General features: G+C 42.0%; 1 protein-coding gene across 1 annotated transcript; it reads right to left on the bottom strand.

Annotated features, from left to right (window-relative positions):
* Positions 1–22,386: 22,386 nt before the first annotated feature.
* On the bottom strand, positions 22,387–68,798 carry LOC148341680 (uncharacterized). Its single transcript, XM_088287916.1, has 7 exons — positions 68,435–68,798; positions 68,096–68,155; positions 56,443–56,491; positions 51,050–51,265; positions 50,632–50,813; positions 30,689–31,111; positions 22,387–23,132 (listed from the first exon to the last, which is right to left on the bottom strand). Exons 1-7 carry the CDS (start codon positions 68,796–68,798, stop codon positions 22,387–22,389), a joined length of 2,040 nt encoding a protein of 679 aa, XP_088144042.1.
* Between the last annotated feature and the right edge of the window lie 3,291 nt (positions 68,799–72,089).

The following is a 72,089-nucleotide window of genomic DNA, read 5'->3' as shown; positions in this document are numbered from 1 at the left end:
TCCATCTGCTGTGAGCTTGTCTCCCAAGAATGTCAATTCTGTAACTCCAAACAGACATTTCTCTCGTTTTAGTTTAAGTCCATTCATTTGAACTCTTTGTAGCAGTTCCTCAAGTCTTTCATTGTGTTCTTGTTCCGTGTTTCCCCAAACAACCAAATCATCAATGTACACACGGGTTCCTTCCAGACCTTCTATGATTGACTCCATAGCTCTGTGAAAGATCTCAGGCGCAGACTTTATGCCAAATGGCAGTCTCAGAAAACAGAAACGCCCAAATGGTGTGTTGAAGGTGGTGTACCTGCTGCTTTCGGTGTCCAGCTTCAGCTGCCAAAATCCATGCGATGCATCTCATTTGCTGAAGTACTTAGCACCTGCCATGTCACTCAGGATTTCTTCACGCTTGGGAATCTGATAATGTTCTCTTTTAATGTTCTCATTCAGATCTTTGGGGTCGAGGCAAACGTTCCTCTTTTTAACACACGTGATGGAATTTACCCAGTCGGTGGGTTCTTCCACTTTCTCTCTGACTCTTATTTGTGTCATTCTGCTCAGTTCCATTTTTAATCTATCTTTGAGAGGGGCTGGAACTCTTCTGGGGGCATGTACTACAGGTTTAGCATCTTCCTTGAGCTGTATTTTGTAAGTGTAAGGTAGCGTCCCTTGTCCTTTGAAGACAGAAAAGTATTTGTTCACTATACTCTTACTACCTTCACTCTGCAACACTTTGTTGTTCTTATTGACATCCTTGCTGTTGATTTGGTTAATTCCTTTTACCAGTCCAAGCTCTTCAGATGTCTTGTCCCAAAGGATTGACTCCAGTCCACTTGGCACAATTGTGAACGTTAATTTGTGTTGTCTTCCCTTTGCTGTCACTTTTAGCCGACAACATCCCTTTGTTTTTATTGGCTGATTGTTGTCGGTTTTCAATTTCACGGCCTTGTTAGACGGTTGCGACAGCCAATCAGATCACGAGTTGGTTAAAGTGAGCCTTTTCGCTGGCCTTTTGCTGAGGGTGAGGAACGCGTTTTGTGATTGGATACTCACTCGTGAGGGGGCAGCGCGATGCCGAATCAACACACTCGTAACACAGTCGTAATTGGCGGCCGTTCGAAAATCTAAAATATATTCTTGCTTTTTTTTAACCACAATGGCCGAAGGAGGGAAAAGCGTGGATTTTATTGCAGATACACTTGAAAGGACATTTTCAAGTCGGACCTTTCAAGAGAAGCTATATCGTCAACACTCACTCAGTGGTGCGTAAGTGTGTTTCTGGATATTATTTGTCCAGCCGTGGTGTCATAAATTATGGTATTTTAATGGGGATTCATTCAAGTAGGACAAAGTAGTACTTCACTGAAGGCACAGGTGTGAAATGCACTGAAGTAACTTAAAAATTAAAAGTAAAAAACTTACGATTGTTTAAGAATGTGCAAGCAAGAACTCAATCTGATCGAAATGTTGTGCTTTGAGAAATGTTGATAAATAAGGATATTTTCCAGGAGGTATTTATTTCTTTGTTGTTTATTCATTCAATTCTATACTTATTTCAATATTTGAGTATTATTTTTCTTTCAATATGTCGTATATTTTGTCTTTGAAGTGTGGGTCCTTGCTGCCTTCCGGAGAGGCAGCCGAGCAAGGCTGGATTGGTGATGAAAAAGAACTGGTTCGAAAAAGATTTTATTCTCGTCACATGCTGATGTCAAAAGAAGTCTCCCCAAAAACGTGTGAGCCCCCTCTCAGACATTCCCTTCTTATAGGGAATGCCCAAATAGGACATGAATATCTCATTTTCCCTTGTTGCGTATGCATTCCCATCACGCTAGTCTTCGGGATTTCCGTCCAAAAGTCCCACAGAGGGAGATCAGATGCGTCTCCCCTTTGATACGACCAGTCTACTAGTGACCACCTTAAATTACTTCCATACCCTGGAAGGTCACTGACCTGGCGAGAGAATTGCCCCCACTATAAACAATGCTCAGGCCTATTTTCTCTCAGGGCAGTATCTGGTTACATCGGAACTTCAGAACCAAGACTGGTCACTTCTGTGAGCTCCAGTCCCTTCATAGTTTCATAAAGAGAATTACATCCCATATCTAAATTAGGCCATTTAAAAATACACAACTTTTTTTTTATTTATTTCAATGTATATTTAAGCTTGCTTATGTAATAATACAATACTTATTCAATTATTTTAGTGTGTAAAATTCTCAACAATTTAAACCTTTTTATTTCACACTTGAATATTTCTGAACATATTTGTTCTTTTGAAAATGTGTGCAATTTAAATTATTCCATCCATCCAGCCATTTTCTGCCGCTCATCCAGGGTCGGGTTATTGAATTAATTTTTTAAGTATTTTTTATAATTCAATATTTATTTCAAGATCAGGACTCTTCTCAATTAGTTCAATATTTATAAAATGTTTCTATATTTGTTAATTGAATTAAGTCTGTATGTGGTTTCCAATTTTACATTTTAATATTTTCCTATTTCACTATCTAAATAATCCAATGTATAAAAAATATAATACAGCATGAAAAAAAATATTTGGTATATTTGACAAAATAGTTTTTTTCCAAAGTGAGATTCTGATTAGTAACAAACCCCAAACACTTGATAGAGCTCAACCCATTAAGTGTATTTTGCAGAAATTTATTCAGAAAGCATAATATTAAATGTATGTAAGGGGATATTTGAAGAGTTTGAGTTATGTTCAATAGACCATTCATACCCGAGCCACCCAAACACAGCAAGAAAACCAGCGCTGACTCCAGTCACCATCAGGTTACCATCTCCTGACATTCCAAAACCTTTGAGAGAAACTGAGACTATTTGCGTTTCTCTTTCTGGTTCTTTTTATAGTTCAACTTCGAGTTCTGTTTTTCACCTTTTCACACAGCGTAATGAAGGCCAGTTGAGCAAGTGGAACAAGTGATTTTATTGATAATTGTGGAAGGCACCGATTTCATAAGCAGTTTCTTCTCACACCTTTTCCATTAAGTACGATTAAAATGACAACTGAAAAGCAGAACATTAACAAATGCTATTCCAGGCAAAGGCAATTAATTTATTTTACATGTTTGATGTAAACACACACAAAAAAAAATCATCATCACTCAGACACAATGGTTCTTCTGGCAATGATCACATTGGCTTAATGTCAATAAAAGAGCTTTGCAAAATTCAATATTTCATATTTTATTCAAAATCACATTTACATCTTACCACAAAGACTCAGTTCCTTCAGTTTTTTTGTCTTTTTTTAAGCTTCAAGTATCGCTGCTTATCTCACCAGCACAATTGTGACTCTCCGCATGCTGTTTAGTGGAGAATTTTTTAGCACAAACGCTGCAACTGAATGGCTTGTCTCCTCTGTGTGTTCTTGTGTGGCGTTGTAAATGTGACTTTACAGAGAACCCCTTGGCACAAACTGAGCATGAAAATGGTTTTTCTCCAGTGTGTAATCGTGTATGTGTTTTTAAATTTGGCTTAAAAGAAAAGCTTTTGCCACAAACTGAGCAAGAAAAAGGTTTTTCTCCAGTGTGTGTTCTTGTGTGACTTATTAAATCAGACTTTCGCGAGCAACTCTTGCCACAAACTGAGCAGGAAAAAGGGTTTTCTCCACTGTGTTTTCTTGTGTGTTCTGTTAAACTTTCCTTTCTCAAGAAGCATTTTCCACAAACTGAGCATGAAAAAGGGTTTTCTTCAGTGTGTAATTGTGTATGTCTTTTTAAATTTGACTTAAAAGAAAAGCTTGTGCCACAAACTGAGCAGGAAAAAGATTTTTCACCACTGTGTGTTCTTGAGTGATTTATTAAATGAGACCTTCGAGAGAAACTCTTGCCACAAACTGAGCAGGAAAAAGGTTTTTCTCCACTGTGTGTTCTTGCATGGCTTGTTAAATGTGCCTTTTGAGAGAAGCTTTTTCCACAAACTGAGCATGAAAATGGTTTTTCTCCAGTGTGTAATCGTGTATGTGTTTTTAAATTTGGCTTAAAAGAAAAGCTTTTGCCACAAACTGAGCAAGAAAAAGGTTTTTCTCCACGGTGTGTTCTTGCATGTTCTATTAAATTTGCCTTTTGAGAGAAGCATTTTCCACAAACTGAGCAGGAAAAAGATTTTTCAACACTGTGCGTTCTTGTGTGCCTTACTAAATGAGACTTCCGAGAGAAGCTTTTGCCACAAACCGAGCAGGAAAAAGGTTTTTCACCACTGTGTGTTTTTCTGTGCCCTTTTAAAGACAACTTTGAAGATAATGAGTCAGTGTGACATGCCCTTTCACCTTTAGTTTGCTCATTATCATCATCATCATCATCATCGTGATGAGCGTCTGATAATGTGTCCTCATTATGTGCTTGTGATGGTCCCCAGTGGTCTTCATCATCTTCTGTTGCCACGTGATGACTTGAGCTGCTGCTTGTAGGCTCCGCCCCTCTCTTGTCCTCACTCTCATCCTTGTTTTCATCTTCAGTCTTTATAGGGACAACGTTCACTGGTGACTTGTTGATCTCCTCCTCGTCCTCCTCCTTTTTGATGTGAGTCAAGTCTGGGTCCTCTTTCACAGAACAGAGATCATTTTGTCTGACGTCTGCAGGACACAAAAAGACAAATTTGGTTTGGTCAAGTCAAACCACATGCGGCGACTTTGTCTTATTTTCTACAGCGCTATCTTGACTTGTGCCTGCCGAACACCAATCAATGCGTGCGACCCCGATTTGGACCGGACCATGGGGGCATTTCACAAAATTACGTCCTACGATGTAAACCTCACTTTAGCAGCACAACAACAGTGATAAACGAGCATTTAAAACGGAAGCACGTTGCGGCTGATGCCCAATTTCATTCCGGACATGGTCACAGACGTTTCTGGAAGCGAGCTGAAGTTAGCACACACAGGCTCTTGTGTGCGTCTGATGGAACACCTGTTGTGGGACCCTAACTTATTAATGGGGGCCACCGCAACATAATGTCATTGATAGAATAGAAATCATTCAAGTGAAAAATGTTTACAAGTATTTCTTTTTGCATTTCGAGAAAGTTTCATCGTGGGTATTTTTTTGCTTCCATTATAATCTGGATGCCTAAAAGAATTAAAGGGGCCCTGGAATCAGAGTCACTATTTATTGTATGATTTACGTTTGGGTTTTTTTTTTTTACCCAAAATGACATTTATCCTGCGAGTAAGTTCCGACATTAGCCTTTTTATTTTGATAAAATTTCTGTTTTTAAATAAATTTTAAAACAACATTATGTTTGAAGAGTCAAAATCCCTACACATAAGCATTAAGCAACAACACTTTCACTCTGACTTTCATGTTGACATATTTGAATAATGACTGTATATTTTAAAGTTATCCAATATGTATTCAAATTCGACTAAGATACACCATAATATTTTAAGAGTTCACTGAATTATTTTGGAACTGCAATGATGCTTAACAGCCATAGAGTGTCAGTAATGAGTAACAAAGTAACACAACATTGTCATTTGCATAAATTACCAGGAACTATGAGTTGCGGGGGAGATGCAAACCACCTGGGCCACAGGAACTTTATTACCAGGAACTAAATGTTCCTGGACTTGTTGGTAGAAAAGGGGGTTGTGGCGTACTCCCTTTTTAAGCCCATAGTAAGCCAAAGATGCAGATGCATTCCTTGCAGCATGCGCTTGATCACTGATGAGATCCGTGCAACCCTGGATGGATGCATTAAATGTATTTTAAATGTTTGGATGGGGTGAAACTACACACATATGCACAAAACAGTGCAGGGCCACCGGAGGTTCATTGACTCTCACCCGACGAAGCCAGTACAAAAATAAATAAGACCATTACGTGCTTGATTTTTTTTAAAAACTTAATATTTTGTGTTTTATCCACTAAAATTGATCAACCGCCATTGATGTTTTCGCCGCAGTGTGCACATTTTTTAGAGTCCGGCATAATTCCTTCCGGAAGGAATTGCTTGAACAAGATATAAATACCAGAAAACGTAAAATGTTAAATAATCAGTTCAAATTTTATAAAAAAAAAACATGGAGTTCACCCCCCACTATTGGTTATTCTTTGGCATATATTTTCTGCACTGATTTCATTTGGCAAAAACAAATGTTCAGCAGACCTGCAAGTAAACGGCAATATTTAAAAATAAAGCGGCAATAACCTTGAACGCATTTCCCCAAACAACTTAATGTTGTGATGCACATTTTTAACGATAGAAAGTCGTTCTTTACAACGCAAATGAGAGTAAAACGTGTACAAACCTGCTTTGAGTGGCACAACACGAGGCTGGTTGCAAACTTCGTCCAGCAGTTGAAGATGTTGCTCGTTCTCTTCTTTTATTCCACAAAGTTCCTCTTTGTACTTGGGTGTCGTTCTTTCACACATTTTCAAACGCCAATCTCAACAAATCCGCACTTGATCTCTGCTTGGCGATAACACGTGTGCTTCTCTTTGTTCGATGAGATGAAAGAAAGATGGCATCGTTTTTCAAAGTCCCACTGAAAGGATTTCCTGTTCGTCACGAAAGTGGAAGAACAGGCCACACCCCGCTGTGATATGATTGGCTGTTGGCTCTGTGGAGCACTGTCACCAACTCACCGACAGATGTCACCATTTGCGATGCAAATCATCGTTATCTTCTTCTAAACATAGAGAAAAACCCAAGATGCACATGAAGAAACATTTTAGTTCCCAAATATGAACTTGAGAGATGTATTGAATTTTACTTTTGTTGCTGGTTTTGTTTATACATCTGACACCATGTTGTTGGTTGGATAGTATTCCAAATCTATTTCCCTATTATTAACAGTTGACATGATAAAGTGATACTTTATGTCAACATATTTGCACCCTTGCCTTTTTCCAGGGTTTTTCACCAGGTTGTGATGTGGTTGCGAATTTTAAATTAAAATATGTCACTCTTTTATTACTTAACTGTTATTGTGTTCGAAAATGATTTCAATATTTATTTTAGTACTTTAATGTTTCATTATTTGTTTTAGTATTCATTAAACTATAATAATTCACTATTAATTTCAAGATTCATTGAACTGTTTTAGGAATAATTTAGTATTCAATGTTTAATCGTTACAGTATTTAATTTTTAAATTTTTGTTTCACCATTTTGTTCAATCTTAATCTTATGGAAAATTATTTAGCAAGCACCAACACAAGGTTTTTAAAGATAAAGATAAAGATGTCCTTCAATAGTCCCACAATGGGTAAATGTAAATTTGCAGTGTTACGACGGCAAAGATATGGGTCACACAGAGGCGGTGGTGCAATGTAGCCGTTAATGTATGACATTAGCAGCAGACATTCAGAAAAAGCATGCAAATATACACTGTATATACGTAAATACACAAATCCCCATGTGTATGTACACACTTACATCCCACAACATACACAAGTGGAAGGAAACACTCCGAATGTCTGTCTATGGTACAGAGGGAAAATTAATAAAATGCTGCAATGATAGAAAATACTGCAATGATAAAAGTGCTGTAATGGTAAATGAAGGATTGTATTATGATCGCTGGCATTATTTTAAACACTTACAGGACAGAAGGTCAATTATTTAATTTAGCAGGTTCATATTTACGGAATATGTTAAACATTGATGAAACAAAAAGCATTTATCAAATGGAACTAGAAGCACGGGTCACAAGAATAACTGGGATTGTAGTCCTGATGTTTTCTGATTTATTATATTTTTCTCAGATGCTAAATTTATAGTACTTAGTTGAAATGTGTGAACTTTATTGAAATTTTGGGTAGTGAGAACAAATTTGCACACATAGCATTTCCATGAGCTGCCCTCACATTCACAGCACTTCATGGACAAATACGACAAAGCACATTCTCCACATTGGCTGTAGAGATGCAAACATACCAAATTTGGCACTGGAGGTGTCACATAGAAGCCATCGCAAAAAACACATCCTGAAAGACATAACAATTGGAGATCGGACCACATGCACATACGCATGCATACACACAGACACGGACTTACACTTGCACAAACACGTGCACATACACACGCACACGTGCACACCGACAAGATTACAGAGCAATGACAGCTGGAGAGACGGAGAGACTGCCCGCCGGAGAAGGCCAGCCTTGGCGTTCCAGTCTTGGGGACCAGACGGGAATCAACTATCCAGACGATGACTAACCTGGGGAGGACCTTCCCTTGGACGTGGACCCGTGCCGTGGGAGGGAGTGAGGACAACCGATTCAACCTACATTACCCTTGACATATAAAACTCCTCTAAAAACTGAAGCTGGGCTGAAAGATGGCGCGCATTTTTCGACTGTGCTCGCCCGAGTGCAGTTTCTCGTGAGATTAAGAAAAAGCTGCCCAGATACCTGTCTTTGTAGTATTTCCTGAACTCCAGAAATTGAAGAAACTAAATATCGGACCTCTAATCAGTTGTTGAGTCTTTATTTGACCCTTTTCTTCTTGAGCACAAAAAAACGAACACGCATTGGAGGAAGTTTGGCTTTTAAAGGATGATTTAGTAACTAGTTCTCATTTCCACGGTGACCCAACTCCAACAATAACATGACAAATATTTGTCATCTCATCAATATTTGCACAACAGAATACAGTTTCGAGATCCTCACTGTAATAGTTCTCAAAATTATATTTCTTATCAATTTAGGTTAGTTAAGGGATATTTTATTGACAATCTAATATCAATCTACAAAGACAGAAAAAAAATGGTGGTGGGGGGCGCGAATCTTTTTCTTCTTGGTAGGGGCGGGCGTGAAATAATTGAGAAGCACTGCTAGTAAATGCAGACATTATATTCATACAATCTTGCAGCCCGAGTGAACCACAGCATTGTTGCAAGTTCGGTAGGAGAAACGTAAACGTCCCACTGCTGGAGCAGCGGCGGCTTCTCGGGGCTTCGGCGGAAGTGACATAGGAGCTGACTCGCCAATGTGGCGTTTATTTAGTTATTTTGTTAACCGATTAAAATGTTATATAAAATATATATTAAAATATAAACAAAACACAGAGGCAAAGAAATATACATAATATTATAAATATATTTGAAAAATACGCGCTTAAAGGATGACGTCATAAACAAGCGCGCAGCTTCCGAAGGACCTCGACCACATCCACCGACCCGTCCACACCGGAACAAAAACACTCACCGCTAAATTCTTCTGATTTAGTGTGGAACTGACTGTAATTTTCTCACATGATGTCCAGTGCTACTCTAAAGGACTACGACATAATTCATTAAGTCTTTGTGTCCCGAAAACCTCATCTTCGCGGATTGATGCTCTTCGGTGTAGTTAGCTTAGCTTGTTAGCTTAGCTGCTTGTTAGCTAGCTAGCTGCTCACGAAAAGAGGCACATGACTCATCGCCAAGCAGAGATCAAGTGCGGATTTGTTGAGATTGACGTTTGAAAATGTGTGAAAGAACGACACCCAAGTACAAAGAGGAACTTTGTGGAATAAAAGAAGAGAACGAGCAACATCTTCAACTGCTGGGCGAAGGTTGCAACCAGCCTCGTGTTGTGCCACTCAAAGCAGGTTTGTACACGTCTTACTCTCATTTGCTTTGTATAGAACGACTTTCTGTAGTTAAAAATATGCATCACAACATTAAGTTGTTTGGGGAAATCGTTCAAGGTTATTTCCGGTTTATTTTTGAATATTGCCTTTTACTTGCTATTTTGCTGAACATTTGTTTATGCCAAATGAAATCAGTGCAGAACATGGATGCCAAAGAATAACCAATAGTGGGGGGTAAACTCCGTGTTTTTTTCCTAGTTTAAAATTTTAACTGATTATTTAACATTTCACATTTTCCAGTTTTTATATGTGTTTAAAGAAGTTTGTCATGTCATCATGTTTCAAAAATATGCTTACAGGTTTATAAAAAGTCACAAAAACATGGACCTCTTAAACAGGAAAACGTGAGTTCAGTGGTAACAGAGTTGTGTCTATGCTGGCAGTTTAGCCGGAAGCCACAAAAACAGATGCACGTCTTGAACCGTGTTTGACAGGAAACCGTTTCGCTCGCATTTAACAGAAGTGTGACCCAAACATGTCTTGTAAGCTGAAACCGTTCGAACAACAGGAAGAGTGTGGACGGGTGTGATGAAGTCAAAGTGTTCATGTTTTTCCATTATTTATGAGTTTTCATATTCAAATTGCTTTGCTGTGCTTCAATAAAAGGCCGCACAGGAGCGGGAACGCTTTTCTCTTTGGAGGACTGCTCCTCGCAAGTGACAAAGATAATCTTGGCTGGGTGATTCATTTATGAAGGCTTGTCTCGTTTTTGACAATAACTTCTCTGACATATCTTGTTCATGCAATTCCTTATGGAATGATTCGACCTGACTCTAAAAACTGTGCACACTGCAGCAATAAGATCAATGGAGGTCGATCAATGTTTGTGAATAAAACACAAATTATTACGTTTTTTAAAAAATCAAGTACGTATTGGTCTTATTTATTGAAGAACTTTGTTCTGTCTTGGTCGGTCGGGTGAGAGTCAATGAACCTCCGGTGGATCTTCACTGTTCTGTCTTCATGTGCGTAGTTTCACCCCAGCCAAACATTTAAAATACATTTAATGCGTCCATCCAGGGTTACTCGGATCTCATCAGTGAACAAGCGCATGCTGCAAGGAATGCATCTGCATCTTTGTCTTACAATGGGCTTAAAAAGCGAGAACATCACAACCCCCTTTTCTACCAACAAGCCCAGGAACATTTAGTTCTATCTCTAAATGCAAAAAGACATACTTGTAAACATATTTCACTTGAAGGATTCCTATTCTATCAATGACATTATGTTGCGATGGCCCCCAGTGGTCTGCATCAATATGTTAAGGTACCACAACAGGTGTTCCATCAGATGCACACAATAGCCTATGTGTGCTAACTTCAGCTCGCTTCCAGAAACGTCTGTGACAATGTCAGGAATGAAATAGGGCATCGGCCGCAACGTGCTTCCTTTTTAAATGCTCGTTTATCACAGCTGTGCTGCGAGGAAAGGGAGGTTTACATCGTAGGACGTAATTTTGTGAAATGCCCCCATGGTCCGGTCCAAATCGGGGTCGCACGCATTCCTCCGTGTGCGGCAGGCACAAGTCAAGGTAGCACGGTAGAAACAATATAAGACAAAGTCGACGCACGAGCTTTGACTTGACCAAACCAAATGTGTGTTTGTCTTTGTGTCCTGCAGACGTCAGTGAAAACGATCTCCTTTCTGTGAAAGAGGAGCCAGACTGGACTCACATCAAAAAGGAGGAGGAGGAGATCAACAAGTCACCACTGAATGTTGTCCCTATAAAGACTGAAGATGAAAACAAGGATGAGAGTGAGGACAACAGAGGGGCGGAGCCTACAAGCAGCAGTTCAAGTCATCACGTGACAACAGAAGGTGACGGCGACCACTGGGCGCCATCACAAGCACATAATGAGGACACATTATCACGCTCTCCTGATGATGATGATGATGGGCAAGCCAAACGTGAAAGGGCATGTCACACTGACAGATGGATATGTTCTCACTGTGGGAAATCATTAACTTAAAAATTCTCTTTAAAACTGCACATAAGGACACATCGTGGAGAAAAACCTTTTTCCTGCTCAGTTTGTGGCATGAGTTGCTCTCAAAAGTCGCATTTAACAAGCCACATAAGAACACACACTGGAGAAAAACCTTTTTCTTGCTCATTTTGTGGCAAGTGTTTCTCTCAAAAGTCAAGTTTAACAAGACACACAAGAACACACAGTGGTGAAAAACTTTTTTCCTGCTCAGTTTGTGGCAAAAGCTTTTCTGTAAAGTCAAGTTTAACAAGGCACACAAGAACACACGCTGGAGAAAACCCTTTTTCCTGCTCAGTTTGTGGCATGAAATTCGATAAAAAGTCAAATTTAAAAAGGCACACAAGAACACACACTGGAGAAAACCCTTTTTCCTGCTCAGTTTGTGGCAAGAGTTTCTCTTTATAGGCAAATTTAACAAGCCACACAATAACACACAGTGGTGAAAAACCTTTTTCCTGCTCAATTTGCGGAAAAAGTTTCTCTCGAAAGTCACAATTAACAGTGCACTCAAGAGCACACACTGGTGAAAACCCTTTTTCCTGCTCAGTTTGTGCCAAGAGTTTCTCTCAAAAGTCGCATTTACGAAGCCACACAAGAACGCACAGTGGAGACAAGCCATTCAGTTGCAGCATTTGTGCTAAAAAATTCTCCACTAAACATAGTGCTGAGAGACACAATTGTGCTGGTGAGAATAGCAGCGATCCTTGAAGCTTAAAAAAAATAAAACAAAAAACTGAAGGAACTGACTCTTTGTGGTAAGATGTAAATGTGATTTTGAATAAAATATAAATTAAATTTTGCAAAGCTCTTTTAATGACACTAAGCCAATGTGATCAGTGCCAGAAGAACCATTGTGTCTGAGTGATGATGAGTTTTTTTGTGTTTACATCAAAAATTATAAATAAAATTGCTTTTGCCTGGAACAACATTTGTGAACATTATGCTTTTCAGTTGTCTTTTTGTCAGGTTTAAATGCCCTGACGCCTTTTGGGAGAGCTTACTGAAATAACTTACTAAAGGTAACGGCCGAAATAAAAATATGCCTGAGAGGCCAGGAGGAACCAGACATGGCGTTCATTTTCACCGGCCGGTGGGGGAAAGAGTGGGACAAAGCAGAAGCGAGCAGGCAGCTCCGCGTGACTCCTTCCTCTCTCTTCCTCCCTGCTCTGCTCTGCTCTGATTTTATTAGCTTGACTCAAGAATCACCAGGAGACAAGAAATTAAAATACAATTAGAGTCTGTTTAGTCTAAACTAATCACTAGAAGACAGGAGAATAACTGACAATGGTGGTCTGTTTTAGACTAAACTAATCACCAGAAGACTCCAACAGGCAGGAAATCACAACTCACGGTGTAAAGGTTACTTTAACTAAACAACATTGTTCGAATAATATTTAGAGGTTATTATACATTTGCCATGACACAGCTTTATTTCAATTTATGGGCGGCGGCACTTCTTCAGAAGTGAGGATGAAGTAAACAACTGTGACGACCGGCTCTGCTAGGGAAGGAGGGAAGTAACATAAACCGAGCTGTTAAATGGTGTGGAGAGAGTTTACAATTTATTTTTAGTAAAGAAGAGAGGTGGGGTTTAAACAAATGATCTCAACCAACAGGTATTAACCCAAGTTGACAAATGTGTATGAATAACAAAAGCAAGTGTCTCCAAAATTCACAAAAGTCCAAACAAGAGACACAACAAGCGCAAGCGAGGCAAACTGAACTCTAAAGTCCCAGCCGCCCTGAGCAGCAGAACCGAGGTCCTTTTATTGGTCCCAGCTGCCCAGGTGGAGCTCGTTGGTTGGGACGTCCATGAGTAACGAGCAGGAAAGCAGTCCACCAATGGGGAACGAGCGGGAAAGCAGTCCAGCAATGGGGAACGAGCGGGAAAGCAGTCCAGTGCTGAGGCACAAGTCCATTGACTTTACAAACGAAAGGGTGGAAGAGTTACTGCAATACAACAAGGGCGTGGCCTTGTAGGTGGGCCCGAGCCCAGGGCCGTAACACAACATCGTAATGAGCCCTGATAGAAGAAGTTGGCACCAAAGTCTGACGCAAACAGCATCGTGCTGGGTCCTGATAGAAGATGTTGACGTCAAAGTCAGCTGTGACCCACGACGGCACGCTCATGATAAACCGGACTAAACCAGCTTTTGAGAAGACGAACTGTACCACCCTTGAGTGTAATCTGATTCCTCGATGTTATAAAAGGGAATGTGTGAAAAACATCGAGGAACAGAAGGGAGATGAAGTTGCCAAGTAAACATTATTAACCTCTCTGTCTCCACTTGAGCTGAGTGCCTCTCTTCTTTCAGCTATGAACCCTATATGTCAAATTGGCGAACCTGACACACATCTTCAGGATACAGTGTGTGTGTGTGTTAAAATAACAAGTAAGTGTCTATGTGTGTGTATTAAACATTAATGAGTGTATAAAAACATGATTATGAATACACAAACTGATTACCTCTCCTCAGCGCATCTTACATTTCCCCCCGTTTGTGGGTTTAAATCATGGCCTTACGGCTTTAAGACAGATCATCATACAACAGTGTGATTATCAGTGGAGGGGTGAAAACCCTCAGTAGGGACAAAATTCCCCTCCTCCCTTCCGGCGTGGAACGAGATCCTCATAATTTGATGACCATCAGGGAATAAAACATATATATATATATATATATATATATATATTAAAAAAAACATTTCAATATGCCTAGTGAAAAAAAAAAAAAACTGTCTCCACGCAGAGCTTGTCCCTGAGGTGACTTGGTGGAGGCCCTTGCCTCGTGGTAGGATGGGACAGCCGTCCTTACTTCCTGGGTCTTCGTGTGTGGTGTATGTGTGCACATGTTTGGGCAGGGGCAAAAAGGGTCCATGTGTTTTTTAGGTTTCAGTGTCCAGTTCGAGTTCGTCATTCTCAACATCAATCAGGTTGGAATGGTACATTTGGGCAACAAACATACGATTAACCATAGTCTTTGTCATAGGAACAATGCAACATGAACAAACAACACATAACAAAATGAAAACTATGATTATCCCGATAAATTGTGTCTTTCAGATTTTTCATTGTGGTCATAACATCAATAATTGTTTCATTTTACTAAAAATTTAAATGCAGTAATGTTCTCCAATCAAGGCTGAAATTTCTTTGTTATGTACGTCATTAATGTCCAAACAATATCTAATCTTTTTTTTCTGTGGCTTCAACATTTGTATCTGTGGCTGGTTGTGTGGTTCTGATGTGCGTGTGGTCCGAGATTGTGACTCAGGTGGGCTCCTTTTCGAGGGATTCGCGTCGCTAGGCCTTTCAGCTTGTACTGCGACTGGTGGATCCAGTCGCCACGCCCCGCGACCTTTGCTGCCATCGGGGTCACTGCCATCATCTGGCGAGGGCCATCTCAGCATTCACTTGTCCCAACGAAGTCGTTTCAACACCTTGAAGAAGAGTTGGACTCCCACACGGACGTGATTTCTCTGTGGATCAGAACACACTGACCAGTAATTGTGTCTTTTGCATCTTTTTCGGTCAAACATGTTTTTCATGTGGACTGCGACCGATGTGCCAGTCGCTGGTGGTTCTGATAAGTCAAGATCTGGGAATCTATAGGGGTGGCCATATAGGATTTGTTTGCACCTTTGTTATCCCAATGTGTGCATTCAATTAGTGGTGTATTTTTCCTGGCGTGACATCAAATTGTCAAGTTGATTTGCTGCGTGTGTGTGTGCGTGGGTGCGTGGGTGTGGGTGTGTGTGTGTATGTGTTCATTTTCCCTTATAGTAATGCAGTGCCGACTTTGAGGTCATGCCTTGGGCTGCAGCCTTCGCTGCATTGTCAGCGAGGCAGTTTCCAATTATAATTGGGTCATTTTTATGAAGTAAGTTTTGCTTTTTCAAATAACTATTTAGACGTGTTTTATGCACAACTTTTCTTTTCCTGTTGTGGTTTTAAAAGCCCTGGTCTGCCCAATGTCGACAGAACACATGAACATTTATCTTGACTGTCAGTTCACATTGTAACCATACAACCCATACAAGATGGGAAACCCTAAATTTTAATTAGCTCACACCTGCTACGCTCTTCCTGCTTATCCTAACAATTTCTCTCTTACAAATGATCTGTTTTGTGACCTTGCTTCTCAAACGCTTCTACTCCTCACCAGTCCGGAATGTGCACCTCATTTCTTTCTTGTCAGTCTGGAATGTGCACCTGTTTTTTTTTTTCTTACACGCCTGAATCAGTGCAAAACATCATGCTGCTTGTCCTGAACATAAAGAACCTAGTATCCCTTGAAACTAAATTACCATTTGCAATCCCCAAAACAAAAAATGTTCCTCCAGGCGAGAGAAAAATGTCCTAAAAAAAAATGTCCATAAGGTCAAGTCGCGGTTTGGTGATAATTTGGAGCGGCTTCCACAGTCGTGTGGCGTCTTCTACTGGTGCGGGAAAAGTGACGCTGGGCTGAAACGCACCGCACCTTATCAGTGTAATGTGTCCCTGTGACAATGAGGTCGCCGTGCAATGTGAATGTGGTGGACAAGAATATAATTTTTTAATTCCTGAAGCAGCAGTCAAGACTGCTTGAACACACTCTGACGTGGCTCTCACCACGGGATCCAATTATTGTGACTAATATGCAAATGCATTCACTTTCCTGTGTTTCTGCAGCAACACAAGTCCATGAAGCCATTTTTTTTGCAGTCACTGTTTGCTCAATGCTCATAGTAATTTGGTAGTGCGTTAAGATGCTCCTTTTTGGTCTCATGTTCCCTTGAACATTATGTTTACTACACACTACACATGACCTACAAAATTTTTTAAAAAGGTTTGTTGTCCTAGCTGTATGATGGATATCAATCCCCCCCGTTGAAACATGGGAATTTCCATGACTCAATTTAGCAGTTAAATATCAAGTTGGTAGTGCTAACACATCGTAATCAATGAGTTCATGCTTGACAAGTTCAAAAGCTTTGTCAGCCTTAAGTGTTCAAACAATTTTTCTCTTCCGCAAATGTCATTGCCTGGTCATAAACGATGTCCAGCAATGGTCGTGTGATTTCTGAGTAATTTGCAATTAATGCTACAAAAAGAATTACACACTTCTATAAAAACATCATTTACTTCTCTGTTATTGGCTTTAAGGCTCTGGTAATGTTTTTTTCTTTTTGCTTATCACTAATAATGCGCCCTTTCAAAGTTTTGATGTCTGTTTGAATTCGCCCTTGCTTATTGACTCTGATATTAAGGTCCAATTGTGTCAGCGTATCACGGCCTAATAAGTAAAATGCACGTTGATGTAGATCTCCTTCTACACACACTTTTATAAGTTTTTTTTTTTTTTTTTTTACGTCACGTGATCCTCCGTCGCTACCACGACTGGTCCTGAAAAAGTAATGTTTAAAACAGGACTTTCTGCTTTCTCCTTTTTTCTTCCTTTTCCTTCCTTTTGCTCAACACGTTCATGCTTTTTGTGCATAATTTAGAATTTTCTTTTCCATTTTACAAGTTGGCCAATTTAAATTAGGTTGTTTTATTTGAAAAGCCTGTATTTTTTTTCTCATTCCTGTTTCTTTGTCTTTCCCTTGGAGTAGTTTATTGGGCATTTCTTGGAGGTCTTCAGTACTCGATTGTGGTCCTGTGGTTATTAGGTCCAAGCTGTAGAAGGTGAAAGGGCCTCCTTTTCCTTCCAAGATCATCATTTGTTTAACTTCCTGTCCTCGTTTCATCACTGTCATTTTTTCTCCTTCTACAGTGAGAACGAGCTGGAGGGTTTTGATTAAGTCTCTTCCCAAAAGGTTGGATGGACATTCTGGAACTACGACTAACCTCTTGCCTCGATATAAACTTCCATCTTCGTCTTCTATTGTGAGGGGTTTGGTATAAAACCGTTGCGCTGCCTTTCCTCCTACTCCTATCACCATGACAGCTTTATTTGACAGTTTGGTCCCTGCAGGTAGGGCCTTGATTACTGAACTTTCTGCTCCAGAGTCAACTATAAATTGTTTTGTTGTTTTCTTTGGGCCTAATTGTAGTGTTCTCATTGGTGGGTCCACTGAAGAAGCCATTCCAAACAAGACAGATAAATCTAAAACGACCAGTGGCGATTCTAATGTTACTTCTTCTTCATCTTCGCTATTGCTGAGCGGCCTTTGCTCAGGTTGTTCTTCGCCCTGTGGCTGGTAACCTACTAGTCACATGTTACCGGTATAGCCTTCTTCTGGTGTGGTCTTCCTGGGTGGTTGACGCAGTCTCTGGCAAAATGTCCTAGTTTGCCACAATTGTAGCAGCCGTCATCTCTGTTGGAAAATCGTCCTCGACCTTGTCCCCTAGCACCATAATATTTGCCGCGCCTTCGTCCTCGTCCTCTGTCCCCTTGACCTTGATAGTAGATGGGGGCGGAGGCCGCTGTGGAAAGGCCCTTCATTACAGCAGCCAAAGTGGTCGATGTGTTTCGCTCCTTCTCTTTCTTCTGGATTTCCTCGGCATGGGAGGCATATTCGATGAGCGTATCGAGGTTCGCAGTTCGCCACCCAACGTGGTGTTTGCAGATGAAGTCTCTGGTGGATTCATGGATGCCATCTAGGTAGGCCGACTTCAAGAGGATTTGGTATGGGCTGTTGTCTGCATTGTCTTCCTGTAGGCCGCAATAGAGTCTGTAGACTCCAGATAACCTTTCCAAATACCGTCGGACAGATTCCATGTCTTCTTGGCGGCATTGTCTGATCTTTGTGTTGTCTGGTTGCTTCTTGAAGATTTTTCTTGCTTCATCAAACATGGCGCGGATTGCGTTTGCGAGCTCGGGAGCTCCAGGCTGGAGGGGCTGGCCTATGGCATCGTAAGGGTTGAAGGCACCTCTGATTCTGCCATATCTATATCCTAGGATCATTCTCATGCATGTTTCAAATTCCTTTCCATTCAGGTGGTAGCTATTCATCAGGTCGTGCATACTCTCAATCCATTTCTCCACATCCGCTTCGATTGGAGGAATTGATTGACAGGCCGCCTTCCATTCATCTTGGGTCCAGGGCCTGTAGACCATGATGGTAGGTTCATGTGGGTGGCCATTTGCATCATTAGTCCCAAAAGCTGGGTTGGCAACGGCCATAGCGGTGGGTAGAGGTTCGTGGCTTGAAAGACTTGTGCTCTTTCAGGGTAATTAAGTGATTTTTCCATCGGCTGTGCTTGAGCTCTCTTTTTCATTTGTTCCCTTGTTCCAGCCGCAGGGGGTCGCTGTGTGGAATCGAATGAGGCAGGAGGGGCCGTTTGTGAGGAGCGGGGAGTGCCATTTTTCTCCTCGCTCTCCAGGGGCGGCATCTCATCGTCACTTAGCTCCGTCTCTGGGGTTGTGGCCGCCTGTCTTCCTGCTTGCGCGGCAGTGCGGGTTCGCTCATTGAACAGTGCACTTCCTCTCTTGCCTCTGACTCCGGTCTCGTCATCTTTCCTTTTCTTCATCTGATAAACTTTTTTCTCCTCTTTTGTTCTAATATCTTCCACTCTCTTCTTACTCTGTTCTACCCACTTTATGTTAGCCCTCAGTTGCCTGTCCACTGATTTAGTGTTTTCCCCCTTTCTTATCTTCCTCTTTCTTTTTTCCATCAACGCACTTTTCACTGCTTCGAAATTTGCCGGATCTTTCAGACGTGGCTTAAAGTCATATTTCCTCACCCATTTCTCCAGAAATTGGCAACAATCCGGGTCATACCCGTTCATAAACTTCACATAAGGGGTTTGCTTTCAACTCTTTTGCCAGATTTTGACCCATTTTCCATTGTTGTCCGAAGTCCGCCGTCTCCACTCACACACACTCGCACACGCACTCAATCACCCCCCCCCTTCCTCTTCACTCAGTCTCATTCACCACACACACACACAGCTGTACAGCACCAAATTCACGCACACACCTCTCAATCAAACAAGCAGTCTGCTTATCAAAGAAAATCTAAATAAAAACCACCAAAAATAATGCCTTATTATTCCCTAAATTTTAATGTGAAATTGTGAGTAGACCTTCTCCACAGATTGTCGATCATTTCCATTGTCGACACCGGAGGGAACCTCTAATTTTCGCGGAAACCTTGTTTCCCTTCTCTTAGGCTGTCGTCTTTTCTCTAAAATCTGCTCAATTTCTCACAGAGTTATGGCCCAATTCGACACCGAGGAAACACAACTCAATTTGTTCACCGTGCTACCCGTATCGCTAAAATTTGCTCAGTTTCAACGAGTTATGGTCAATTTGCTATCAATGAGTTATGGCCTAATTCGCTACCAATTATTTTTGTATAACTCCTTGGACTAGCACCATGCAGTTTTATTACCGTACTGACTAAACGGTCGAGGCCCGGCCTCTGCGCGTGCTTGTCTCACTCACCTCAATCACCCACTTCCAATTGTTTTAATATTTTAAACTCTTAAAATTTTAAAATGGTGGTACAAAATAATTTGAAAAACAATACCTGGTCTCCTCTGGATCAGCCTTGTCCGCTAGGGAACCGACATCCGGGCAGACGGCCGTAGCCGGAACTCGGAGGCCCGCTTTCTTTCAATGGGAAAGCGCTGACGTCAGATTCGGTGGCGTCCAAAATATCCAGCAACGAGCGTCCGTCCAGGTGTGGCTCCCGGGTTTCGGCACCAAATAAATGTCAGGTTTAAAATGCCCTGACGCCTTTTATAGACTGAATTAACTTTGCAGAGACCCAGAGAAACACCAGATAAAGTTTTGTTTTTGACCGTTCGCGAAGGGGAGAGGGGTCAGGCTGGAACGAACGTCTTGCTCTCTTCAAGCCTTTGCAACCTCTGACTCTCACACCCTGCTCTGGCTTTTTTATTAGAAGAAGAAAACTCATCCCTCAGCAGACAGAAGATTAACTGACAATGGAGGTCTGTTTAGCCTAAACTAAATCACCAGAAGACAGGAGATTACTTAACAATGGTGGTCTGTTTTAGACTAAACTAATCAGCAGAAGACAGAAAAACATCAATAACTAATCATCAGTAACTCTAGCAGGCAGAGAATCACAACTCACAGTGTAAAGGTCAGTTTAACTATACACATCATCAGGATACAGTGTCTGCGTGCGTGTGTGTGCTAAAATAACAAGTAAGTGTCTATGTGTGTGTGTTTAAACAGAAATGAGTGTATAAAAACATGATTATAAATACACAAACTGATTAACTATCCTCAGCCCATCTTACAGGCATGCATCTGATCAAACATATTGAAAAATAGGTTTAACTCATTTGCCCTATTAAGGTCCCCCTCTTCTGGGGCTTTGGTTGTCCATAGCCTGAAATGGTCTTCAGGCTCCTCCAGACATCCTTGGCATTATTACTCTGCAGCTTTTCCTCCATCCACATCCTGGAGGACTTTTTCCCCTCTTTGATCCTCCTTCTCAGCTGACGTTTCTCTTCAGCTCTTCCTTGTCGCCTGACACAAAAGCCCTCTTTTTCTCCTTCAGGAGAGCTTTAATGTCTGCTGTGATCCATGGTGTGTTGTTGGAGAAACATCTTACTGTCCTGGTGGGAATGGTGTTCTCCATGCAGAAGTTAATATAGTCTGTAATTGTGTTTGTTAGACCATTAATGTCCTCACCGTGAGCTTCGCTGAATACCTCCCACACAGTTGTGTTGAAACAGTCCTTTAGGGCCTCCTCTGCTTCTAAAGACCATCTCTGAACTGTGCCTGTCACAGCTGGCGGCCTGCAGACCAGAGGTTTGTACACAGGAAAGGAGAACCACCGAGTTGTGATCAGCTTTGCCCAGCGGGGGGGAGGGATAGTGATGTGTACACCTCCTTGGTGTTGGCATAGAAAAGGTCCAAGATTTTATTGTCTCTGGTGTGACAGGTTACATATTGTGTGAATGAAGGCAGAGAGGAGGAAGGAGAAGCATGATTGAAGTCACCAGAGATAAGGAGCAGGGTATTTGGGTGCTTTGTTTGTAGCCTACTCACAGCTGCAGTCAGTACGTCACAGACTTGAGTCTTCCCGGATGTCATACTGTTATAAAATGCGATTGGACGGTAAACAGCCAATCAGAATCAGCCCTAGTGTCCGACTCCTGATTGGTTAATAATTGTGGAACAGTTTGCATTGTAAGCTTAAAACTGTTTTGTACCGAAGAGGAGCGAGAAGCCGGAAGAGTTGCTCTTTTTGTGGAACCCACGCAGAGACAGTTCAACACCCGTTTTGGATCGGCTCATACTCAAGGACATTTTGGAAGGACTTCAATAAATGTGTCAGTTTATTTCTTTTTAAATACTTTTCTTTAAAGTGGGAAAATGTTTTCTGTTTCTTTCAGAAGTGTGATGCTGCAGATGTTTTTTTCATAATTTATTTGCTAATAATATTTTTTTTATTCATAAATGTAAGTTTGGCAATCAGAAACCGATCTTTTCACACTGACACTGTTTTCTATATTAGACTTTTAAATGACTCTACTAACACAAAGGCTCAGGAAAAAAGGCCAGTTGAGCAAGTGATTTTATTGATGATTGTGGAAGGCAGCGATTTCATAAGCACAGTTTCTTCTCACACCTTTTCCATTAGGTACGATCAAAAACACAACTGAAAAGAATAAAGTTAACAAATGTTTTTCCAGGCAAAGGCAATGAATTGTATTTACATGTTTGATGGAAACAAAAAAATCATTACCCAGACACGTTGGTTCTTCTGGCACGGATCACATTGGCTTTATGTCAATAAAAAAGCTTTGCAGAATTCAATATTTCATATTTTATTCAAAATCCCATTTACATCTTACCAGAAAGAGTCAGTTCCTTCAGTTTTTTTGTCTTTTTTTTAAGCTTCAAGGATTGCTGCAATTCTCACCAGCACAATCGTGTCTCTCAGCACTACGTTTAGTGAAGAATTTTTTAGCACAAACGCTGCAACTGAATGGCTTGTCTCCACTGTGCGTTCTTGTGTGGCTTCGTAAATGTGACTTTCGAGAGAAACTCTTGGCACAAACTGAGCAGGAAAAAGGTTTTTCTCCACTATGTGTTGTTGTGTGTTTTATTAAATTAGACTTTCCATAGAAGCTTTTACCACAAACTGAGCAAGAAAGAGGTTCTCCAGTGTGTTTTCTTGCGTGTTCTGTTAAATTTCCCTTTTGAGAGAAGCATTTTCCACAAACTGAGCAAGAAAAAGGTTTTTCTCCACTGTGCGTTCTTGTGTGGATTTTTAAATAAAACTTTCGAGAGAAGCTTTTGCCACAAACTGAGCAAGAAAAAGGTTTTTCTCCACTGTGATTTCTTGTGTGTCTTACTAAATGAGACTTTCGAGAGAAGCATTTGCCACAAACTGAGCATGAAAAGGGTTTTTTACCACTGTGTGTTCTTGTGTGGAGTGTTAAACTTGATTTTCGAGAGAAGCTTTTACCACAAACTGAGCAGGAAAAAGGTTTTTCTCCACTGTGTGTTCTTGTGTGACAAGTTAAATTTGACTTTACTGAGAAGCGTCTACCACAAACTGAGCAGGAAAAAGGTTTTTCTCCACTGTGCGTTCTTGTGTGGAGTGTTAAACTTGATTTTTGAGAGAAGCTTTTACCACAAACTGAGCAAGAAAAAAGGTTTTCTCCACTGTGTGTTCTTGTGTGCAGTTTTAAAGACAGCTTTGAAGTTAATGAGTCAGTGTGACATGCCCTTTCACCTTTAGTTTGCTCATTATCATCATCCTCATAGTCACGAGCGCCTGATAATGTGTCCTCATTTTGTGCTTGAGATGGCCCCCAGTGGTCTTCGTCACCTTCTGTTGTCACGTGATGACTTGAGCTGCTGCTTGTCGGCTCCGCCCCTCTGTTGTCCTCACTCTCATACTTGTTTTCATCTTCAGTCTTTATATGGACAACGTTCACTGGTGACTTGTTGATCTCCTCCTCCTCCTCCTCCTTTTTGATGTGAGTCAAGTCTGGCTCCACTTTCACATAAAGGACATCGTTTTCACTGACGTCTGTAGGACACAGAAAGACAAATTTGGTTTGGTCAAGTCAAACCTCAGGCGGCGACTTTGTCTTATTTTCTACCGTGCTACCTTGACTTGTGCCTGCCGCATACGGAACAATGCGTGCGACCCCGATTTGGACCGGACCATGGGGGCATTTCACAAAATTACGTCCTACGATGTAAACCCCCTTTTGATGCCCGATTTCATTCCTGACATCGTCACAGACGTTTCTGGAAGCTAGCTGAAGTTAGCACACACAGGCTATCGTGTGCGTCTGATGGAACACCTGTTGTGGGACCCTAACTTATTGATGGGGGCCATCGCAACATAATGTCATTGATAAAATAGTAATCCTTCAAGCGAAATATGTTTACAAGTATTTCATTTTGCATTTATGGATAGTTTCATCGTGGGTACTTTTTGCTTTCATGATAATCTGGATACCTAAAAGAATTCAAGGAGCCCTGGCATCAGAGTCGCTATTTATTGTATGATTTACGTTTGGGGTTTTTTTTACCCAAAATGACATTTATCCTGCGAGTAAGTTCCGGCATTACCCTTTTTATTTTTATAAAATTTCTGTTTTGAAATAAATTTTAAAACAAAATTACGTTTGAAGAGTAAAAGTTCTTACACATAAGCATTAAGCAACAACACTTTCACTCTGACTTTCATGTTGACATATTTGAATAATGACTGTATATTTTAAAGTTATCCAATATGTATTCAAATTCGACTAAGATACACCAAAATATTTTAAGAGTTCACTGAATTATTTTGTAACCGCAATGATGTATAACAGCCATAGGGTGTCAGTAATGAGTAACAAAGGAACACAACACTTCCCACTGATACATCGTCATTGTTATTTGGATAAATTACCAGGAACTATGAGTTGTGGGGGAGATGCAAACCACCTGGGCCACAGGAACTTTATTACCAGGAACTACTGTATTTTCGCAGCCATAAGGCGCACTTTAAAGTCCCAAATCTTACCCTAAACAAACAAAGCGCCTTGTAAGGCGACTGCGCCCATTATATGGACAAAGTATCACTCACGACCATCAACCCTTTTACTCATTGGGCTGTTCGGAGTGCATGTTAGCACACCCTGCTGGACAAAGTCTGAGTCATCCATGCTTCTAATTGACCGTGACTTATACATTATGTGACTATGGTGTTTGGGTGATGGTGTAGGAGAAAGCTGGACAAAAGGGCAGCTGTCCACAATGTTGTAGTCTGTCTTATCATTTATGTTATTGCAAGCAAGAAACGTCCCAGGTTTAGACAACAAACAAAAAGCCCAAATCACAACAGCACATCTCTCTAAACAGCCATGTGATTGGCTGAGTCTGAGTGGCTCCCAAGAAGCCACTGCTATAATCGTTTTGTGTTATTTTTATTTCTTTTGGGTATATAGATGGCATGAGAGATACATGTTTTGTGTTAATCTTATTTCTTTGTTTCATTGTTTGCTTGTATGCTGAGGTTTTTTTGGGGGATTTGAAACCGTGACTCTAAGGAGTCTGGTGACCAGTGAAGTCCCTCCCCTGACGTTGTCTTGTAGGCTATTGCCAAGACACCTATTATTGGTTAGAGTCAATGTTAATGACCTTGATTCCCAATGGTTTCATGGCATCGGTCATTGAAATGGGGCAATTGCTGATGGTATTGAGGCAAAGTGAGTTGCCATCGGCTGAGTCAGCGTGAGCAGCTGAGTTACTGCTGTGCTAACAGCAGCCTAGCTAACGCCTTGTAAGGCGGTGGGCCCAGTACGTGCTTCAAAGACAGAAATAGCACCCTCAACAGGTGTTGCGCCCTTAGAGGCAGCGCGTAAATGTTCCTGGCCTTGTTGGCAGAAAAGGGGGTTGTAACGTTCTCCCTTTTTAAGCACATAGTAAGCCAAAGATGCAGATGCATTCCTTGCAGCATGCGCTTGTTCACTGATGAGATCCGTGCAACCCTGGATGGATGCATTCAATGTATTTTAAATGTTCGGATGAGGTGAAACTATGCGCACATGCACAAAACTTGACTTACACCCGACGAAGCCAGCACAAAGTTAATAAATAAATAAATAAATAAGACCAATACGTACTTGATTTTAAAAAAAAAATACATAATATTTTGTGTTTTATCCACTAAAATTGATCAACCGCCATTAATGTTTTCGCCGCAGTGTGCATATATTTTAGATTCAAGCAGAATTATTTCCGTAAGGAATCGCTTGAACAAGATATAAAAAACTGAAAATGTAAAATGTTAAATAATCAGTTAAAATTTTATACTGGGAAAAACATGGAGTTCACCCCCCACTACTGGTTATTCTTTGGCATTTATTTTCTGCAATTTGGCATCAACAAATGTTCAGCAAATCGGCAAGTAAAGGGCAAAATTTAAAAATAAAACGGCAATAACTTTGAACGATTTCCCCAAACAACTCAATGTTGTGATGCATATTTTTAACGATAGAAAGTCGTTCTTTACAAAGCAAATGAGAGTAAGACGTGTACAAACCTGCTTTGTGTAGCACAACACGAGGCTGCTTGCAAACTTCGTCCAGCAGTTGAAAAAGTTGCTCGTTCTCTTCTTTTACTCCACAAAGTTCCTCTTTGTACTTGGGTGTCGTTCTTTCACACATTTTCAAACGCCAATCTCAACAAATCCGCACTTGGTCTCTGCTTGGCGATAACTCGTGTGCTTCTTTTCGTTAGCGGCTAGCTAGCTAACAAACTAAGCTAACTACGCCGAAAAGCATCAACGCGCGAAGATGAGGTTATCGGGACACAAAGACTTAATGAATTATGTCGTAGTCCTTTAGAGTAGCACTGGACATCCTTTGAGAAAATTACAGTCAGTTCCACACTAAATCAGAAGAATTTAGCGGTGGCTGTTTTTATTTCGGTGTAGACGAGTCGGTGGATGTGGTCAAGGTCCTTCGGAAGCTGCGCGCTTGCTAATGACGTCATGCTTTAAGCACGTATTTTTCAAATATATTTCTTTGCCTCTGTGTTTGTTTTTACCCATGGCTGTTCTATTTTAATATATATTTTATATAATATTTTGATTCGGTTGATAAAAAAATCTTACAAAATAACTAAATTAACGCCACATTGGCGAGTCAGCTCTCACGTCACTTCCGCCTTTGTCCCGAGAAGCCGCCGCTGCTCCAGCAGTGGGACGTTTACGTTGCTCCGACCGAACTTGCAACAATGCTGTGGTTCACTCGGGCTGCAAGATTGTATGAATACAATGTCTGCATATACTCGCAGCGCTTCTCAATTATTTCACGCCCGCCCCTCCCAAGAAGAAAAAGATTCGCGCCCCCCACCACCATTTTTTTCTGTCTTTGTATATTGATGTTAGATTGTCAATAAAATATCTCTGAACTAACTTAAATTGATAACAAATATAATTTTGAGAACTATTATAGTGAGGATCTCGAAACTCAGTACTCTGTTGTGCAAATATTTATAAGATGACAAATATTTGTCACGTCATGTCATTATCCTCACTGCTTATCCTGTGCAGGGTCGCGGGAGGGTACTGGAGCCTATCCCAGCTGACTTCGGGCGAAAGGCGCACCAAACCCTGAACTGGTCGCCAGCCAGTCACAGGGCAGACATAGACACCGTCACTGAGTGGGAACTGAACCCACGTTGCCTGCACACAACTCAGGCGAGTGTACCACTACAGCATCAGTGACATGATACATATTTACGAATACGTTTAAAAAAAAAACTTTATTAACATTAACAAACATTTCTGATTTTGTTAACACATCTGCCACCATGTTGTCGGTTGGACAGTATTTCTTACCGATTATCCTGGAAAGCAGTGGTGGGCAAACCACGGTCCGGGGGCCACATGCGGCCTGTTAAATGTTTTAATCCGGCCTGCCGAACTTTAAAAAAATTAAATTAATAAACCTTGTTCATGTTTTATTTTCTAAATACTGTGGTTTTTCAAAGACATATACTGTTTTAATGCTTTTTTTCCACTTTCATTTAAAATTAAATGTGTTTTTTTTTCTCAGATGACGTGAGGGTACCAAAACACTTTATCCATCTGCTCCTGGTCCGGCCCGTCTGTCAAATTTTAGAACCCATTGTGGCCCGCCAATCAAAATGTTTTCCCATCCCTGCTGCAAAGGATCACGGGAGCCTATCCCAGCTGTCTATGGGCGAAGGGCGCACAACTCCCTGAACTGGTCGCCAGCCAGGAACAAGGCAGACATAGACACTGTCACTGAGTGAGAACCGAACCCACGATACCCGCGATACCCGCACACAAATCAGGCGAATGTACCACTACACCATCAGTGACAATCCCAAATCTATTTTCCCATTATTAACAGTTGATGTAATAAAGTGATACTTTGTCAAGTTTGCACCTTTGCCTTTTTACAGGCTTTTTCGACAGTGCTATGGTGCCTTGATTGTCCGAAAAAACAATAGGTTGCTCTTTATTTTTTGCATGTGATGTTTTCTTTCTCACAAGGGGACATTTCACATGGATTGAGCTGTTAAGTCACTAAAAAAGTAAAAGAAAAACAATAATGAAGATTCTTTAAGAATATGCAAGAAAGAAATCTTTCAGATCAAAATTTCACATTGTGGTTTGACAAATGTTGATAAATTATATTTTCGATGAGGTTTTTGTTTGTTGTTTATTCATTTAATTGTATACTCACTTCAATTTAAGTTTTATTTTCTTTCACGTTTTTTTACCTCTTTCAGTATTTAAATCGATTTTCACGTAATTATTTTAGCTTGCTTATGTATTACTCCAATATGTATTAAAAAATTTCAAAATGTAAAAATTCTATTAATATTTTTAAATACTTTTTATTTCAATCTTGAATATTTGTCCATTTAAATATGTGTGGAATTGTTTTAATTATTTATTGAATTAATTCATACTTAAAATTTCATTTATTATTTTTTATCTTTCAAAATTTGGACCCTTCAATTTGTCCAATATTTAGTAAATAATTCTATTTTTATTATGAATTTAATTAACTCTGTATCCATCCATCCATTATCTATACCGCTTCTCCTCACTCGGGTCGCGTTGGGTGCTGGAGCCTTTCCCAGCTATCTTCGGGCAGTAGGTGGGGGACACCCTGAACTGGTTGCCAGCCAATTGCAGGGCACACAGAGACGAACAACCATCCGCGCTCAGACTCATACCCAGGAGCAATTTAGAGTGTTCAATCGGCCTACCATGCATGTTTTTGGAATGTGGGAGGAAACCGGAGTACCCGGAGGAAACCCACGCAAGCACGAGGAGAACATGCAAACTCCACACAGGATGGCCGGAGCCGGGATCGAACCCGCGCCCGATGCTGTCTCTCACTGTGAGGCAAGCGTGCTAACCAGACGTTCTGTATATGGTTGCGAATTTTAATTTTTTCACTATTTTATTGAAATGTTAGAGTGTTAAAAATTATTTCAGTTTATTTAATTACTTAAATATTTCATTATTGCTTTCAGTATTCATTAAACTACGGCAATTCACCTTTCCAATTCAGACAGCCGCAGCAACGAACTGCGTGATGGGGATCATCTCCGTGGTGACAAATAAACGTTGACTCCAGTCGCCATCAGATTGCCAACTCCTGACATTCCAAAACCTTTGAGAGAAACCAAGACGATTTGTGTTTCTCTTTCTTGTTCTTTTTATAGTTCAACTACTAGTTCAGTTTTTCAGCTTTTCACACAGTGTAATGAAGGCCAGTTGAGCAAGTGGAACAAGTGATTTTATTGATGATTGTGGAAGACACCGATTTCATAAGCACAGTTTCTTCTCACACCTTTTCCATTAGGTACAATTAAAAAGACAACTGAAAAGCATAACGCAAACAAATGTTGTTCCACACAAAGGCCATTAATTTTATTTTCATGTTTGATGTAAACACAAAAAAAATCATCATCACTCAGACACGATGGTTCTTCTGGCACAGATCACATTGGCTTAATGTCAATAAAAAAAGCTTTTCAAAATTCAATATATCATATTTTATTCAAAATCAAAATTTACATTGTAGGATTGTATTACGATTACTGGCATTATTTTGAACACATACGGGACAGTATGTCGATAATTAAAGTTAGCAGGTGCATATTTACTGAATATTTATCCAATGAAACTAGAAGCACGGGTCACAAGAATGACTGGGATTATAGGTCTGATGTTTACTGATTTATTATATTATTCTCATATGCTAAATTTAGAGTACTTAGTTGAAATGTGTGAACTTTATTGAAATTCTCAGTAGTGAAAATAGATTTGCGCACATAGCATTTCCATGACTTGCATTCACAGCACTTCATGGACAAAGACGACAAAGCACATTCTCTACATTGGCTGTAGAGATGCAAACATACCAACTTGGGCACTGGAGGACTCACACAGACACTATCGCAAAAAACACATTCCGAAAGACAGAACAATTGGAGATCGGAGCACACGCACATACACACTTGCACATACACGTATACCTGCACACACATGCACTCCGACAAGATTCCAGAGGAATGCCAGCGAGGCGAGCGACGGAGAGACTGCCCGCCAGGGAAGGCCAGCCTTGGCGTGCCAGTCTTAGGAACCAGACGGGAATCAACTATCCAGACTAACCTGGGGAGGACCTTCCCTTGGACGTGGACCCGGGCCGTGGGAGGGAGCGAGGACGAGCGATTCAACCGATTCAACCTACATTACCCTTGACATAAAAAAACTCCTATAAAAACTGAAACTGGGATGAAAGATGGCGCGCATTTTTCGACTGTGCTCGCCCGAGTGCAGTTTTCTCGTGAGATTAAGAAAAAGCTGCCCAGATATCTGTCTTTGTACTATTTCCTGAACTCCAGAAATGGAAGAAACTAAATATCGGAACTCTAATCAGTTGTTGTTGAGTCTTTATTTGACCCTTTTCTTCTTGAGTACAAAAAACGAACATGCATTGGCGTAAGTTTGGCTTTTAAATGTTGATTTACGAAACTACTTCTCATTTCCATGGTGACTGAACTCCAACATCATCTTTCCACAAAGAGTCAGTTCCTTCAGTTTTTTTTTGTCTTTTTTTAAGCTTCAAGGATCGCTGCTATTGTCACCAGCACAATTGTGTCTCTCAGCTTGCTGTTTAGTGGCGAATTTCTTAGCACAAACGCTGCAACTGAATGGCTTGTCTCCACTGTGTGTTCTTGTGTGGCTTGTTAAATTCGCCTTTTGAGAGAAACATTTTCCACAAACTAAGCATGAAAAAGATTTTTCACCACTGTGTGTTCTCATGTGCCTTACCAAATGAGACTTTTGAGAGAAACCTTTTCCGCAAACTGAACAGGAAAAGGGGTTTTCACCACTGTGTGTTCTTGTGTGGATTGTTAAACTTGAATTTTGAGAGAAGCTTTTTCCACAAATTGAGCAGGAAAAAGGTTTTTCTCCACTATGTATTCTTGTGTGACTTGTTAAATTTGCCTTTTGAGAGAAACTCTTGCCACAAACTGAGCAGGAAAAAGGTTTTTCACCACTGTGTGTTCTTGTGTGGCTTGTTAGATGTGATTTTCGGGAGAAACTCTTGCCACAAACTGAGCAGGAAAATGTTTTTTCTCCAGTGTGTGTTCTAGTGTGTCTTGTTAACGTTGCGTTTTGAGAGCTTTTACCATGAACTGAGCAAGAAAAAGGGTTTTCACCACTGTGTGTTTTTTTGTGCCCTTTTAAACACAAAGTTAATGAGTCAGTGTGACATGCCCTTTCACCTTTAGCTTGCCCATTATCATCATCACCATCATCATCATCATCGTCATGAGCGTCTAATGTGTCCTCATTATGTGCTTGTGATGGCCCCCAGTGGTCTTCATCACCTTCTGTTGTCACGTGATGACTTGAGCTGCTGCTTGGAGGCTCCGCCCCTCTCTTGTCCTCACTCTCATCCTTGTTTTCATCTTCACTCTTTGTAGGGACAACGTTCACTGGTGACTTGTTAATCTCCTCCTCCTCCTACTCCTTTTTGATGCGAGTCAAGTCTGGCTCCTCTTTCACAGAACGGAGATCGTTTTCACAGACGTCTGCAGGACACAAAAAGACAAATTTGGTTTGCTCAAGTCAAACCTCATGCGGCGACTTTGTCTTATATTGTTTCTAGTACATTCCAACATTCCCCTTTTTAATTTTTTTTATAAAATTTCTGTTTCGAAATAAATTTGAAAACAAAATTACGTGTGAAGAATCAAAATCCCTACGCATAAATTAAGCAACAACACTTTCACTCTGACATATATGAATAAGGTGTATTTTAAAGTGATCCAATATGTATTAAAATTAGACGAAGATACACCAAAATATTATGAGTTCACTGAATTATTTTGTAACTGCAATGATGCTTAACAGCCAAAGGGTGTCAGTAATGAGTAACAAAGGAACACAACACTTCCCACTGATACATCGTCATTGTTATTTGGATAAATTACCAGGAACTACGAGTTGTGGGGGAGATGCAAACCACCTGAGCCACAGGAACTTTATGACCAGGAACTAAATGTTCCTGGACTTGTTGGTGGAAAAGGGGGTTGTGACGTTCTCCCTTTTTAAGCCCATAGTAAGCCAAAGATGGAGATGCATTCCTTGCAGCATGCGCTTGTTCACTGATGAGATCCGTGCAACCCTGGATGGATGCATTCAAAGTATTTTAAATGTTTGGATGAGGTGAAACTACGCACATGTGCACAAAACTGTGCAGGACCACCCGAAGTTCATTGACCGAGCCAGTAAAAATTTCATAAATAAATAAGACCAATACGTACTCTAATCTCGTTGCACACTTGAGTACAATGACAATAAAGGGATTTCTATTCTATTCTATTCTACTTGATTTTTTCAAAAACTTAATCCATTGTGTTATAGCCACTAAAATTCATAAACCGCCATTGATCTTTTTGCCGCAGTGTGCACAGTTTTTAGAGTCAGGTTGAATCATTCCATAAGGAATTGCTTGAACAAGATATGTCAGAGTTTTTGTCAAAAACGAGACAAGCCTTGATAAATGAATCACCCAGCCAAGATTGTCTTTGTCACTTGCAAGGAGCAGTCCGCCAAAGAGAAAAACTTTCCCGCTCCTGTGCGGCGTTTTATTGAAGCACAGCAAAGCAAATTGTAAATGCAAACTCATAAAGAATGGAAAAACATGAACACTTTGACATTGTCATATGTCAAATGTTAAATAATCAGTTAAAATTTTATACTGGAAAAAAACATGGAGTTTACCCCCCCCCCCCCACTAATGGTTTTTCTTTGGCATTTATTTCCTGCACTGATTTAATTTGGCATCAACAAATGTTCAGCAGACCGGCAAGTTAAAAGCAAAAAATAAAAATAAAACGGCAATAACCTTGAACGCATTTCCCCAAATAACTTAATGTTGTGATGCATATTTCGAACGATAGAAAGTCGTTCTTTACAAAGCAAATGAGAGTAAAACGTGTACAAACCTGCTTTGTGTAGCACAACACGAAGCTGGTTGCAAACTTCGCCCAGCAGTTGAAGATGTTGGTCGTTCTCTTCTTTTATTCCACAAAGTTCCTCTTTGTACTTGGGTGTCGTTCTTGCACACATTTTGAAATGATAATTCCAAAAAATCCACACTTGATCTCTGCTTGGCGATGAGTCATGTGCCTCTTTTCGTTAGCGGCTAGCTAGCTAACAAGCTAAGCTAACTGCGCCGAAAAGCATCAACGCGCGAAGATGAGGTTATCGGGACACAAAGACTTAATGAATTATGTCGACGTCCTTTAGAGTAGCACTGGACATCCTTTGAGAAAATTACAGTCAGTTCCACACGAAATCAGAAGAATTTAGCGGTGGTTGTTTTTATTTCGGTGTGGACGGGTCGGTGGATGTGGACGAGGTCGAAGATGCGCGCTTCCTCATGACGTCATGCTTTAAACACGTATTTTTCAAATATATTTCTTTGCCTCTGTGTTTGTTTTACCCCTGGCTGTTCTGTTTTAATATATATTTTATATAATATTTTAATTCGGTCGATGAAAAAATTAACAAAATAAATAAATTGAAGCCACATTGGCGAGGCAGTTCTTACGTCACTTCCGCCTTTGGCTCGAGAAGCCGCTGCTGCTCCAGCAGTGGGACGTTTACGTTTCTCCTACCGAACTTGCAACAATGCTGTGGTTCACTCGGGCTGCAAGATTGTATGAATATAATGTCTGCATATACTCGCAGTGCTCCTCAATTATTTCACACCCACCCCTACCAAGAAGAAAAAGATTCGCGCCCCCCAACCACCATTATATTTCTGTCTGAGTGTTCTGATGTTAGATTGTCAATAAAATATCCCTTAACTAAGCTAAATTAATAAGAAATATAATTTTGAGAAATATTATAGTGAGATCAGAGACCGATCGTGACGGTCCGTAACGGAGCAATGCACCGCCAATGAGTTGTCGGAGTGAGGTGTTCAAATAGTCCAGTAATTAGGGGAGCAGATGGGCATCAGGTGTGTGAGGGTAACGGGGAACAGGTGCGTGGCTGGTGGGGAACGAGTGCTGGAAGGAACGCCCCACTCAGCTGACTAAATAAACAGAATGAGCACATGGCAGGAAGGTGAAGAAAATAAGAACAAAAACACTGACATGACCGACACGGGTTATGACAGCAGTATTTTTTATCATTGCAGCATTTTATTAATTTTCCCTCTGTACCATAGACAGACATTCGGAGTGTTTCCTTACACTTGTAAATGTTGTGGGATGTAAGTGTGTATATACACATGGGGATTTGTGTATTTACGTATATACTGTGTATATTCGCATAGGTTTGCTTTTTCTGAATGTCTGCTGCTATTGTTATACATTAATGGCTACATTACGCCGCCTCTGTGTGATCTATACCTTTGCTGCTGTAACACTGCAAATTTCCCCATTGTGGGACTATTGAAGGACATCTTTATCTTTATCTTTAAAAACATTGTGTTGGTGCTTCTTAAATAATTTTCCATAAGATTAAGATTGAACAAAATGGTGAAACAAAAATTTAAAAAGTAAATACTGTAACGATTAAACATTGAATACTCAATTAATCCTAAAGCAGTTCAATGAATCTTGAAATTAATAGTGAATTATTGTAGTTTAATGAATACTGAAACGAATAATGAAATATTAAAGTACTTAAAGAAATACCTAAATCATTTTCGAACACAATAACAGTTAAGTAATAAAACTGTGACATATTTTCATTTAAAATTCGCAACCACATCGCAACCTGTTGAAAAACCCTGCAAAGTTGCAAATATGTTGATATAAAGTATCAATTTATCATGTCAACTGTTAATAATAGGGAAATACATTTGGAATACTATCCAACCAACAACATAGTGTCAGATGTATAAACAAAACCAGCAACAAAAGTAAAATTCAATACATCTCTCAAGTTCATATTTGGGAACTAAAATGTTTGTTCATGTGCATACGGTTCAAATCGTACGTTTTTCCAATGTTAAGAAGAAGATAATGATTTGCATCGCAATTGGCGACATCTGTCGGTGAGTTGGTGACAGTGCTCCACAAAGCCAGCAGCCAATCATGTCACAGCGGGGTGTGTCCTGTTTTTCCGCTTTCGTGACGAACAGGAAATCCTTTCAGTGCGACTTGGAAAAACGATGCCATCTTTCTTTCATCTCGTCGAACAAAGAGAAGCACACGAGTTATCGCCAAGCAGAGATCAAGTGTGGATTTTTTGAGATTGGCGTTTGAAAATGAGTGCAGGAATGACACCCAAGTACAAAATGGAACTTTGTGGAATAAAAGAAGAGAACGAAGCAGGTTTGTACACGTTTTACTCTCATTTGCTTTGTAAAGAACGACTTTCTATCGTTAGAAATATGCATCACAACATTAAGTTGTTTGGGGAAATCGTTCAAGGTTATTGCCGTTTTATTTTTAATTATTGCCTTTTACTTGCCGGGTTGCTGAACATTTGTTTATGCCAAATGAAATCAGTGCAGAAATTAAATGCCAAAGAATAACAATTAGCGGGGGTAAACTCCGTGTTTTTTTCTCAGTTTAAAATATGAACTGATTATTTAATATTTTACTTATTCCGGTTTTTAAATGTTTTAATATAAATTAAGTTTGTCATGTCATCAGGTTTCAAAACTATGCTGACAGATGAAGTGTATGTTTATATCCACTGTTGGAGTTGAGCCACCGAGAAAATGAGAAACATTTCGTAAATGAATCTTCAAAGCCAATCTTACTCCAATGCGTGTTCGTTTTTTGTACTCAAGAAGAAAAGGGTAAAATAAAGACTCAACAACTGATTAGAGTTCCGATATTTAGTTTCTTCAATTTCTGGAGTTCAGGAAATAGTACAAAGACAGATATCTGGGCGGCTTTTTCTTAATCTGACGAGAAACTGTACTCAAGACGAGTCCAATCGAAAAATGGCGCGCTGATCTCAGCCCAGCCTCACATTTTCTAGGAGGTTTTTTATGTCAAGGGTGACGTAGGTTGAATCGGTCGTCCTTGCTCCCTCCCACGTCCACGTTCCACGTCCAAGGCTCACCTTCTCAGGCAGGCGGCAGTCTCTCCGTCTCTCATTCCCCTGTAATCTCGTCAGTGTACAGATTGTGTGGTGTATGTTTTCACAGATCAAATTATGTGTTCTTGATAGCGTCCCGGTGACGTCCTCCCCTGCCCAACTTGATATGTTTGTATCTTCTATGGCCTATGTGGAGAATGTGTTTAGTCGTATTTGTCCATGAAGTGCTATCTGGTTTGTCATCAGTTTGACCTGAGAAGACTGAATCTGTTTGTTCTGAATCAGAGTGTGGGTCATGAAAATACTGTGTGCAAGTTTGAGGTCTTACATTTCAGCTAAGTCATATAAATTTAGCATATGAATGCATCAGTAAACACCATGACTACAATCCCAGTCAATCTTATCGATGCACTGTACTTCTACTTTCATTTGATAAATGCTTTTTGTTTAATCAATGTTTAACATATGCAGTAACTATGAACCTGCTAAATTAAATAATTGACCTTCTGTCCCGTAAGTGTTTAAAATAATGCCAGCAATCGTAATACAAACCTTCAATATTCATGTCCGGTGTGGCCATTCCCTATAAGACGGGAAGGCCGGAGAGAGGGGACATCTTAACCTTTTTTCTTTTTGGGGAGACTTCTTTTGACATCAGCATGGGACGAGAATAAAATCTCTTTCTAACCAAAATGACTGTGTCAGAGAATCTTTTTCCATCACCAATTCTGCCATGCTCCGCGACTTGTCCGGAGGGAAGCTGAGCCAGACCCACACATCAACAACAAAATATACCACATTTTTGGCATTTTGCTCCATTGAGGGTCTCGGGGTGCTGGGGCGCAGGCGTTCAACAGCCGGCCGGCTGAACTTTCGGTGAGATGCTTTTACTCACAATGGGTGTTGTGCGCCTGTGTCCAAGCGGTCGGGGCTTTTGGGGTCGTTAAAGAGAGCTTGTGCGTGTGGGTCTGCTGGCTGATTGGTCATGGAAAATGTCCCTGTGTTAGTTTCAATTATTGTTTAAACAAGAGGCCTCTATAAATGATTAAAACATTCAAAGATGTCAAAGTAACCGCACTATGAAAGAACATTAGAAAAAGTATGAAAAAATAAATAAATAAATGAAAAAAAAATGATAGGAACTAAGTAAATAGGGACTAGTGCGGGAAAAATGTGCAGAAGATAAAGAAAAGAAAGGTCTAGTCAGGGTTCGCGGTTAACTTTAAAAACTGCTTGCCCATAGGGCAAGTGCCACTAAAATTTGCCTTGCCCGAGTGGCCAAATTACTTGCCCGACTTGGGCAAGCGACAATTTTTTTTCTCTAAGAATAAAATGTTTATGGTTGTAAAATGTGCGCCACAAATGTAAATAAACATATAATCTGATAAGCATAAATTAATCTTGTTTTCATCATCAACCATGAAACCCTACTCACAACAGCATGTATCATCTTGAGCAGTTATTGAAAATGTTAATTGTAGTTTTAATAATTAACAAATCTGCATGTTAAATGGGGAAAATGATATTACAGCAATCCAGATGATCAATTTTAAGTCCAGGAGAGCCTATTAATTGAGTAATCACATGAGTAAAATATGAGTGTGGGAAATTTGTGTATTCCTTTAAGACCAGTGCCTGTGGCGCTGCCTCCATAAATTTCATAGCATCAACAGAACACAGTCACTGACACTATGTCAGGGCACATCATGGAGCTAATGATTTAACAGCCAATAATGAAATATTACTCCCTTCCTTACTCGCAACTGAATTGTCGACTTAAAAATATTCGAGGTATTTTTGTCATGTCAGAGGAATCCGAAATGTTCCGATTTGAACGAACTCGTCGCCACTTGTAAACATGCGCAGAAGGTAAGAAAACTTCCGGCTGTCAATTTTCGGCCGAAATATCGTCGGTTTTTGTTGTGTTTTTCAAACTTCAAATGAGGATGCTACGACAGCGAGTTCCAATATTGCGGGATTTATTGACGTCCACTTTAACTCGACTTTCACTGAACTAACTGATCCCCGTAGCGCCCGCCCATTGGCCCCGATAAGGCCAATGGACCATACCACAACATAAGGGGGTGTCTGGGTTAAACCATCACCATACAGTGCACACAAACAGATCACACCACCGTTTTCGTCGAAATTAAAGATGTTAGGCTGCTTTAAAAAATGCTTGCCCGCTCGGGCAAGTTGCCCATAATTTTACCTTGCCCGTGGCCAGATTTCACTTGCCCCGGGCAATCGGGAAGCGGTTAACCGCGAACCCTGGCTGTGCAGCTAGACATGAGAAACCTCGACCGAATCGCCTGTAATAGGATGCCAGCCCAAGAAAGCTCTTGCTGGGAGTCGGCCAGTCCCTCACGGCTCGCACTTTCTCCTCCAAAGTGCTAATGCCTTCCCCTCCAACTTTGTGTCCCAGGAACTCAAGCTCTCTTCTCATGAAGCAGCACTTGTCAGGGTGAAGCTTCAGACCCGCAGTGGAAATTCTTTGGAAGACCTGGCGCAGGGCCTCCAAGGCTGCATGGAAAGAGTTCCCATGGACCAGGATGTCATCCAAATAGACCAAACATTCCTGTCGGGGGATGCCAGCCAGCATCTTGTCCATAAGCCACTCAAAGGTAGCTGGAGCATTACACAGGCCGAAACAGAGAACTCGAAACGGCCACAACCCCCTGCCAGTACAGAAAGCAGTCTTTGGCCTGGCTTCTGGGCTGAGGGGCACCTGCCAATATCCACTGCGCAGCTCTAATGAGGAGAACCAGGACGATCCAGACACCAGATCCAGATTCTCATCAGTGCGGGGCAGTAGATAGGATTCTTTCTTGGTCACGCTGTTTAAGGGTCTATAGTCCACACAGAACCTTTTCTTCACTGTCTTTTTTTTACCATGACAACCCCTGAGGCCCAAGGGCTGTCAGATGGCTCAATGATACCAGCTTTCAGCATCTCGTCAATTGCGCTGTCCGCATCTGCCTGATGTGCAAGGGGAAGCGGCGGGGGCGTGCTTTGATAGGTCGTGCATCCCCCGTGTCAATTTCGTGCTGCACCAAGTCGGTTCGGCCCACCTCCTCTTCTGTCAGCGCAAAAATGTCCTTAAAGTCCCACAACAGTTGCCACAGCTCGTCCTGTTGCTTGGGTTCTAAACCATCACCGTTGCGCTTCCACACTTTGCGCACTGCCGTCAATCTGTCCACTCCACCTGTCATGGACCACGGGGCTGGGGAAGAGAAATGCTCATCCATGTGGGCATCTGATGTGGGTGGAGAAGTCATAGGAGCCAGCGGTTCATGGGTGGGATCAGATTCCTGCTGTGCAGTGGCTGCGCTCGACGTCGGAAGGAATGACTTTTCAGGCTGTGTAGGGCGCACCATTTCAACTGTGGGACGTCTTGGAAAAGCCAACGTGTTCCTCCCCAGGTCAAGCACGCACTGGGCTGTTCGTAGAAAGTCCAGTCCTATGAGCCTTCCCTTCTTATGTGGAAATGTAAGATAAATTGAGGATCACATTGACTTAAAGTAACTTTATGTAATCAGTTTTGTGTATTTATGATCATGTTTATATACACTCATTAATATTTGCACACACACATACTGACATTTATGTTATAGCACACACGCACAGCTGGAACACACATGCACACGTTGCTTTAACTACACACAGACACAGTATCCTGAAGATGTGTTTAGTTAAAGTAACCTTTACACCGTGAGTTGTCATGTTATGCTTGCTGTCTCCTGATGATTAGTTATTGATGTTTTCTGTCTTCTGCTGATTAGTTTAGTCTAAAACAGACCACCATTGTTAATTCATCTCCTGTATTCTGGTGATTTAGTTTAGGCTAAACAGACCTTCATTGTATTCTAATTTCTTGTGATTCTTGAGTCAAACTAATAAAAGCCGAGCCGGTGAGAAGAGGAAGGAGAGGAGTTGCATGGAGCGGCTGCGAGCAGGCGAGCTGCTGCTCGCGGCCTCTCTGTCCCACTCTTTTCCCCCGCCGGCGGTGAAAATTAACAACGGTGTCTGGTTCAATTTTCGGCCGAAATATCGTCGGTTTTTGTTGTGTTTTTCAAACTTCAAATGAGGATGCAACTACAGCGAGTTCCAATATTGCGGGATTCATTGACGTCCACTTTAACTCGACTTTCACTGAACTAACTGATCCCCGTAGCGCCCGCCCATTGTCCCCGATAAGGCCAATGGACCAAACCATAACATAAGGGGGTGTCTGGGTTAAACCATCACCATACAGTGCACACAAACAGATCACATCGCAGTTTTCGGCGAAATTAAAGATATTTGGCTGCTTTAAAAAATGCTTGCCCGGTTGGGCAAGTTGCCCATAATTTTACCTTGCCCGTGGCCAAATTTCACTTGCCCCGGGCAATCGTGAAGCGGTTAACCGCCAACCCTGAGATGGTAGCCAGGTTTTTGATTTTGTGTGGCCTTGACCAGAACACGAGTAATCACAGGGTACGTATCTGAACAGCGTATCTCTTGCTACGTACCAGCGAAACCGTCGGGCCCTCCACACAACGGTACGCCTCGATCCTTACTGTGTTCCATGCCACAAAGTGCCCAATACGATACGTGGAAGCGCGCTTCTCTTCATTATTTCTATTTTCAGCTCATAATTTTCCTGCTAAAATCTACACCCTGGCCAGGGTCTGTGCTCAAACTGAGCTTATTCACGACTATGTTGTCTATAGCTATAGTTTTACACTTGTTTCTCATCTCTTTAAGCACTAGACCTTTCTTTTCTTTATCTTCTGCACATTTCTCCCGCACTAGTCCCCATTTACTTAGTTCCTATCATCATTTTTTTTCATTTATCTATTTATTTGTTTTTTTTATACATTTTCTAATGTTCTTGCATAGTGCGGTTACTTTGACATCTTTTAATGTCTTAATCATTATAGAGGCCTCTTGTTTAAACAATAATTGAAACTAACACAGGGACATTTTCCATGACCAACCAGCCAGCAGACCCACGCACAAGCTTTCTTTCACGACCCCAAAAGCCCCGACCGCTTGGACACAGGCGCACAACACTCATTGTGAGTAAAAGCATCTCACCGAAAGTTCAGCCGGCCGGCTGTTGAACGCCTGCGCCCCAGCACCCTGAGACCCTCAATGGAGCAAAATGCCAAAAATTTGGTATATTTTGTTGTTGATGTGTGGGTCTGTCTCAGCTTCCCTCCGGACAGGTCGCCGAGCATGGCAGAATTGGTGATGGAAAAAAATTCTCTGACACAGCCATTTTGGTTGGAAAGAGATTTTATTCTCGTCACATGCTGATGTCAAAAGAAGTCTCCCCAAAAAGAAAAAAGGGAAAGGTGTACCCTTCTCTCCGACGTTCCCTTCTTATTGGGCAGGGGTCTCAAACTAAATTTACCTGGGGGCCACTACAGGCAGACTCTGGGTGAGGCTGGGCCGCATCAGGTTTTCCGCAAGAAAAAAAAAAAAAAAAAATCTAATCTTCTCAAATGTCTTGATTTTTATTTTTTAACACAAAATAGGATTTAAAAATAAATAAGCAATTAATAAGAAAATAAATAAGAAATTATTAAGAAAATTAATCCGTAATAAATAATAATAATGAGTCAAATGTCTGTCTTCACAGTTCTTTAATCTTCTTCTGAACATGAATAGTCATGAACATGAGTGGAACATTGAACATGAACTGATCTTCTGAACATGGCTTCTCATGCCTACATCTTGCTGCTAGAGACCTGGCAGCGCTTCCTTTCGCATAGCTGAGCCACGAACAAAAGTAAATAATAAAAACTCAGTTTATATTTCGATAAAGTTTTCAACCAGCCTGCTCACTAAATTAAAACCGGAAGTAATTTTCAGACGCCACAAAATCCGAACATTCATCAATCAAACCCCTACTAAAACATCGAAAAAAAAATTACAATCCTGTAAAGTGCCAGTCATATCAAATTCGCGGGCCGCACGAACATTAAACTTTCATAATAAGGCGGGGGCCGCAAACTATCATCGCGTGGGCCGCAAATGGCCCGCGAGTTTGAGACCCCTGTTATAGGGAATGGCCACACCTGACATGAATATTGAAGGATTGTATTATGATTGCTTGCATTATTTTAAACACTTCCGGGACAGGTCAATTATTTAATTTAGCAGGTTCATAGTTACTGAATATGTTAAACATTGATTAAACAAAAAGCATTTATCAAATGTATGTAGAAGTACAGTGCATCGATAAGATTGACTGGGATTGTAGTCATGATGTTCACTGATGCATTCATATGCTAAATTGATATGACTTAGTTTAAATGTAAGACCTCAAAATTGCACACAGAGTATTTTCATGACCCACACTCTCATTCAGAACAGATTCAGTCTGCTCAGGTTAAACTGATGACAAACCAGATAGCACTTCATGGACAAATACGACTAAACACATTCTCCACATAGGCCATAGAAGATACAAACATATCAAGTTGGGCCGGGGAGGACGTCACAGGGACACGATCAGGAGTACCAAAAACACATAATTTGATCTGTGAAAACATACACCACACAATCTGTACACTGACGAGATTACAGGGGAATGAGAGACGGAGAGACTGCCGCCTGCCTGAGAAGGTCAGCCTTGGACGTGGAATGTGGACCGGGCCGGGGGAAGGAGCAAGGACGACCGATTCAACCTACATCACCCTTGACATAGAAAACCTCCTAGAAAATGTGAGGCTGGGCTGAGATCAGCGCGCCATTTTTCGATTGTGCTCGTCCGAGTACAGTTTCTCCTCAGATTGAGAAAAAAACGCCCAGATATCTGTCTTTGTACTATTTCCTGAACTCCAGAAATCTTAGAAACTAAAATATCGCAACTGTAATCAGTTGTTGTTGAGTCTTTATTTGACCCTATTCTTCTTGAGTACAAAAAACGAACACGCATTGGAGTAAGTTTGGCTTTGAAGATTCATTTACTAAATGTTTCTCATTTTCTCGGTGGCTCAACTCCAACAGTGGATATAAAAATACACTACATCTGTCAGCATAGTTTTGAGACATGACAAACTTAATTTCTTTCACAACGTATAAAAACTGGAATATGTAAAATGTTAAATAATCAGTTCAAATTTTAAACTGGGAAAAAAACACGGAGTTTACCCCCCACTAATGGTTATTCTTTGGCATCCATTTTCTGCACTGATTTCATTTAGCATAAACAAATGTTCAGCAAACCGGCAAGTAAAAGGCAACATTTAAAACGGCAATAACCTTGAACGATTTCCCCAAAGAACTTAATGTTGTGATGCATATTTCGAATGAAAGAAAGTCGTTCTTTACAAAGCAAATGAGAGTAAGACGTGTACAAACCTGCTTTGTGTAGCACAACACGAGGCTGGTTGCAAACTTCGTCCAGCAGTTGAAGATGTTGCTCGTTCTCTTCTTTTATTTCACCAAGTTCCTCTTTGTACTTGGGTGTCGTTCTTTCACACATTTTCAAACGCCAATCTCAACAAATCCGCACTTGATCTCTGCTTGGCGATAACTCGTGAGCTTCTCTTTGTTCGCCGAGACGAATGAAAGATGGCGTCGTTTTTTTCCTTCGAGAAAATGGCAGTCTGTTCGGCACGAAAACGGAAGAACAGGACACACCCCGCTGTGATTTGATTGGCTGCTGGCTTTGTGGAGCACTGTCACCAACTCACCGACAGATGTCACCATTTGCGATGCAAATCATCGTTATCTTCTTCTAAACATAGAGAAAAACCCAAGATGCACATGAAAAAACATTTTAGTTCCCAAATATGAACTTGAGAGATGTATTGAATTTTACTTTTGTTGCTGGTTTTGTTTTCACATCTGACACCATGTTGTTGGTTGGATAGTATTCCAAATGTATTTCCCTATTATTAACAGTTGACATGATAAAGTGATACTTTATGTCAACATATTTGCCTTTTTACAGGGTTTTTCACCAGGTTGTGATGTGATTGCGAATTTTAAATAAAAATATGTCACTCTTTTATTACTTAACTGTTATTGTGTTTGAAAATGATTTCGGTATTTATTTAAAGTACTGTAATATTTCATTATTCGTTTCAGTATTTATTAAACTACAATAATTCACTATTAATTTCAAGATTCATTGATCTGTTTTAGGAATAATTTAGTATTCAATGTTTAATAGTTACAGTATTTACTTTTTAAATTTTTGTTTCACCATTTTGTTCAATCTTAATCTTATGGAAAATTATTTTGCAAGCACCAACACAATGTTTTTAAAGATAACGATAAAGATGTCCTTTAATAGTCACACAATGGGGAAATTTGCAGTGTTACAGCAGCAAAGAAATAGATCACACAGAGGCGGCGGCGTAATGTAGCCGTTAATGTATAACATTTGCAGCAGACATTCATAAAAAGCAAACCTATGCGACTATACACAGTATATACATAAATACACAAATCCCCATGTGTATATACACACTTACATCCCACAACATATACAAGTGGAAGGAAACACTCTGAATGTCTGTCTATGGTACAGAGGGAAAATTAATAAACTGCTGCAATGATAAAAAAAATACTGCTGTCATAACCCGTGTCGGTCATGTCAGTGTTTTTGTTATTATTTTCTTCACCTTCCTGCCATGTGCGTTCCCTCCAGCACTCGTTCCCCACCAGCCACGCACCTGTTCCCCGTTACCCTCACACACCTGATGCCCATCTGCTCCCCTAATTACTGGACTATTTGAACACCTCACTCCAACAACTCATTGTCAGTACATTGCTCCGTTACGGACTGTCACGACCGCTCTCTGATCTCGCCCCCGCTCTTGTCCTCGCCCCCGCTCTTGTCCTCGCCCCCGCTCTTGTCCTCGCCCCCGCTCTTGTCCTCGCCCCCGCTCTTGTCCTCGCCCCCGCTCTTGTCCTCGCCCCCGCTCTTGTCCTCGCCCCCGCTCTCGCCCCCTAGCATTTGTCCCTGTCCTTGCTCCTCACTCTTGTGATCCAGTTTGCCACGTTAAGTTCGTCTTTCTTATTTTGCACCCTGCCCCGTTGTCTGTCATTATTTTGGTCCCCTAATAAATTGCTTAAGTTACACCTTCTCCAGCTTCCTCGCATTCTGGGTCCACCTCCTCCTCGCCGACCGGCGACCCTGACAACTGCAATGATAAGACGACTGCAATAAATGAAGGATTGTATTATGATTGCTGGCATTATTTTAAACACTTACAGGACAGAAGGTCAATTATTTAATTTAGCAGGTTCATATTTACGGAATATGTTAAACATTGATGAAACAAAAAGCATTTATCAGATGAAAGTAGAAGCACGGGTCACAAGAATAACTGGGATTGTAGTCCTGTTTTCTGATTTATTATATTTTTCTCATATGCTAAATTTATAGTACTTAGTTTAAATGTGTGAACTTTATTGAAATTTTGGGTAGTGAGAACAAATTTGCACACATAGCATTTCCATGACTTGCATTCACATTCACAGCACTTCGTGGTCAAATACGACAAAGCACATTCTCCACATTGGCTGTAGAGATGCAAACATACCAAATTGGGCACTGGAGGACTCACGCAGACGCTATAAAAAAACACATTCTGAAAGACGGAACAATTGGAGATCAGAGCACATGCACATACGCATGCATAAACACAGACACACCCTTACACCTGCACATACACGTATACCTGCATATACATGTGCCCATACACACGCACACATGCACACCGACAAGATTCCAGAGCAATGCCAGCTGGAGAGACGGAGAGACTGCCCGCCGGAGAAGGCCAGCCTTGACGTGCCAGTCTTGGGGACAAGACAGGAATCAACTATCCAGACGATGACTAACCTGGGGAGGACCTTCCCTTGGACGTGGACCCGTGCCGTGGGAGGGAGCGAGGACGACCGATTCAACTGATTCAACCTACATTACACTTGACATAAAAAACTCCTATAAAAACTGAAGCTGGGCTGAAAGATGGTGCACATTTTTTGACTGTGCTCGCCCGAGTGCAGTTTCTCGTGAGATTAAGAAAAAGCCACCCAGATATCTGTCTTTGTACTATTTCCTGAACTCCAGAAATGGAAGAAACTAAATATCAGAACTCTAATCAGTTGTTGAGTCTTTATTTGACCCTTTTCTTCTTGAGTACAAAAACCGAACACGCATTGGCGTAAGTTTGGCTTTTAAAAGTTGATTTACTAAATACTTCTCATTTCCACGGTGACTCAACTCCAACAATACTAAAGCTGTTGCTTTATGTTATTCATATAGAATTTTTATTTTAAATCCCTCTAGCTCTTCTTTTTGTCTGTTCTATATTATGTACGTATTAATAACTGTGTTTGTTAATGTTAAAGTTTTTGACAAAAAACGTATTCGTAAATATTTATCATGTCACTGATGCTGTAGTGGTACACTCGCCTGAGTTGTGTGCAGGCAACGTGGGTTCAGTTCCCTCTCAGTGACGGTGTCTATGTCTGCCCTGTGACTGGCTGGCGACCAGTTCAGGGTAGAGTGTGCCTTTCGCCCGAAGTCAGCTGGGATAGGCTCCAGTACCCTCCCGCGACCCTGTTCAGGATAAGCGGTGAGGATAATGAAATGACATGACAAATATTTGTCATCTCATCAATATTTGCACAACAGAGTACTGAGCTTCGAGATCCTCACGATAATAGTTCTCGAAACTATATTTCTTATCAATGTAGGTTAGTTAAGGGATATTTTATTGACAATCTAATCTCAATATACAAAGACAGAAAAAAATTGGTGGTGGGGGGGCGCGAATCTTTTTCTTCTTGGTAGGGGCGGGCGTGAAATAATTGAGAAGCACTGCTAGTATATGCAGACATTATATTCATACAATCTTGCAGCCCGATTGAACAGCAGCATTGTTGCAAGTTCGGTAGGAGAAACGTAACCTTCCCACTGCTGTTCCAGCAGCGGCTTCTCCGGGCATAGGGAAGAAGTGACGTCGGAGCTGACTCGCTTTTGTGGCGTTATTTTAATTATTTTGTTTCATTTTTTTATCAACCGAATTAAAATATTACATAGAATATATATTAAAAGAGAACAGCCAGGTGTTAAAACAAACACAGAGGCAAAGAAATATATTTGAAAAATACGTGCTTACAGCATGACGTCATTAGCAAGCGCGCAGCTTCCGAAGGACCTCGACCACATCCACCGACCCGTCCACACCGGAACAAAAACACCCACCGCTAAATTCTTCTGATTTAGTGTGGAACTGACTGTAATTTTCTGACAGAATGTCCAGTGCTACTCTAAAGGACTACGACATAATTCATTAAGTCTTTGTGTCCCGATAACCTCATCTTCGCGCGTTGATGCTTTTCGGCGTAGTTAGCTTAGCTTGTTAGCTAGCTAGCCGCTAACGAAAAGAGGCTCATGACTCATCGCCAAACAGAGATCAAGGGCGGATTTTTTGTAATTATCATTTGAAAATGAGTGAAAGAACAACATCCAAGTACAAAGAGGAACTTTGTGGAATAAAAGAAGAGAACGAGCAACATCATCAACTGCTGGACGAAGTTTGCAACCAGCCTCGTGTTGTGCCACTCAAAGCAGGTTTGTACACGTTTTACTCTCATTTGCTTTGTATAGAACGCCTTTCTTTCATTCGAAATATGCATCACAACATTAAGTTCTTTGGGGAAATCGTTCAAGGTTATTGCCGTTTTATTTTTAAATATTGCCTTTTACTTGCAGGTCTGCTGAGCAATTGTTTATGTCAAATGTAATCAGTGCAGAAAATATATGCCAAAGAATAACCAATAGTGGGGGGTGAACTCCATGTTTTTCCCAGTATAAAATTTACATTTGAAATAACAAAATAACATTTTCTGGTTTTTATATTTTGTTCAAGCAATTCCTTACGGAAGGAATTCCGCCTGACTCTAAAAATGTGCCCACTGCCGCGAAAACGTCAATGGCGGTTGATCAATTTTAGTGAATAAAACACAAAATATTAAGTGTTTTTTTTTAAAGAAATCAAGTACGTATTGGTCTTATTTATTTATTAACTTTGTACTGCCTCGGTCAATGAACCTCCGGTGGCCCTGCACTGTTTTGTGCACATGTGCGTAGTTTCACCCCATCCAAACATTTAAAATACATTTCATGCATCCATCCAGGGTTGCACGGATCTCATCAGTGAACAAGCGCATGCTGCAAGGAATGCATCTGCATCTTTGTCTTGCTATGGGCTTAAAAAGGGAGACCGTCACAACCCCCTTTTCCACCAACAAGTCCAGGAACATTTAGTTCCTGGTAATAAAGTTCCTGTGGCCCAGGTGGTTTGCATCTCCCCCACAACTCATAGTTCCTGGTAATTTATCCAAATGACAATCATGATGTATCAGTGGGAGGTCTTGTGTTACTTTGTTACTCATTACTTACACCCTATGGCTGTTAACATCATTGCAGTTCCAAAATGATTCAGTGAACTCTTAAAATATTATGGTGTATCTTAGTTGAACGCATTGCTCCGTGTTCGGCAGGCACAAGTCAAAGTAGCACGGTAGAAACAATATAAGACAAAGTCGCCGCTTGAACTTTGACTTGACCGAACCAAATTTGTCTTTTTGTGTCCTGCAGACGTCAGACAAAACGATCTCCGTTCTGTGAAAGAGGAGCCAGACTGGACTCACATCAAAAAGGAGGAGGAGGAGGAGATCAACAAGTCACCACTGAATTGTGTCCCTAGAAAGACTGAAGATGAAAACATGGGTGAGCGTGAGGACAGCAGAGGGCCGGAGCCTACAAGCAGCAGTTCAAGTCATCACGTGACAACAGAAGGTGACGAAGACCACTGGGGGCCATCACAAGCACATAATGAGGACACATTATCAGACGCTCATGACGATGATGATTATGATGATGATGATGATGGGCAAGCCAAAGGTGAAAGGGCATGTCACACTGACTCATTCACTTCAAAGCTGTCTTTAAAACCGCACACAAGAACACACAGTGGTGAAAACCCTTTTTCCTGCTCGGTATGTGTCAAAAACTTCTCTCGAAAGTCTCATTTAGTAAGGCACACAAGAACGCACAGTGGAGAAAAAACTTTTTCTTGCTCAGTTTGTGGCAAAAGCTTCTATCAAAAGTTTGATTTAACAATCCACACAAGAATGCACAGTGGAGAAAAAACTTTTTCTTGCTCAGTTTGTGGCAAAAGCTTCTATCAAAAGTTTGATTTAACAAGGCACGCAAGAACACACAGTGGAGAAAAAGCTTTTTCCTGCTCAGTTTGTGGCAAAGGATTCTCTGAAAAGGCAAATTTAACACAACACACAAGAACACACAGTGGAGAAAAAGCTTTTTCCTGCTCAGTTTGTGGCAAGAGGTTCTCTGTAAAGTCAAATTTAACTTGTCACACAAGAACACACACTGGAGAAAAACCTTTTCACTGCTCAGTTTGTGGTAAAAGCTTCTCTCAAAAGGTAAGTTTAACAAAACACACAACAACACATAGTGGAGAAAAACCTTTTTCCTGCTCGGTTTGTGGCAAAAGCTTCTCTGAAAAGTCATATTTACGAATCCACACAAGAACACACACTGGAGAAAAACCTTTTTCCTGCTCGGTTTGCAGTAAAAGCTTCTCTGAAAAGTCATATTTACGAATCCACACAAGAACACACACTGGAGAAAAACCCTTTTCCTGCTCAGTTTGTGGCATGAGTTTCGTTGAAAAGTCAAAATTAAAAAGGCACACAAGAACACACAGTGGAGAAAAACCTTTTTCCTGCTCAGTTTGTGCCAAGAGGTTCTCTCGAAAGTCGCATCTACGAAGCCACACAAGAACGCACAGTGGAGAAAAACCTTTTTCATGCTCCGTTTGTGGAAAATGCTTCTCTGACAACTCGGCTTTAACAAAACATAGAAAAACACACAGTGGTGAAAAATGTTTTTCCTGCTTAGTTTGTGGCAAGAGTTTCTCTCAAAAGTCGCATTTAACAAACCACACAAGAAAGCACAGTGGAGAAAAACCCTTTTCCTGCTCTGCTTGTGGAAAATGCTTCTCTCAAAAGGGAAATTTAAAAAGCCACACAAGAACACACACTGGAGACAAGCCATTCAGTTGCAGCGTTTGTGCTAAAAAATTCTTCACTAAACAGGGTGCTGAGAGACACAATTGTGCTGGTGAGAATAGCAGCGATCCTTGAAGCTTAAAAAAAATAAAACAAAAAACTGAAGGAACTGACTCTTTGTGGTAAGATGTGAATGTGATTTTAAATAAAATATGATATATTGAATTTTGCAAAGCTTTTTTATTGACATTAAGCGTGTGATCATTGCCAGAAGAACCATTGTGTCTGAGTGATGATGATTTGTTTAGGTATTTCCATCAAACATGTAAATAAAATAAATTGCCTTTGCCTGGAACAACATTTTTTAACATTATGTTTTTCAGTTGTCTTTTTAATCGTACCGCTCGGAGCTCTCTAACAGGCAAAGACAGGGTGGTGAACCACTGCGTGTGTTAGCGAATGACATTGAAACCCTGTCAAGGCGTGCATATGCCCATATGCCGACTGATGTGCAGAGTAAGCTGGCCAGGGACCAGTTTATCCGGGCCATTACCCCAAGAGAACTGCGCAGACAGACTCAACTGGCGCATCCCCGTACTCTTCAGGAGGCACTGGAGCTGGCCGTGGAGAGAGAGGTCATAGGGGACACCACACGGATTGACCATGTTGACGGCCATGTTGTGCGCTCTGCCACACCGGTGGACCAAATCCAAGAGCAACCATTACGGGTGGATGAGCTGGCTGAGCTTATTTGCACTAGCACACTGCAGTCGCCACGCAGTAGTGCTCATTCCCGACGGGGCCCTCCAGTTTGTTGGGTGTGTGGCCAGCCTGGGCACATTAGCGTGCGGTGCCCCAAGAAGGCAGATGGTCAGGGAAACGGGCCGGCGTCTGGGTAGAGTGGACACCGCAGACCCCTGCACCTGTGTCCCAACACGCCTTGTATCCTGGAGACGGAACCCAACCACATAGATGGGGGAGAGGGGCTCCATTTTCCCCAGAAGCAGATGATACTGCAGAGTCTGTGAGGGTGGTTGGCTGGACCCATGCGGGGGATTTCTGCCATGTCCCCATTTCGCTTGGGGGGTCTCCTTGCGTAGCCCTCGTCGACACCGGCTCCACTGCAACCCTGTTGAGGCCTGATGTATTCCCAGCCGGGGCACAATTGGAATCTACGTCAGTCAAGCTTCGAACAGTGACTGGCGAGCTCACCCCTATGCTTGGAAGGGGGGTGGTGACTATCCTAGTGGGGGGACTATGCATGAACCTTCGGGTGTGGGTTGCCGCAGTACGCAACCCCTGCATCATAGGACTGGACTTTCTACGAACAGCCCAGTGCGTGCTTGACCTGGGGAGGAACACGTTGGCTTTTCCAAGACGCCCCACATTTGAAATGGTGCGGCCTACACAGCCTGAAAAGTCATTTCTTCTGACGTCGAGCGCAGCCATTGCACAGCAGGAGTCTGATCCCACCCATGAACCGCTGGCTCCTATGACTTCTCCACCCACATCAGATGCCCACATTGATGAGCATTCCTCCTCCCTGGCCCCGTGGTCCATGACAGGGTGCGCGAAGTGTGGAAGCGCAACAGTGATGGTTTAGAACCCAAGCAACAGGAGGAGCTGTGGCAACTGTTGTGGGACTTTAAGGACATCTTTGCGCTGACAGAAGAGGAGGTGGGCCGAACAGACTTGGTGCAGCACGAAATTGACACGGGGGATGCACGCCGCCTTCCCCTTGCACATCAGGCAGAAGTGGACAGTGCAATTGATGAGATTCTAAAAGCTGGCATCATTGAGCCATCTGACAGCCCTTGTGCCTCAGGGGTTGTCATGGTAAAAAAAAAAAAGACAGTGAAGAAAAGGTTCTGTGTGGACTATAGACCCTTAAACAGCGTGACCAAGAAAGACTCCTATCCACTGCCCCGCATTGATGAGAATCTGGATCTGGTGTCTGGATTGTCCTGGTTCTCCTCATTAGACCTGCGCAGTGGATATTGGCAGGTGCCCCTCAGCCCTGAAGCCAGGCCAAATACTGTTTTCTGTACTGGCAGGGGGTTGTGGTAGTTTCGAGTTCTCTGTTTCGGCCTGTGTAATGCTCCAGCTACCTTCGAGCGGCTTATGGACAAGGTGCTGGCTGGCATTCCCTGACAGGAGTGTTTGGTCTATTTGGTTGACATCCTGGTCCATGGGAACTCTTTCCATACAGCCTTGGAGGCTCTGCGCCGGGTCTTACAAAGGATTTCCACTGCGGGTCTGAAGCTTCACCCTAACAAGTGCTGCTTCATGAGAAGAGAGCTTGAGTTCCTGGGACACAAAGTTGGAAGGGAAGGCATTAGCACTTTGGAGGAGAAAGTGCGAGCCGTGAGGGACTGGCCTACTCCCAGCAACCCGCGTGAACTGAAGAGCTTCCTTGGGCTGGCATCCTATTACAGGCGATTCGTGCGGGGTTTCTCATGTCTAGCTGCACCGCTTTTCCACCTGCAGCGGAAGGACACTGATTTTGACTGGACTTCCGAGTGCAGACGGGCCTTCAGCTCACTAAAGAAGGTGCTGACGGAGGCACCCATTCTCGTCCCCCCAGACGCCAACCTGCCGTTTGTCCTGGACACTGATGCCAGCAATGTCAGAATTGGGGCGGTTTTGAGTGAAGTGGGGGCAGACGGGGAGAGAGTAGTGGCATACTTCAGCAAAACCTTGAATAAGGCTGAACGGCGTTATTGTGTCACATGAAGGGAACTGCTGGCAATTGTGAGAGCCATTAGCCATTTTCGATATTGTCTGTCGGGTTTCCACTAATTGTACACACTGACCATGCGGCACTCCAGTGGCTATTGTCTTTTAAGGAGCCTGAAGGACAGATTGCACGCTGGCTTAAAGAACTGGCACCATATGTCTTCCAAGTGGAGCACAGGACTGGAAATTGCCATGCCAACGCTGACGCTATGTCTCGACGCCCTTGTGCTCTTGCTGGCTACCGCTTCTGCGAGAACAGAGAAACCCGAGAGAAGGAACTTTGTGGTGATGAGCAAAGTCCCGCGCATGATCATGTCGACCCCGTATGTAGGGAGGTGCAGGTTGTGGAGGCACCCGAATGGAGGAAGCAGCAGCAACAGGATGTTGACCTCCGACTTGTATTGCAGTGGGTCGAGTCGGGTCAAAACCCTGAGTGGGAGGAGGTCGCTGGACACTCGCATGCCACTAAAGGACTGTATTCAAAGATTGGGACTCTTCAGGTCAAGGATGGGGTGCACCAGAGAGCTTGGAAGGAGCCTGCTACTGGGGAGGATAGATGGCAGGTGGTCATCCCCAGGGCTCTGAGAGAGGCTGTGTTGAAAGCCTCTCATGGGCCTGCAGAGGCAGGACACTTTGGTGTGTCAAAAACACTTCGCAGACTCCGGCAAAGTTTCTATTGGGGTCAATTAAGGCGAGATGTTGAGGACTTTTGTCGCCGTTGTGACCTCTGCACAGCGCACAAGGGTCCACCAGGCCGGTCTCGTGCCCACCTCCAACAGCTAGCAGTGGGCGCGCCGATGGAGAGGATTGCGGGGGCCAGAATGGGCCCATTTTCACGCACTAACACAGGCAACCGTTATGTCCTAGCTGCTTTGGACTTTCCGAAATGGCCAGAAGCATATGACAAACCTGCTTTGTGTAGCACAACACGAGGCTGCTTGCAACCTTCTCCCAGAAGTTGAAGATGTTGCTCGTTCTCTTCTTTTTTTTCCACAAAGTTCCTCTTTGTACTTGGGTGTCGTTCTTGCGCACATTTTCAAACGCCAATCTCAACAAATCCGCACTTGATCTCTGCTTGGCGATAACTCGTGTGCTTCTTTTTGTTCGACGAGACGAATGAAAGATGGCGTCGTTTTTTTCCTTCGAGAAAACCGCAGTCCGTTCGGCACGAAAGCGGAAGAACAAGACACACCCCGCTGTGATATGATTGGCTGCTGGCTTTGTGGAGCACTGTCATCAACTCACCAACAGATGTCGCCACTTGCGATGCAAATCATTGTTATCTTCTTCGAAACATAGAAAAAAACCTAAGATTTAAACCGTATGCGTATGACCAAACATTTTAGTTCCCAAATATGAACTTGAGAGATGTATTGAATTTGACTTTTGTTGCTGGTTTTGTTTATACATCTGACACCATGTTGTTGGTTGGATAGTATTCCAAATGTATTTCCCTATTATTAACAGTTGACATGATAAAGTGATACTTTATGTCAACATATTTGCACCTTTGCCTTTTTACAGGCTTTTTTGACAAGTTGCGATGTGGTTGTAAATTTTAAATTAAAACATGTCACTCTTTTATTACTTAACTGTTATTGTGTTCGAAAATGATTTGGGTATTTATTTAAGTACTTTAATATTTCATTATTCGTTTTAGTATTCATTAAACTACAATAATTCACTATTAATTTCAAGATTCATTTAACTGTTTTAGGAATAATTTAGTATTCGATGTTTAATTGTTACAGAATTTACTTTTTACATTTTTGTTTCACCATCTTAATCTTATGGAAAATTATTTAACAAGCACCAACACAAGGTTTTTAAAGATAAAGATGTCCTTTAATAGTCCCACAATGGGTAAATTTGCAGTGTTACAGCAGCAAAGATATAGATCACACCGAGGCGGCGGTGCAATGTGGCCGTTAATGTATAACATTAGCAGCAGACATTCAGAAAAAGCAAACCTATGCGAATATACACAGTATATACGTAAACACACAAATCCCCATGTGTATATACACAGTTACATCCCACAACATATACAAGTGTAAGGAAACACTCTGAATGTCTGTCCATGGTACAGAGGGGAAATTAATAAAAATGCTGCAATGATAAAAGTGCTGTAATGGTAAAAGTACTGCAATGATAAGACTACTGCAATGGTAAACAAAATACACCATTGGTCAATATTTAAGTACAGCATTGGATAAAGCACAGTAGTTGTGTTTGTTGCATCCTCGGACTGCACAATTGCACAAATGCCCGCCCATTTGTAGACCTGACCTAGTGTTCTTGTTAAAAAGTCTGACAGCAGCCGGCAGGAAGGAGCGGAAAAATCTCTTCAGTCTATCACTGAAGGAGCTGTGGCGTGCTCCAAGAGTGTCATTGAGTGGGTGGGCTGGGTTGTTCAGCATTGATGACAGTTTTGCCGTCATCCTCCTACCCCCCATTGAGTCCACAGAGTCCAGGGAGCAGCCCAGGACAGAGCTGGCCCTCCTCACTAGTTTGTCCAGTCTCTTTTTGTCCCGGCCCGAGATGCCTCCTGCTCAGGAGACCACTCCATAGAAAATGACTGATGAAACCACCGAGTCATAGAAGTTCCTGAGGAGTGTTCCCCGAACGCCAAAGGACCTCAGCCTCCTGAGTAGGAAGAGTCTGCTCTGGCCCTTCCTATGGAGAGCGTCTGTGTTGTCGCTCCAGTCCAGTTTATTGTTCAGATGAACACCCAGGTACTTGTAAGTTGAGACCCTCTCAACGTCTGTTCCCTGGATATTCACTGGTCCAGGTGGAGAGTGCCAACGCTTGCAGAAATCCACCACCAGCTCTTTGGATTTCCTAGCGTTGATTTGGAGGCGGTTCTGCTGACACCAGTCCACAAAACCCTGCGTAACCCCTCTGTACTCCCAATCGTCTCCGTCAGTGATGAGGCCGACAATCGCGGAGTCATCAGAGAACTTCTGCAGGTGACAGGTAGAGGAATTGTATTTGTAGTCCGAGGTTTAGCGGGTGAACAGGAAGGGAGCCAGAACAGTTCCCTGCGGCGCTCCCATGCTGCAGAGTAGCACGTTAGACACACAGTCTTGTGTCCTCACGTACTGTGGCCGGTTTGTGAGGTAGTCGTGGATCCATGTGATGAGGTGGTGGGCCACTCCCGCCTGCTCCAGCTTGTCTCCCAATAAGGCGGGCTGGATGGTGTTGAAAGCACTTGAGAAATCAAAGAACATGATCCTCACCGTGCCCCCCGCCTTCTCCAAGTGGGAGAATGAAGTGTGGAGCAGGTAGATGATGGCATCATCCACACTGATGCCAGGCTGGTATGCAAACTGGAGTGGGTCCATCGAAGAGCTCACCAGGGGGCGCAGATGGACGAGGACCAGTTTCTCCAGGGTCTTCATCAGATGAGACGTCAGCGCCACTGGTCTGAAGTTGTTGAGCTCCTTCGGATGGGGGGTCCAGGCAGGATGTTTTCCACAGCTGGGGGACTCTCCCAGCTTCAGGCTCAGCCTGAACATGTGCTGGACGATTCCACGCAGCTGGTCTGCGCAGGATTTGAGGAGCTGGGAGCTAATCCCACCTGGACCCGCTGCCTTCCTTGACTTTATCTTCCTCACCTGGTTCTTCACCTGAGATGTTGTGAGGAACAAGGCTGAGCAGGAGGAAGTGGTGGTTGTCTGATGAGGCTGGGAACTGGAGCCTGTGGAGAGAGAGAGGGGCGAGAGAGGAGGAGAGAGAGTCTTGTTCGCAGTGGCAGGAGGGGTTGGTGGGGGCTGCATCAGGGAAGCCTGAGCGGGGTCAGGCATTTGATCAAACCTATTGAAAAATAGGTTCAACTCATTTGCCCACTGAAGCCCCCCCCTCTTCTGGGTCTTACCTGGTTGTCCGTGGCCTGAGATGGTCTTCAGGCCCCTCCAGACATCCCTGGCATTGTTCCGCTGCAGTTGTTCTTCCATCCGCATCCTGTAGGACTTTTTCCCCTCTCGGATCCTCCTTCTCAGCTGACGCTGCACTCTCTTCAGCTCGTCCTTGTCGCCTGAAACAAAAGCCCTCTTTTTGTCCTTCGGGAGAGCTTTAATGTCCGGTGTGATCCAGGGTTTGTTGTTGGAGAAACATCTTACAGTCCTGGTGAGAATGGTGTTCTCCATGCAGAAGTTAATGTAGTCTGTCTTAACTGTTATTTCGGTATTTATTTAAGTACTTTAATATTTCATTATTCGTTTCAGTATTCGATAAACTACCTTAATTCACTATTAATTTCAAGATTCATTTAACTGTTTTAGGAATAATTTAGTATTCTATGTTTAATTGTTACAGAATTTACTTTTTAAATTTTATTTTAACTATTTTGTTCAATCTTAATCTTATGGAAAATTATTTAGCAAGCACCAACACAAGGTTTTTAAAGATAAAGATAAAGATGTCCTTCAATAGTCCTACAATGGGTAAATTTGCAGTGTTACAGCAGCAAAGATATAGATCACACAGAGGCGGTGGTACAATGTAGCCGTTAATGTATGACATTAGCAGCAGACATTCATAAAAAACATGCAAATATACACTGTATATACGTAAATACACAAATCCCCCTGAATATACACACTTACATTCCACAACATTTACAAGTGTAAGGAAACACTCCGAATGTCTGTATATGGTACAGAGGGAAAATTAATAAAATGCTGCAATGATAAAAAAAATACTGCTGTCATAACCCGTGTCGGTCATGTCAGTGTTTTTGTTATTATTTTCTTCACCTTCCTGCCATGTGCTCATTCTGTTTATTTAGTCAGCTGAGTGGGGCGTTCCCTCCAGCACTCGTTCCCCACCAGCCACGCACCTGTTCCCCGTTACCCTCACACACCTGATGCCCATCTGCTCCCCTAATTACTGGACTATTTGAACACCTCACTCCGACAACTCATTGGCGGTGCATTCCTCCGTTACGGACTGTCACGACGGCTCTCTGCTCTCGTTCATGCTCTCGTTCATGCTCTCGTTCATGCTCTCGTTCATGCTCTCGTTCATGCTCTCGCCCATGCTCTCGCCCATGCTCTCGCCCATGCTCTCGCCCATGCTCTCGCCCATGCTCTCGCCCCCGCTCTCGCCCCCGCTCTCGCCCCCGCTCTCGCCCCCGCTCTCGCCCCCGCTCTCGCCCCCGCCCCCGCCCCCGCTCTCGTCCCCTAGCATTTGTCCCTGTCCTTGCTCCCCACTCTTGTGATCCGGTTAGCCACGTTAAGTTTGCCTTTCTTATTTTGCACCCTGCCCCGTTGTCTGTCATTATTTTGGTCCCCTAATAAATTGCTTAAGTTACACCTTCTCCAGCTTCCCCGCATTCTGGGTCCACCTCCTCCTCGCCGACCGGCGACCCTGACAACTGCAATGATAAGATGACTGCAATGGTAAATGAAGGATTATATTATGATTGCTGGCATTATTCTAAACACTTACAGGACAGAAGGTCAATTATTTAATTTAGCAGGTTCATATTTACGGAATATGTTAAAAATTGATGAAACAAAAAGCATTTATCAAATGGAACTAGAAGCACGGGTCACAAGAATAACTGGGATTGTAGTCCTGATGTTTTCTGATTTATTATATTTTTCTCATATGCTAAATTTATAGTACTTAGTTTAAATGTGTGAAATTTATTGAAATTTTGGGTAGTGAGAACAAATTTGCACACATAGCATATCCATGAGCTGCATTCACAGCACTTCATGGTCTAATACGACGCTCATTTTCCACATTGGCTGGAGAGATGCAAACATACCAAATTTGGCACTAGAACTGTAACATAGACACTATCGCAAAAAATACATTCCGAAAGACATAACAATTGGAGATCGGAGCACATGCACATACGCATGCATACACACAGACACGGACTTACACTTGCACAAACACGTGCACATACACACGCACACGTGCACACCGACAAGATTCCAGAACAATGCCAGCTGGAGAGACGGAGAGACTGCCCGCCGGAGAAGGCCAGCCTTGGCGTGCCAGTCTTGGGGACCAGACGGGAATCAACTATCCAGACGATGACTAACCTGGGGAGGACCTTCCCTTGGACGTGGACCCGTGCCGTGGGAGGGAGCGGGGACGACCGCTTCAACCGATTCAACCTACATTCCCCTTGACATAAAAAAAACTCCTCTAAAAACTTAAGCTGGGCTGAAAGATGGCGCGCATTTTTCGACTGTGCTCGCCCGAGTGCAGTTTTCTCGTGAGATTAAGAAAAAGCTGCCCAGATATCTGTCTTTGTACTATTTCCTGAACTCCAGAAATGAAAGAAACTAAATATCGGAACTCTAATCAGTTGTTGAGTCTTTATTTGACCCTTTTCTTCTTGAGTACAAAAACCGAACACGCATTGGCGTAAGTTTGGCTTTTAAAAGTTGATTTACTAAATACTTCTCATTTCCACGGTGACTCTACTCCAACAATACTAAAGCTGTTGCTTTGTTATTCATATAGAATTTTTGTTTAAAATCTCCCTAGCTCTTCTTTTTGTCTTTTCTATATTATGTACGTATTAATAACTTTGTTAATGTTAATAAAGTTTTTGACAAAAAACGTATTCGTAAATATTTATCATGTCACTGATGGTGTAGTGGTACACTCGCCTGAGTTGTGTGCAGGCAACGTGGGTTCAGTTCCCTCTCAGTGACGGTGCCTATGTCTGCCCTGTGACTGGCTGGCGACCAGTTCAGGGTGTAGTGCGCCTTTCGCCCGAAGTCAGCTGGAATTGGCTTCAGCACTCTCCCGCGACCCTGTTCAGGATAAGCCGTGTGGATAATGACATGACATGACAAATATTTGTCATCTCATCAATATTTGCACAACAGAGTACTGAGTTTCGAGATCCTCACTATAATAGTTCTCAAAATTATATTTCTTATCAATTTAGGTTAGTTAAGGGATATTTTATTGACAATCTAATATAAATCTACAAAGACAGAAAAACAATTGGTGGTGGGGGGGCGCGAATCTTTTTCTTCTTGGTAGGGGCGGGCGTGAAATAATTGAGAGGCACTGCGAGTATATGCCGACATTATATTCATACAATCTTGCAGCCCGAGTGAACCACAGCATTGTTGCAAGTTCGGTCGGAGAAACTTAAACGTCCCACTGCTGTTCCAGCAGCGGCTTCTCGGGGCATAGGCGGAAGTGACGCGAGAGATGACTCGCCAATGTGGCGTTAATTTAGTTATTTTGTTAATTTTTTTTATCAACCGAATTAAAATATTATATAAAATAAATATTAAAATAGAACAGCCAGGTGTAAAAAAACCCACTGAGGCAAATAAATATATTTGGAAAATACGCGCTTAAAGCATGACGTCATAAACAAGCGCGCAGCTTCCGAAGGACCTCGACCACATCCACCGACCCGTCCACACCGGAACAAAAGCAGTCCACAGCTAAATTCTTCTAATTTAGTGTGGAACTGACTGTAATTTTCTCAAAGGATGTCCAGTGCTACTCTAAAGGACTACGACATAATTCATTAAGTCTTTGTGTCCCGATAACCTCATCTTCGCGCGTTGATGCTTTTCGGCGTAGTTAGCTTAGCTTGCTAGCTTGCTAGCCGCTAACGAAAAGAGGCACATGACTCATCGCCAAGCAGAGATCAAGTGCGGATTTGTTGGAATTATCATTTGAATATGTGTGAAAGAACGACACACAAGTACAAAGAGGAACTTTGTGGAATAAAAGAAGAGAACGAGCAACATCTTCCACTGCTGGACGAAGTTTGCAACCAGTCTCGTGTTGTGCTACACAAAGCAGGTTTGTACACGTCTTACTCTCATTTGCTTTGTATAGAACGACTTTCTTTCATTAGAAATATGCATCACAACATTAAGTTGTTTGGGGAAATCGTTCAAGGTTATTGCCGTTTTATTTTTAAATATTGCCTTTTACTTGCAGGTCTGCTGAGCAATTTTTTATGTCAAATGTAATCAGTGCAGAAAATATATGCCAAAGAATAACCAATAGTGGGGGGTGAACTCCATGTTTTTCCCAGTATAAAATTTACATTTAAAATAACAAAATAACATTTCCTGGTTTTTATATTTTGTTCAAGCAATTCCTTACGGAATGAATTCCGCCTGACTCTAAAAATGTGCACACTGCCGCGAAAACGTCAATGGCGGTTGATCAATTTTAGTGAATAAAATTTTTTAAATCAAGTACGGATTGGTCTTATTTATTTATGAACTTTTTACTGGCTTGGTCGGGTGAGAGTCAATGAACCTCGGGTGGCCCTGCACTGTTTTGTGCACGTGTGCATCGTTTCACCCCATCCAAACATTTAAAATACATTGAATGCATCCATCCAGGGTTGCACGGATCTCATCAGTGAACAAGCGCATGCTGCAAGGAATGCATCTGCATCTTTGTCTTACTATGGGCTCAAAAAGGCTGAAAGTCACAACCCCCTTTTCTACCTACAAGTCCAGGAACATTTAGTTCCTGGTAATAAAGTTCCTGTGGCCCAGGTGGTTTGCATCTCCCCCACAACTCATAGTTCCTGGTAATTTATCCAAATGACAATGATGATGTATCAGTGGGAGGTCTTGTGTTACTTTGTTACTCATCACTGACACCCTTTGGCTGTTTAGCATCATTGCAGTTCCAAAATAATTCAGTGAACTCTTAAAATATTATGGTGTATCTTCGTTGAATTCGAATACATATTCCAAAAACGTCTGTGACTATGTCAGGAATGAAATCGGGCATCAGCCGCAACGTGCTTCCTTTTTAAATGCTCGTTTATCACAGTTGTGCTGCTAAAGGGAGGTTTACATCGTAGGACGTAATTTTGTGAAATGCCCCCATGGTCCGGTCCAAGTTGGGGTCCACGCATTGCTCCGTATGCGGCAGGCACAAGTCAAGGTAGCACGGTAGAAAATAAGACAAAGTCGCCGCCTGAGGTTTGACTTGACCAAACCAAATTTGTCTTTCTGTGTCCTTCAGACGTCAGTGAAAACGATCTCCTTTATGTAAAAGAGGAGCCAGACTTGACTCACATGAAAAAGGAGGAGGAGGAGGAGGAGGAGATCAACAAGTCACCAGTGAACGTTCTCCCTATAAAGACTGAAGATGAAAACAAGGATGAGAGTGAGGACAACAGAGGGGCGGAGCCTACACGCAGCAGCTCAAGTCATTACGTGACAACAGAAGGTGATGAAGACCACTGGGGACCATCACAAGTACATAATGAGGACACATTATCAGACGCTCATGACGATGATGATGATGATGGGCAAGCCAAAGGTGAAAGGGCATGTCACACTGACTCATTCACTTCAAAGCTGTCTTTAAAAAGTCGCAGAAAAACACACAGTGGTGAAAAACCTTTTTCCTGCTCGGTTTGTGGCAAAAACCTCTCTCGAAAGTCTCATTTAGTAAGTCACACAAGAATGCACAGTGGAGAAAAACCTTTTTCTTGCTCAGTTTGTGGCAAAAGCTTCTATCAAAAGTTTGATTTAACAATCCACACAAGAATGCACAGTGGAGAAAAACCTTTTTCTTGCTCAGTTGGTGGCAAAAGCTTCTATCAAAAGTTTGATTTAACAATCCACACAAGAATGCACAGTGGAGAAAAACCTTTTTCTTGCTCACTTTGTGGCAAAAGCTTCTCTCGAAAGGGACAATTAACAAGGCACGCAAGAATGCACAGTGGAGAAAAACCTTTTTCTTGCTCAGTTTGTGGCAAAAGCTTCTCTCAAAAGGCACAATTAACAAGGCACGCAAGAACACACAGTGCCAAAGGTGAAAGGGCATGCCACACTGACTCATTAACTTCAAAGTTGTCTTTAAAAGGGCACAGAAAAACACACAGTGGTGAAAAACCTTTTTCATGCTCAGTTTGTGGCAAAGGATTCTCTGAAAAGGGAAATTTAACAGCACACACAAGAACACACAGTGGAGAAAAACCTTTTTCTTGCTCAGTTTGTGGAAAATGCTTCTCTCAAATGTCAAGTTTAACAGAACACACAAGAACACACAGTGGAGAAAAACATTTTTCTTGCTCAGTTTGTGGAAAATGCTTCTCTCAAAAGTCAAGTTTAACAAAACACACAAGAACACACAGTGGAGAAAAACCTTTTTCCTGCTCAGTTTGTGGTAGACGCTTCTCTGTAAAGTCATATTTAATTTGCCACACAAGAACACACACTGGAGAAAAACCTTTTTCTTGCTCAGTTTGTGGCAAAAGCTTCTCTCAAAAGTTTGATTTAACACTCCACACAAGAACGCACAGTGGAGAAAAACCTTTTTCCTGCTCAGTTTGTGCCAGGAGTTTCTCTCGAAAGTCGCATTTACGAAGCCACACAAGAACGCACAATGGAGAAAAGCCATTCAGTTGCAGCGTTTGTGCTAAAAAATTCTTCACTCAACGTATTGCTGAGAGACACGATTGTGCTGGTGAGAATTGCAGCGATCCTTGAAGCTTAAAAAAAAGAAAACAAAAAAACTGAAGGAACTGACTCTTTGTGGTAAGATGTAAATGTGATTTTGAAAAATGTAATTTTGTAAAGCTCTTTTATTGACATTAAGCCAATGGGATGAGTGCCAGAATAACCAATGTGTCTGAGTGATGATTTTTTTTTGTGTTTACATAAAACATGTAAATAAAATTAATTGCCTTTGCCTGGAATAACATTTTTTAACATTATGCTTTTCAGTTGTCTTTTTAATTGTACCTAATGGAAAAGGTGTGAGAAGAAACGGTGCTTATGAAATCGGTGCCTTCCACAATTATCAATAAAATCACTTGTTCCACTTGCTCAACTGGCCTTCATTACACTGTGTGAAAAGGTGAAAAACTGAACTAGAAGTTGAACGATAAAAAAACCAGACCGAGAAACGCAAATCGTCTCAGTTTCTCTCAATGGCTGTAAGATGTAAATGTGATTTTGAATAAAATATGAAAAATTTACTTTTGCAAAGCTCATTTATCGACATTAAGCCAATGGGATCAGCGCCAGAATAACCAATGTGTCTGAGTGATGATTTTTTTTTTGTGTGTTTACATCAAACATGTAAATAAAATTAATTGCCTTTGCCTGGAACAACATTTGTTCACGTTATACGTCTTTTTAATCGTACCTAATGGAAAAGGTGTGAGAAGAAACTTGTGCTTATGAAATTGCACACATATTCAAATGAACAAATATGTTAAGAAATATTCAAGTGTGAAATAAAAAGGTTTAAATTGTTGAGAATCTTACATATTAAAATAATTGAATAAATATTGTATTACATAAGCAAGCTTAAATATAAATTGAAATAACTGAAAAAAAAAGTTGTGTATTTTTAAACGGCCTAATTTAGATCTGGGAAGTAATTCTCTTTATGAAACTATGAAGGGACTGGAGCTCACAGAAGTGACCAGTCTTGGTTCTGAAGTTCCGATGTAACCAGATACTGCCCTGAGAGAAAATAGGCCTGAGCATTGTTTATGGTGGGGGCAATTCTCTCGCCAGGTCAGTGACCTTCCAGGGTATGAGAGTAATTTAAGGTGGTCACGAGTAGACTGGTCGTATCAACGGGGAGACGCATCTGCTCTCCCTCTGGGGGACTTTTGGAGGGAAATCCCGAAGACTAGCGGGATGGGAATGCATATGCAACAAGGGAAAATTAGATATTCATGTCCTATTTGGGCATTCCCTGTAAGAAGGGAATGTCTGAGAGGGGGCTCGCACGTTTTTGGGGAGACTTCTTTTGACATCAGCATGTGACGAGAATAAAATCTTTTTTGAACCAGTTCTTTTCCATCACCAATCCAGCCTTGCTCGGCTGCCTCTCCGGAAGGCAGCAAGGACCCACACTTCAAAGACAAAATATACTACATATTGAAAGAAAAATAATACTCAAATATTGAAATAAGTATAGAATTGAATGAATAAGCAACAAAAAATATATACCTCCTGGAAAATATCATTATTTTCAACATTTGTCAAAGCACAACATTTCGATCAGATTGAGTTCTTGCTTGCACATTCTTAATCGTAATTTTTTTACTTTTAATTTTTAAGTTACCATATTTTCGCAGTCATAGGACGCGCTGCTTCAAAGGGCGCAACACCTGTTGAAGGTGCTATTTCTGTCTTTGAAACACACACTGGGCGCACCGCCTTACAAGGCGCTAGCTCAGCTGCTTTTAGCATAGCAATAGCTTGCACTGACTCAGCCCATGGCAATTCACCTTGCCTCAATACCATAAGCAATCGCCACATTTCAAAGAGAGTTGCCATGATACCATTGACAATCGCTATCATTAACAATGACTCTAACCAATAGTGATGGGTAGATGAGGCATCCTGTATCGTTTCAACACAGTGACAATGTATTGACACTGTGTTGACACTGTGTTGCTGAATACTGACACCTGGTGGACTTGCAGGAAACATTTGACAGGGTCATCTGACACTGATCTGTCAAACTAATTTTATCCAATTCCATTGATTAGCGACGTGATGTGTTTTTATATATCCTATTTCTTATTACTTTCCATCGCACTAATTATTCTCTTATCTAATTTATATATTTAACTGAATTATTGTTGTATTGCACTGGAGAGGGGAGCTCTCGAATCTCGTTGCACACTTGAGCACAATGACAAAGGGATTTCTGATTCTGATTAGGCATTTGCTTTCACATTATTTTACATACATGCAATTTCATAAAAAAAATCTTTGATATTCGAGACGCAGTTGATAAATTAAGTGAACATCTGTCTGAATGCCCAAATAAAAGTGTTGTGAATGACAATGTACTCATTGTAATTAAAGATTTTTATTAAAAAAATTAGTTTCTCCAGCGTTTTGTTATTCAGTCTATTTCTTTTTTTTAGGCAATTTCCCCCGCCTTTGAGAAGATCCTCCCACAAGGCACTGAAGAGGCCGGTGTGCACAACGCCTGTGTGGCTAATAGAAATAGGTGAGGGAACGTTGCCTCCATGGACTTCCAGTATAAGAGCGGGTCTTCCGTACGTGCAACGTGTCCTGCTGACAAATAGCGCTGCACCTCTGAGTGCGCACACGGCAGAAAACTTGCGTTTACCAGTGACGTCTTCCATCTTGCGGATATTTAACGCAAAGTAACGCGCCAATAACTCGATGCTTGTTTTGAGCGTCCATCCTGTTGACAGATGCGCGTCCCTATGAACACGGTTTGGCGCGCGACCGCCGTGTCGACACCATTCCGGCAGTGGTCACGTGACTTTCTTAAAGCGGTACGCGCACCGACACGGGGTTTGCCCTGGAAGCTCGGCGCGCGCATCGACTCCTCAGTGTCGCTGGACCAATCACTACCTAGGAGAAAAGAGATGTGAATTTGGTTTTCGTCACTCACTAAACGCACATATGTGACAGTTCCATAGCCTCCTTCGCTGGCGTCAGAAAAATGATGTAATTGTGCCTGCTTTACAGCTACAAACCCAGCTGGTCTAATACACCGGTCAACTTTAAATGTAGCTAGCTGGCCCAAGTCCTCCAACCACCTTCTCCATCGCTTTAAAATGTCTTGTGGCAAAGGATCATCCTAACTGCAGCCCCTTCTACACAGCTCCTGTTGCATTATTTTGGCCTGAAGGGTCACTGGCGCCAGGAACCCCAGTGGGTCGTAAACAGAACTGTTGACTGATAGCATCCCACGTCTGGTCAGAGCCCGATGCTTTATTTCCAATCCAAAGACAAAATCATCCGTCTCCACACACCACTGAAGACCAAGCGCTCTTTCTACTGGAAGCTTGTCATTGTCCAAATCCAACATCTTCAGCTCTTTGACTCTCCATTCTTCAGAGATGGCTTGCAAAACAACACGACTGTTGCTAATCCACTTTTCCAAAGCAAAGCCTCCTTGTTGACAGAGACCAATGAGGTCCTGTATCAGCTGGATAGCTTTTGTGACAGAGGCAGTGCTCTTCAGACAATCATCAACATAAAAGTTCTGTTGAACAGCTTCTATAACAACCGGTAGGCACTTAGACTGATTGTCTTGAGCCATTCTTCTCAGAGCATAAGCTGCGCAACTTGGTGATGAGATGGCTCCAAATAAATGCACCATCATTCTGTAAGGGACTGGTTGTTGTGTTGTGTCTCCATTAGGCCACCACAAAAAACGTAGAAAGTCCCGATCCTCCTCTGGCACACGGACTTGATGGAACATAGCTTGAATGTCTCCCATGAAGGCTATTGGCTGTTGTCTAAACCTCATGAGGACGCCCATCAACGTGCTTGTGAGAAGGGACCCTTGCAGCAGCTCCGTATTCAGGGACAAGCCTTTAAACGTGGCACCGCAGTCAGACACGACACGCAGTGTTCCCTTTCTGGGATGATGGACACCATGATGGGGAATATCCCAAACTCTTCCTGAATCAAGGTCTCTTTGATCGTCAGGTACTTGTTCTGCATAATTGCAAGTGATTATATTAGTCATGGACTTCACATATTCTTGATGGAGTTGCTGATCAAACTTAAATTTCTTCTTCAGACCTTGTAACCGTTGTTGGGCCACAGCAAAATTGTTTGGTAAGAAGACATCTTTCTTCTTGAAAGGTAAGTTTATAGTATACTTTCCATCCTGTAACTTGGCAGATGTTTCCATTATATTGAGAGACTGCTGGTCTTCTCTTGACATTTCCTGGCTTTCCATGAGCTTCTCGCAGAAATCATGATTATACTGGTTCATTAGCAGCTCCTCCAGCCTGCTGACACCAATTCTATTCACAGATACGACAGAAGCTTCCATCCTACTATTCCCATCTAATGGGCCATTAACCACCCAGCCGAGCGCAGTTTTGACAGCATACGGACCATTACCTTGACTATTAATAACTTCCCATGGCTCCAATAGCTTGGGTGCATTGATCCCGATCAACAGGTCAACCTTGGCTTGAATGGTCGGTACCTGTATACCTGACAAATACGGCCATTTAAGGAGGTCTTGAGATGTTACCATATCGTCTGTAGTGACTGGCATTTGCGCCTGTGTAAGCACTTCCGGCAGTGGATGGAACTGAGAGCTTTCCAGGCCGGCCACCTCGAGATTAAAAAGTGAAAAGGCATGACTCATCTTTGTTTGACCCATTGTTCGTATCAGGACTTGGGTTCTCTTTCCAGAGAGGTTCAAGCGATTCATCAGTTGTTCAGAACAAAATGTTCCGGTGCTGCCTGGATCCAAGAATGCATATGTTAAGATCACACAGTCACCTTTGGCAGCTTTTACTTTAACAGGCAGCACTGACAACATGGTGCGACAATTGCCGGCCCCTGTATGTCCACAAGTCGTGTGAGAAATGGGAATAAGCTCTGGTGTTTCCAACTCTTGTTGAGGAGCACTTGCCTGTCTATTTATGTGCAACACTGTTGGATGATTTTGCTTGCAAATGTCGCATTTCAATCTCATATCACAGTCACGGCTAACATGTCCATGACGAAGGCAGCCAAAACATAAACCTCTTTTCTTCAAAATAAACAGCTTGTCCGTGTGTTTCTTTCTTCCAAACTGCTTACAATTTTCCGGCAAATGTTCCAGTGAGCAAAAAATACAACGGCCATTTTCATAGTCTTCGAAGGAGTGTGGCTGCTTAACCTTGGGAGGATCTGTCTCAGTCACGGTACTGGCCACCACGTTCCCCTTCACTCTACTGCCCGCATATGACCTGCCTTGACCTATTGATGTTGAGTTAGGGCTGTAATCATGCAGATCTCCAAAGAAGGGGTCCGAAAGAATTCTTACGTGCCGCTCTATGAACTGTGCCAAGTCAGCAAATCCAGCTCTGTATCCTGTTGATTCCATGATGTCATGAGCCTTGCCACGCCAATGTTCTCGTAATTTATAGGGCAACTTGGCCAAGATTGCCCTCAAGTTCGCAGGCATGTCCAGTTCCTGCACATACTCCAGCTCCTCCATGATGTTACAGCAGCCGCGGAGAAAAAAGGAGTAACTGTGCAGTGCCTTTGTGTCATCTGTTTTTATTGCTTGCCATGACAGAGCCTGACTAATGTATGCAGTGGCCGTTTTGTAAGGATTTCCAAAATGATCCTGGAGCAAAGCCTTGGCCACGGCATAACCACGATCTGAAGCCATGTGTTGACAACTTCGCACAAGTTCCTGAGGTTGCCCTCGGGTGTATTGCTCCAAATAATACAAACTGTCTGCTGCGGCTGCTTTACTTTCCACTCCTTGCTCAAATGCTTTGATGAAAGTTCTGTAGTGCAATGGATCACCATCAAATATTGGAATGTCTCTTGGTGGAAGTGTCATTGAACGCTGTTGGTTCATTAAGGCTGCTGTAATCTCAGTTTGTCTGCTCATAATGGTCAAAAGGTCTGCAGGAACCTGTGAAGTGGTTGATGAATGAGCTTGCGCATCACTTTGTGTTGACCGTACCTTTACTTCCATTGCTTTTCCATCTTGCTCCACCAAAGGGTGCTCCTGATTTGTGTTCCATTTCCTTTGTTCCAGGAGGTTATGCTGTTGCTTTATATTTGATGCAATCAATTTCTTTGGCCTCACATCCGCTGCTTTGCTTTCCATTTGTGGCATCCTTAATCTCTCCTTTTGTTGTGCTGTTTCCATATCATCATGATGAGGTTTAAACTCTTGGACTGTGGGGTTTAAACCTTGTCCATTCATTGCTCCATTTTTCTTTACAGTTGACTGCGCTTGAGACTGGCCCTCTTCATTGGCATTATAAATGTCCATCCGCGCTTCAAATGCCACCAGTTCCGCCTCCAAATCAAGCATCTCCATTCTTCTCCTTAGTTTTGCTTCTTCTTCTTCAATAGCATGTCGTTGTTCCAATATTTTCACACGAGCCAGCACTGCAGCTCTTTCCGCTGCTGCCTTTAGTTTAGCAGATGAAGCAGAGGACTTGGTACTTTTTTTGCTAACCCTGCTGCTCACGTTTGACACACTATCTTCAGGAGAGATTTCATCATTAGCATAACCTTTATCGGTTTCTTTTATGATTTCTTGTATTTGTGTTGAACCTTGAGAAAACCATAGATTGACCCTTGAAAAACACTCATTGTTTGGGATCATTTTGGCTTCAAACCATATTTCGTGCTTTTCACCCTCTTCAACAGACAACAAACCCATCATTGAATCATGTACATTTTTAGCATCAACACACAACCCTTTCAACTCATCAAGACCATTTATCACCTTGGTTTTATCACCACGAGACATGAATGCATTCAAATCGCTTCTAATTTTACTTACATTGTTAAGTTTACATTTCCTATTGTTTCGTAACCTTTCAAGTTTATCAACCAAACCCTTTTCTGTTAATTTAACAATACGTTTTTGAGTTCCCGAATCATTAAGTACTTCATTTTCATTATTTGTGTCCATGTCCGCTGCACAGGCTTCCATTGTACGTGCTGGCAGTGAACGCAACGCAAAATTCAGCTCCGGTGATGACGCGAAGGTTGGTCAGTGAGTCACGTGATCCAGCGCAATTTGTGAACCGCGACGTTCGAATTAATTTTAACGCACGGAGCGTAACCAATGCATTGGATTTTTAACCTTTTTTTAAGTGTGCACACAATTGGCCATCGACAGAGTAGCGCTACATATACCTCTCGTTGGGCGCCTTAACTGTAAATCCACACGATGACGTCGGTGCTCCAATCCACTCGGTGGTCAGCAGCACTCCTCTGGATCAGCCATGATAGCAACCATCACGGCTGCCTGCGAAGTCGATCAACCCCAGCTGCTCCTCCACACACCGGCTTCCCTGCTCGTCCCACGCCGTCTGCCGTGCTCCGTCGTTTCCTCCAACACAGTCTTTGTTTGGGCAGGTTTTTGACAGTGTAATAGCCAGTATACTAGTAGGCTAGTGAGGTATTGACTGTCTGTTTGTTTGCTTAGATTGGCTTGGCTTGACGCGCTGGCGGCTTTGCTACCTGTGATTGCTTTGCGATGTTATTCACCAAAGAGTCCATGAGAATCTTGTTAAAAGGTTAGGTTTATTTATCAATCGTCAATATTAAAATCAATCTAAAACACCATAAAGTTGCACACGCTCCGCCCAAGCGGTCAAAAACCTGTATGCCCTTTAAGTCCGTACCTGGGCATACCTTCTTGCTCTTCCCTTTTATATAATCAGTCAGAGCGCCACACAGTGCTCAACAAAAGTAATACACACACACACATTTGACCCCTATTTGGCGTCTACAACGAGCATTGTCCGTTTTGCTTTCAATGCAGTGCTCAAAGGTGCGTATAAAAGTATGGTAATGCAGGGGGTCTCCCTTAAAAATTGTGAGCTCCTTCGCAGGTAAAGTGGAAAGTCTCTGCTCTTTAATTAGCATTTCGGTTATTTCGTTTTGCTTTTGCATTATTTTTAATAGCTCGGAACAGGAATCAGTTGGTTTCTGGGTCGGCTTGGCATTGGTGGTTTTGCTGTGTGTGGGCGATGGTGTTTGAGGCCTGGTCCCGTTAAAACAATCAAATGGTTGTGGTTGCCAACCTGTTTTTCCACTCCGCTCATCATTACCATCATCATCATCGTCACATTCATCATCAGCATCGTCAGTTTCCGTAGCACTGCCGTCATCAATATCCCATTCACCATTACCATAACCATAACGGAGTTCTAATCCTTTCTTTGGCCTTTATTTGTTGCCCTTTACACTTAAACTCATGTCCTCATAGGTTTTGAGTTTTGCATCTGCAGCAGCAAGTTGCATTTCAAGAACCAACATTTCTCTTTTCACCTTTAATTTAGCTTCTTCTTGTTCAAGGGCCTGTGCTTTCTTTAGACCTTCGACCTGGACTAAAAGTGCAGCTCTCTCCACTTCAGCGTTGCATCTGGTTGAGGATGAGCGGCTGCTACTTTTGCTCTTTTTGGTATCCCGCTCCAATTTTCTCATTATTCCCACTGACACACAAGAATCCTGACTTTCCCTTTGACCGTGGGACTGCGTTCGTTGTCCTTTAGCTTTCTTCAGATGTTGTTATTGATTAGAAGGAAAGTCTGTACTTTGTTGCACCCACTGTTCAACTGTTGTTGCCTTTTGCAGCCATTGTTTTACTGTTATTCTAAATTTATAGATCTGAGCAGCTTTGGGCAGGTACCAATGTGTGTGATCCACATCCCTTTCTTCCTCTTTGAGCAATTCATAAATTGTTTTTTGAATGGTTGTAAATTCTTCAGTTATTTCGTTGAAATTGCTGTACGATTGGGTGATTATT

Source organism: Idiotropiscis lumnitzeri, chromosome 2, assembly GCF_059441095.1.
Source record: "Idiotropiscis lumnitzeri isolate Australia: NSW breed Sydney's pygmy pipehorse chromosome 2, RoL_Ilum_1.0, whole genome shotgun sequence".
Lineage (NCBI taxonomy): Eukaryota > Metazoa > Chordata > Actinopteri > Syngnathiformes > Syngnathidae > Idiotropiscis > Idiotropiscis lumnitzeri.
Note: the sequence above shows the minus strand (reverse complement) of the source record. Positions and strands in the feature narration are given on the sequence as shown.

Bases quoted from the DNA above. Each gene is read 5' to 3' on its own strand.
- LOC148341680 (XM_088287916.1), bottom strand. From the start codon at position 68,798: ATGGAGGAGCTGGAGTATGTGCAGGAACTGGACATGCCTGCGAACTTG. The intron at 51,266-56,442 runs GTGGGATTAGCT...GGAATACATCAG, and splicing joins AAGGAAGGCAGCGGGTCCAG to GCCTCAACAGGGTTGCAGTG. The intron at 31,112-50,631 runs GTCGGCATATGG...TTTCCTGCTCAG, and splicing joins CCAGCTTACTCTGCACATCA to TTTGTGGCAAGAGTTTCTCC.